Source organism: Pelobates fuscus, chromosome 5 (genome assembly GCF_036172605.1).
Source record: "Pelobates fuscus isolate aPelFus1 chromosome 5, aPelFus1.pri, whole genome shotgun sequence".
In the NCBI taxonomy this organism is placed as follows: Eukaryota; Metazoa; Chordata; class Amphibia; order Anura; family Pelobatidae; genus Pelobates; species Pelobates fuscus.
In genome coordinates, this window is record NC_086321.1 from 332,664,629 (window position 1) to 332,730,682 (window position 66,054).

The window sequence follows — 66,054 nt, forward strand, 5'->3', positions numbered from 1 at the left end:
TAGTTGCACCCCCAGCACACACGATTTAGGTAGCTCACTCTCTTCCAGGCTGCCTAATGTCAATTCTGTGCATATTTTGCATGCCTACAAGGGGAAGATAGCTTTTCCCTTCCACCCTGTGGGCACTCCATGAATTTTTGTTTTTAATAAATTCTCCTAACCCACCCGCCTCACCTCCTTCCTCCCCCTGACATCACATGCAAGTGTGGAATCCCAGTCAGACTACCTTACCTGCAAGTATCCTTGGGCAAGACACCTAGCGATATATATCTGCCTCTACCAAAGATTTCAAGTTTATATTAGCAGGCCCTTCCTCACGTCTTTGTCTAATTGTAAAGTGCTTAGAATATGTTGGCGCTATATAAATAATAAAAATGCAGTCTAGGACATGACACCAAAACCACCTCAAAGCCAGTTTAAAGGGACACTATAGTCACCAGAATAACTACAGCTTAATGTAGTTGTTTTAGTGAGTATAATAGTTCCCTTTAGGCTTTTTTTCATGCAGTGTTTACATTGCCTCTAGGGACACCTCCAAGTGGAGGCACTGGAGGTGCTTCCTGGGTCAGTGCTTTTATAGGAGGGCTAAGGGGGGGCAAGCCACCTAAATGGTGGGTTTTGCACTATAGGGTCAGGAATACATGTTTGTGTTCCTGACCCTATAGTGATCCTTTAATGTATCCATATAAGGACAAATAATAGTGCATTATATTAACCCACTAGAATCTCCTATCACTCTATTAAAGAAACACTATTGACAACCAGCCATGTGCCCCTCGCTTTAACTCAGCAGTTGGAAACATCTCCGTTCCGCAGGAATGGCTGTTTTTATTGCAGGGTTAACCTGCTTCTAGTGACTGTCAATATGACAGCCACTATAGGTGTTTCTGTAAAATAGCAGAGTTACACTTGATTTTAGTAAAATGGGGTCTAATTTTGCTGCGCATGCGCACTAGTCTCACTATTCTTTACTAGGGGAAAACATTTGGATTGGCTGAAATCATCAACACTGATGATCTTTGTCAAAGAGGCGCAGCTTGTGTGAGGAGACCAGCACTGTGAAGGAGAAAAGGTGAGTTAATTACTTCTTTTAATCCTTCAGGCGTGGGCAATATATCTAAACGGTATTTATAAGTGTTCCTTTATCATGCTCTTGTAACGACGTAATATAGGTATGCCCCTCCTCGTTCCCTCCGCTCTGCCCGTGACCACCTCCTGTCCGCTGCTCGCACCCGTACGGCCAACTCGCGCTTGCTGGACTTCTGCCGGGCGGCTCCCTTCCTATGGAATAGCCTGCCTACCGCCATCAGACTCTCCCCTAGTCTTCAATCGTTTAAGAAGTGCCTTAAAACCCATCTCTTTAGGAAAGCTTATGGCCTCCCAGAGTAACCTCTACCTCACATACCTGTCTCTTGCTCTCTCCTAAAGGGCAGCCCTCTACTCTCTCCTCCAGCTCTGCCTCACTCCCACCCTATTTGATTGCTATTTCCTGTCCTAATGTGGTTTACACCCCACCTCCTGTAGTCTGTAAGCTCGTTTGAGCAGGGCCCTCTTCAACCTATTGTTCCTGTAAGTTTTCTTGTAATTGTCCTATTTATAGTTAAATCCCCCCTCTTATAATATTGTAAAGCACTACGGAATCTGTTGGCGCTATATAAATGGCAATAATAATAATAATAATATAGTCCTTTTAAATTGTCCCTAAACAATATATTGAGATTTCACCTACTGTTATGGCTCCTGCACCTGATCACCTGTCACTGAATAAAAGATGCAGCAGAAATTGATGAAATTGAGGATCAGTTCACTTATCATCAGGATTAATCAAAATAAAAATGCATACGCAGGGGGGGCGGGGCTAAGCCAGCAAGCAGAGCAGACGCTTGAAAGCTGAGCTCCCGTGTGAACTACTGATATTCACCAATAACTCGCCAAAACCGGGTCACAAACTGAACCAGGCATCGATAACTGCACTAAGGAAGACCTGGTGATACATTTGATACTTTTCCCGAGCAATTTGGTGATCAGGAACCCAAGATGGCTAGCTGGGGCCTGCAAGACGAAGACGGGGAGAGGCGGCCGCTCTCCCAGTCAACTAACCGGAGAAACAGACCCACGGGCATCCTGTCCCCCCCCCCCGGGGGGTTATCCTGGTCCAACTTTAAGAGAACACACTCGGGCATTGAATATAAAGAAAGAAGCATGCAAGTAGAGGGATGAGGCACGAACACGCAAAATGGCCGCCGCCATGTGCACTCAAAATGAGGAAAGTCCTGACCTTATGTCCAAGCTGGAAGCACTAATGGCCGCGTTCTGGGAGAAAATAGAGGCTAGGGAGCAAGTAGCAGAGGCACACAGAAGGGCCACAAGCCCACTCAAGGCAACACCGGTGAACTCCCACCGCAAAAGCACACTCCCTCCCAGAGCCGACAACCGGCGCCATCTCGGACGGGGCTCCCGGCGGACATGCAAACCCAAACGACGGACCTTGCTACACAGGGAGCACCACCGGAGCAGCCACCATGAATACCTTAAAGCACAACCCTGGCAAGCAAAGGGGACCCTTCGGGCCCGACACCCAGCCCAACGAAGGGAATCAGTACAAACAAAGAGACACAGGCGGCAAACTCCAAGCCTTCTCCGACTCCACTCCACAGCCTCCATCTCCCCCCCAGCCATGCCGATGGACTCACCTGCAACACAAGCGACTGCACGGCTACACACTCCACAGGGCACCACAAGACCTGACCTCCACAGCAGAGACAGCAAACTCACGGGACACCACAATAAGAAGGGGGAGCTCAATACCCGAAAGGTACCAATGCTGGGTATCGGATGAAACACCCATCACAATGCTTCGCATGGGTATTGGTAACATGGACTGCCCTGAGCTGTTTTCACAGCTAAATACCCAGCCTCAGTCATCTCAGCCCTGAACCACATAGACTATGCATTTATGTCAGTTATAACCTGCTAATCTATGGTCATTTAAGCTGACACCTGCTCCTAGTGATTCACTACACAGTAGGACTAGAAAGCCTACACTTCACCTAATGATACCCAGACCACATAAGCGTAGCACAACCTATATACAAACAACCTTTTTACAGTCACCTTGGCAGCAGAGTTTGTCTTGATTAAGCTATATACCTGACTAGTTATTTCTTTTATCATTTAAAGCATATAGTCTATCTTATTAAGCGTGTTTTTATAAAGCAATGCGCATACTCAGTAATCAAACTCATTAATAATGCATATCACTGAAGCAGATACACAAAATCTATTAGCATATAAATATTTGTTACTGATACCGGAGAAACTGACGGAAGCAAAGCACAGAGAGATGGACACAGGTTTCTTCAGGAAGGAAGAGATTCTTTATTGGATCACCGATCGGGACTCAGAGGGACTAATGTCACCAAAATACAGCAAGTTCTGAGCCCCGGACAATAGTGCAGGCTCCTTATATAGGCACATAACTCCTCCCATATTAAGCTCCACCCGCACATTCTCTTGACCAATCAATACAAATAAGAATTAACTTCCTGCTTGACCGCATGGCCTGTCCAGCACAATGGAGGAGGGGAATACTACATCCTGTATTCTTGCACATGCTCCTTACACTACTGATCGTATCTTGCCTCGTGCAACCAACTGATCGATACGTCAGCATATGCACGTACACATGCCACGTGGTAATCTCGGCCTACTAAATTTATTTTTACCGAGATTCCACCACATTCCCCCCTTTGATGCCTCTTGATATTTCACAATTACTTGAGGCATCACTTAACCTTAGTTTGCATACACCGCAAGTTACCTTGAACCAGACCAGACTTATCTTATGATGTGAATCTTCAACACTCATCTTCCTGCATTGGTTCTCCCTGATCTAGAGCCTTATATTTATAAATTGCCATTATCTGTGCAGCAGCCTTCCTCTCTGCTATATTTTCTATCAGGCTTTGCACAGACCTAACTACTAAGGGTATAAGACACGGCAGGAGTAGACACAACATTAAAATCAGTAGGACTCCACCTACCACTGCCTTAAGCCCTCCAAACCACTCATACCAGCTACCAAACCAACTACTTGGATTATACCCTTTCCATACCTGAGTAGGCACATGCGCTAGTTTAACCATATGGCTAGTAAGCTCAGCTATTGCTTGCCCTTCGTCATCTATTTGAAGACAGCAATTGCTCAGGTTAAACTTCCCACATACACCTCCCTCTACTGCCAAAAGGTAATCCAAGGCTAATCTATTTTGGTATACTGCTGTCCTCATCCTGGTATTATGCTTCGCTAGAAGATTGAGCGCTTGTGATGTCTCGTTAGTAATAATCTCAACCACCGCCTGTAATCGTATAATACGGTTGAGCATATAAATAGGGGTTCTATAACCAAAAGTACCATCCTCTGCCCACGTGGCTGGCCCATAATAATCTATAATACGCTGGGGAGGCCATTCATTATCTTCCCAGGCGCCTATCTCTATGGGTCCCCTTTTCTTCATACACTTTAACACCTAAAGTCATACACTTTAACACCTAAAGTCTCACCTGTTTCAATAGGTAACAAGAAGAAGGATGGTTTGAGCATACCCAACACACATGCCCCTTCCCAGTCCTGTGGCAACTCCGAATAGGCTTTCTTACCACAGATCCAGTACAAATTTGCTGGGGCTCTCCAAGTAGATGTGATGGATAGGTCAAACCACACATCCTTTAAATTGGCGTATCTAGCAAACGGGTTAGATGGTTCTGAGACATTTGAAGCCGACCACCAAGTTGTATTCCTTGTATCATCATCATAAGCTTTTTGCCCTAGACAAGTTAATTCTCCTACAGAAGTATTATACATCATTCCTTTCCTTGCTATGCAAACATAACCTATGATGGAGGTCTTTAACCCCTTAAGGACACATGACATGTATGACATGTCATGATTCCCTTTTATTCCAGAAGTTTGGTCCTTAAGGGGTTAATCTCCACTCAGATTTACCTCTAACACTCATATGATAATCGGCTTGTGTAGATATTAATTGGTCAACTGCCTCAGAACCGGACATTACCTCCTTTGCTTCCCAAGGCCATTGGTCTCCCATGTTAGTACCTCCACACACATAGCAGTTGGTAACATTAAGACTACCGGCAATACTTTCGGCTAAATCAATTTACAGGTTTTTAGCATTATGGGGGATCTTATTATCTATGCTCATCTCTTCATAAAAGGAATGGTATACTTGATGAGTTTGGGAGGATACCGTATCAGTCTCTATCCCTATAAACAATACTGTCCCAGGATCTAAACCCGTCCCATATATTTGAAACCCAAATAAATTACCATACTTGTCTAAGAACTTGTCGGGGTTATTTATAAGTATATGGACTGGATTGCATTCCATAGACTTACAATATGGGCTAGTAGGCAACTTAGTCACTATCATGTCCTTGTCTACTGTCTGTCCCCAAGTTGCCCACCCCACACAAGACCAATATGGGCAAAAGTTATAATCTCTATTTGGGCATCTAGGACTCACATATTTATTTTTACTACTGGGACAAATATATTTATCGTTAGACCCATACGTCCTCTCCCATCTAAGATCCCCACATACATTCCACGGCTTTCTACCACTTGATATCGCCTTACACGCATCAAATAGCAGAACACCCGAAGAATGTACGGATTCTAATACTGTCTTGTTAATTAGGGTCCCCTGAGGATCTCCATTCCTGAGAGTCAACCAAATTGTACGAGGTTGGTACTCCGGACTGAAGCACTTAGGTTCTCCTACTCCTAAATGGCACACACTATATTCTATATTTAGGTATCTACATCTTGATACATCTCCTTTACACTCGTATTGTGAATGCCAAATTAGGGTTTGGGAAATAGGGTTACCTGTTCTTGTAGTCTTAATGCATACCTCACAGCTAGGAGTGTCGGTACCTCTACCTTCCTGAATATAAAAATACACATAAATAAACATTATCAAGAACACATCTTTCGTCGTCATCCTCAGTCTTCGTCCGTGCGAAGGCACCTCAGCTTCCAGGATGTAAGGGCTGCAGGGAATGGAGTTCTGCTCGTCTTCACAGGAGTCCCTTCGAGACTTTTCCTGGCTTATACACTATACGTCGGTGAGCGGACAGGCTTTATTATGGCCCTCTCACTCACGTACCGAATCTCTGAAACAATAAAATTTTGTAATCCACAAAGTTCCTCGTCACTCCGACTGAGTCGTGCGTTTTAACCGGATCTTGCAGGGATTCTCTGGATCTGCTGTAACTTGCCAAGAATTGACTGCTGCTGGTTTAACCCTGGAGTGATGTATCCACGGAGTCACTTCGGCTACTTTTATCGCTGTAGGGGTAGACAAAAGAACAACATAAGGACCTCTCCACTTGGGCCCTAACGGTACATTATTCCACTCTTTAATCCACACTTGGTCTCCTGGGTGGTAACTATGAACTGGGGGATAAATATTCACAGGTAATCTATCTTGTACCCATTTCTGTACCTCCTCCATAGTCTTACCCAACTCTACAACCTGCTGCCGGGTAATTCCTTCTCCCAACTGACTCAAATCCCCCCTTAAGTTACCAAGTACGGGAGGTGGTCGCCCATACATGATTTCAAAAGGAGAGAGGCCCATCCTTCTGGTAGGGGTACTGCGGATTCGCAATAGAGCTATGGGTAAGAGAACGTTCCACTTAAGTTGGGTTTCCTGACACATTTTAGCCAACTGATTCTTAATAGTTCTATTCATTCTCTCTACCTTACCAGAACTCTGGGGTCTATATGCCGTATGAAGCCTCCACTTTATACCAAGCATATGAGTCAGTTGTTGTAGGCACTGATGAACAAAAGCTGGACCATTGTCCGATTCCATAGAGCAGGGTAGTCCATATCGGGGTATTATTTCTCGTAGCAGGAATCTCACAACTTCTCCTGCTTTCTCTGTACGAGTAGAACATGCTTCTACCCAGCCTGAATAGGTACACACAATTACCAGCAGGTAACGATGTCCACCCGATTTAGGCATCACTGTATAGTCTATTTGTAAATCGGACATGGGGAGTCCCCCCATAAACTGGACTCCTGGTGGCTTTACTGGTCCTTGCCTTGCATTATTTTTAGCACACGTTACACATCTTCGTACAATGGCCTGAGTCAAGTTGGACAATCTTGGTATGTAGAAATGTTTTCTGAGAGATTCTTCTGTGCTGTCTCTCCCAGAATGTGTCCCGTTGTGATAGTTTTGGACAATTTCTACCGCTAGTGATGCTGGAATGACTATTCTTCCATCTTCTAACTGATACCATTTGTTCTCCAAATACTTTCCAGGTTCAGTCTTTAACCACTCCTCTTCTTGAGCTGTATAAACTGGAGTCCATTGAGACAGTGGAGTTGGTATAAGAGCAGCTATATGCCCCACATATTCCTGTCTTCCCGATTCAGCGGCACGCTTAGCTGTACTGTCTGCCATCCGATTTCCTTTAGTTACATCACCATCTCCTCTCAGATGCGCTCGACAATGTATGATACCGACTTCTTTCGGCTCCCACACTGCTTCCAATAGTTGTAGGATTTCAGCTGCATACTTGATTTCTTTGCCTTCTGAATTCAATAGTCCTCTTTCTTTATACAAAGCTCCGTGGGCATGAGTGGTTAAAAATGCATACTTGGAGTCCGTGTAGATGTTCACTCTTAAACCTTCAGCCAATTGTAACGCTCGTGTCAGTGCTATCAATTCTGCCTTTTGTGCTGATGTTCCTTTTGCCAGTGGCCGAGCTTCTATCACCTTGTCAATTGTTGTTACTGCATATCCTGCATAGCGGATCCCTTCTTTCACATAACTACTGCCGTCGGTATAATATTGAACATCGGGGTTCTGGATGGGAAAATCACGAAGATCTGGTCTACTTGAAAATATTTCATCCATTACTTCCAAACAATCATGTTGACTTTCAGTAGGTTGTGGCAAAAGGGTAGCTGGATTTAAGGTGTTTACAGTCTCTAAATGCACTCTTGGGTTTTCACACAACATTGCTTGATACTTGGTCATACGGCTATTACTAAACCAATGATTTCCTTTGTAATCCAACAACGTCTGTACTGCATGTGGGACTCGTACATAAAGTTCTTGACCTAGAGTGAGTTTATCGGCTTCAGCTACCAGCAGGGCGGCTGCAGCTACGGCTCTTAGACAAGGTGGAAGTCCGCTGGCCACTGCATCCAGTTGCTTAGACATGTAGGCAACAGGTCTTTGCCATGATCCCAAGTACTGTGTCAATACTCCCACAGCCATTCTTCTTTGCTCATGTACATACAGGTAGAATGGTCGTGTGTGATCAGGTAGACCTAATGCTGGGGCACTCATCAAAGCCTTCTTCACATCTTCAAATGCCGTTTGCTGTTCTTGAGTCCATAAGAAGGGGTCGTGCTCTGTACCTTTGATAGCTGCATACAGAGGTTTTGCCAGTATCGCGTAGCTGGGAATCCATATCCTACAGAAGCCTGCTGCCCCCAAGAATTCTCGCACTTGTCTTCTATTCTTGGGTATCGGTATTTGGCACACAGCTTCTTTTCTCTCTGGCCCCATAATTCTTTGACCTTCAGAGATATGGAATCCCAGATATTTGACAGTTGGCAGACACAACTGAGCCTTCTTTCTAGACACCTTGTATCCTGCCTTCCAGAGAATGTGTAGTAGATCGTGCGTTGCTTGCTGACATATTTCCTTTGTAACTGCTGCTATCAACAAGTCATCTACATATTGTAACAATACACACTCTCCTGGGATGGACTCGAAATCCAGTAGATCTTGACTTAGAGCTGAACCAAATAGGGTAGGTGAATTTTTAAACCCTTGGGGCAGTCTTGTCCAGGTCATTTGGCGTTTTGAGCCCGTTACAGCGTTTTCCCATTGGAAAGCAAAGATACATTGACTTTCTGCGGCAATTCGGAGGCAAAAGAAGGCATCTTTGAGGTCTAAGACTGTAAAGTAAGTAGCCCCGCCCGGAATTAAAGCAAGCAGGTTATATGGATTGGGTACAACTGGATGTATACTAACAACCGCATCATTGACTGCTCTCAAGTCCTGCACAGGTCGATACTCATCTGTACCGGGCTTTTGAACAGGCAGCAATGGGGTGTTCCAGGGGGAAGTACAGAATTTTAGGATACCATACCGTATGAACTTATCCAGATAAGATTGGATGTTCTTCTTAGCCTTCTGCGGGATGTGATATTGTCTTAGGCTCACTGGATAAACCCCAAGTTTTAGTTCGATTTTAATAGGTGGAATATTGCGGGCCAGTCCTGGTGGGTTGTTCTCTGCCCAAACTCCTGGTATGTTGAATAAGGATTCATCACTCCTAAGGTTTTGGCTAGTCAACGCTGTATAAAGTCGCCACTCTTCTTCCTTTGGTACGGATAATGTCATAATACCTGAAGGTCCATTAAACTTTAAGGATGTTGTTCCATTTGGTAGGAACGTAATCTGCGCTTGTAACTTAGATAGCATATCACGTCCCAGCAATTGGACTGGACATTCAGGCATATAAAGGAATTGATGTTTTACTACGTGGCCTCCCAATGTACAGAGTCGACTTTTAAGAACCGGTTTTTCAGCACTTCTTCCAGTTGCTCCTATTACAGTAATAGTCCTTCCAGATGGAGGAGCAACTAGATTAGTCACCACTGAATGTTCAGCACCAGTGTCGATCATGAACGCACTCCTTTTTCCCCCTATTGATACATCGACTATAGGCTCCGCTCGACCAAGGGGGATGGAGCCCGGTCGGTATCAATAGTCCTCCATGACCGTGTCAGCCAATCCTACAAAGTCCCTACCTTCTCTATCGCGGGACCTTTGCGCTGCTGGAAATACCTATCTTCCCTAACACTTCCTCTGTTCCCATTGCTCCCTCTATTACCATTACTCCCTCCGGGGCCTCCTCTACCTCTCGCTCTTCCTCTAAAGTTTCCGTAACCTGCCCTGGGTTGGTCTCTCTCGTACTGTTCTCTTTGTGGACACTCGTTCCTCCAATGCCCTTCTTCCTTGCAATACGCGCACTGATTCCTACTCAAAGGCTCCCTATTCCATCTACTATCGCCTCTATCTAGGCCCCGTCTATCTACGCCTGCGATCGCTACCGCTAACATATCTGCCTTTTTACGCATCTTGCGCTCTTCTTCTTTCTTACTTTCTGTTTCCCTATTCATATACACTTTATTCGCTACCTCCATTAGTTGGGTGATAGACATACCTGCAAACCCTTCTAGCTTCTGTAGCTTGCGCTTAATATCTCCGTAAGCTTGGCTGACAAAGGCGGAGTTCACCATTCAGGAATTATCTGCGTCTTCCGGATTAAAGGGGGTATACAAGCGGTATGCCTCCAATAATCGGTCATAAAAGACACTGGGCGCTTCATCACTTTTCTGAATCACCTCAACTGTCTTCTACATATTAATGGCTTTCTTTCCTCCGGCTTTCATGCCAGCAATTATAGCGTCTCTATAGGCTCTGAGTTGAACCATATCAGCACCATTTACATTCCAGTCGGGATCGGTGTTAGGATAATGTGTTGCGGCCCATGCTGCTGGATTGGCTTGATTCAAAGCACGGGCTCTATCCTCTAGCGCTTTAATGGCCGCTTGATTAATCCTTGTCCTTTCCTCATTGTTAAACAAAGTCATTAATAACTGCTGGCAATCAGCCCATGTCGGGTTATGTGTCTGAACTATCGAGGTGAACAGATCAGTCATAGCTTGTGGTTTCTCAGTATACGAGGAATTGTGGGTCTTCCAATTCAAGAGATCGGTAGTCGTGAACGGGACATATACGAAGACTGGGTCAGCATGTGCCATTTGACCTGCGGCATCGATATAGGCTGACCCGGGATTCAGACGAAGAGGCATCTGATAATGTTTTAATTGTTGGGTACCGGTCAGTTGTCGGGTTAGTATGGGGCTACGTAGAGGGGCGTCAGTTAGAGGTTCCGGTCGGGGGGTAATAAAGCATGAGGATGTGGGAGCTTGGTTTTGGGAAAAGTTAGTAAATAGAACACTTCGAGCCGAGCTAGAAGAAGCTTGACCGGAAGTCTGAAGTGGCGCCAAATCAGGATATTCAGATCTAATGGGGGTTGGTTCTGGTTCCGGAAGGGGAGATTTAGTACGAGAGGGGGTGGATTCTGTACTGGAGGAGGAAGCGGAAGTGGATGGGGGCAATGGGGGAAGGGGTGCAGGACTTCCTGCATTCGCGTCACTTCCTCTTAAAGGAAAGTAAGGGGGCGGCAAAGGGATCTCGGACTCAGGGGGCGTGTCCAAAATGGGCCTCACGCCAGTCCTAGTGGACAAACAAGTCCTAGCCACCATGAGGCGACATTGCTCCTCGTGGCATGTCTGAATCCATTTTGGCGAGTCATTTACGGCCTGTCTCCAACAATCAATATAAGGAAACTGCCCGTAAAGTTCAGGCCTACCTGATACAGCCACGTGTAAGCGCTGTACCAGAGTTGGATCCAAACTGCCACGTGGCGGCCATGCCGCAACCAAAGTAGGCCACTCCCTAGTACACAAAGTGACCAAACGTACAGGAGACATTTTAACCCCAAAATCACATGTTTTGAATCCCTTTTTAAAATTCTTCACCATACAACCTAAGGGATCCGGAATCGTTGACTGCGACGCGCCCATACTTATCAATGGAACGTCGTTGACAACGAATACTATGCACACGTACTATTCAACAGTCACACCCGTTTCCTCTGGCAACAGCACCACGTGGTACGGTTACCAAGTGAAACGTACACAATAACACAATAAACACTCAGGGAATTCCCATACACACACAGCTGTTACACCAGTCACTAGATAATCAATATTATGCCCTTTGGCGAAACTATACAGTCACCCACGCTATAATTCTCTATATATGAATTACCCGTCTATAACACACCCCAGTAACATCGTCTTTTACAAATAGCGGTTACAGTACGGTTAGCATAGGTCAAAGCACAATTTAAGGTCACAATACAATTATTAGTGGTTATGGTGTTAAACATGCAATAGACGACAGTGATTAGTACTTATATACAGTGTCAGTAAATATACAGGGTTATGGTACCGTGCACTATGATACAGCAACACACTATTAACACTCTCGCTAGACGGCTGAGCTCGCGCTATCTAACAAGATATACACTTTACTAAACAATCTTTAACACATTTACAATTCCCAACTAAACTATTGGCCAGTACCTTGAATGGACTACCTAAAACTATGTACACCCGTTTTGGTTAGCCACACTGCCCAAGCACCACATATAGCGAGCTAGAGGACCGAATTTACACAGACGCCTCTTAGTCGATTACTGTCAAAAATCTAGTGGGTTCCAAATTTACACGCCTTCCCACTTAGCCAAGATAGGTTGAGAGCTAGCGAACCGAATTTACACAGGCGCCGCTTAGTCTCCCGGTCCCTCTGACCTAGCGAACGTAATATACACCTTAGAACGCTAGTCTAGACAAGACACCGGTGTCCGGCTAGGGCTATTTACACCAGAACCCCGCCTGACTAACCAAATCAAACGGTCTGACTAAAGAGCGTTCGATTGAGCGGTGCGCCTTCGCTCCTTCCCTCCGACAGAGGGGGCAGATTCCATACACAAATAACCCCTTATGGGCCTACCGCACAATCGGTATACCCCTAGTGGGTCTGCCGTCTAAAACAGCAGTTGTCTTACCTCCTCGTTCCTGAACCTGAGTTCACACTCATCGACGGGGACACCCCAGCACTTCTTACGTAGAGGCCGATGATCTCCTGGACAACAGACCAGTGGCGCCGAGACGAAGGGAGGTCCACGCAGAAGTTCAGGGGTGCAGCCGTAGAGAACGTGGGCAAAGATAGACCGTCTCACGCCTCTGCCTCTCAGCTACCGTTGAACGATGAGCTTCCCGGCCAATGCACCAAATGATACCGGAGAAACTGACGGAAGCAAAGCACAGAGAGATGGACACAGGTTTCTTCAGGAAGGAAGAGATTCTTTATTGGATCACCGATCGGGACTCAGAAGGACTAATGTCACCAAAATACAGCAAGTTCTGAGCCCCGGACAATAGTGCAGGCTCCTTATATAGGCACATAACTCCTCCCATATTAAGCTCCACCCGCACATTCTCTTGACCAATCAATACAAATAAGAATTAACTTCCTGCTTGACCGCATGGCCTGTCCAGCACAATGGAGGAGGGGAATACTACATCCTGTATTCTTGCACATGCTCCTTACACTACTGATCGTATCTTGCCTCGTGCAACCAACTGATCGATACGTCAGCATATGCACGTACACATGCCACGTGGTAATCTCGGCCTACTAAATTTATTTTTACGGAGATTCCACCACATTACGATCTTGTTTAAATTATGTTTTAAGCCTGTTTTTTTATCTTTTAAAAAGTTCAATTGTCCCTCATGTCATGACACTGCATACGAATGTTCAACCACATTAAGCTTGCTAACGTTGTCGTGGCTATGCAAGCCTGTATGTTAGTCCTTTGTTGCACATCAAAATAAAGAATAAAAAAAAAAAAATGCATACGCAAAAATTGGCAATGCTTGATTGTTCTGAATAAGTTCCATTTTTAAATTCGCAGAAATGCATTGTAAAATTTTAACCAGGACATAGGGGTAAACAAGCGAAATGTCAGTATGTCCTTCCTGGTAGAACAATTTATAAATAAATAAACCACATGGTCTCCAACTTTAGCAGACAGACAGTGCCACCTGCAGGATGCAGAACACACTCAATTATCGTAAAAAATCCAGATACTGTAAAAGTGAAAAAAAACGTCAATGAAAAAAAGTCAGATTTTGGCCTAAGAAGGAAAAATGTAATAGGAAAAAAAAATCACAAATGTTGTAGCTTGGCTTAGGAAAAAAAAGTCACATAAAAAATGTCACAAAAACTTTGAATAGAAAAGATCAAATTTTAACTATATACTGATAAGATAAAGTTTTGCCTAGTAAAAAAGTTACAGGTAAGCAATTGAGAGCTTTTCCAAAAATGTGACCGGGAAAAAAGTCACATTGTAATTACAACATAATGTAAATATGGGAGCATTACAGAAAGGTAAAAATTTGAAGATTCATCCACTTGTTTTTTTAAGTAAAGCAATGAAACAAAGCAAGTCAGTCATTTAGAGACAAAACAGTAATGAAATAAAACCTTTAAAGGGACAGTGCAGATTTCAATAGAAATTGGCACTTCCAAATTAACTTTGTCTGTCAGACTACCGGTCATGTTACTTTCTCGTTGTTTAACCCAGTGGAGCTAAACTCAAGGGACGACTTTTGGTCGCCTAAATGACGCTGGACGTCTTAATGCTATGCACGAAGACTTCCAGAGTCACCGGAATCCCAATAGAAAAGCATTGAATAATGCTTTCCTATGGGGAAATCCTAATGCGAGTGCGGCATGCCGCGCATGTGCATTAGGTATCCCACGGCAGAAGGGAAGGAGTGAAGGCGGACTCGAGCCAGCTCCGAGAGACATCAGTGCTGGACCCAGGTAAGTGACATAAGACGTTTTTAACCGAGTTTTAATGAGTTTGTTTTCCTGGCACTGTAGTTTCCCTTTAACAAAAAATCATGAGAAAGTAACTGTGCGGCAAGCACCCCCCACTACAGCTCCTGCGGTGTTCAAATCCACAAACAAGCAAAAAGAATGGAGCTCTGTGGAACCACAATTATTTGTGCACACCAAGGTGCTACTTAATACAGCAAACGTTTTGGGCCTGAAACGTTGCTGTCTTACATTTGCCCTTCATTAAACTTGGGTGTGCACAAATAATTCTGCTTCCGCAGATCTGTTTGAGATCTGCAGCTTTTGCAAAATGTTTTTAGATACACCGCAATCTTAAAATGCATAATTAAATGCATGTATTCTTCATTGGGGGTATATCTACAGTATTTTTATATATTACTATTTTTTATTTGGGCAGTGGGGTATACCTTTACGTCAGTTGTTTAGAGACAAAATATGGCATTGCTAAGGGCAAAAATTCTATATATTTTTTTTCTCACCAAATTCAAGTATTGCTGTTCCACAATTGAAGATTATGCTAGCTTTAGTGTACTATAATCTTAATAATGACAGGAGGCAAATATTTTGCATAATATTTCTTTACTTACTCCAAAGCAGCAAAGAACAAAGAGAAACAAAGAACCAATCAGAAACATGTACAGGGTATTATAGGCACCTATTACTAAGGAGCTTCCTCTTTCTTTGCTACTCTATTACAAGTCAAGTCAGAGTATTGCTTTATTAAACTACTTTGGCTTCGTATTATATCTTGTTCATTTGTGCTTTCCTGTCCCAAATTTATTGTTGTGGCTCTTTCTGTGCAGTTTCAGGGACTCTCCCTGTCCTGTGGTCCTGGGGATTCTATTTTTCGAGGTTATCCCTGTGTTTTGCCTTAAGGGCCTAGGGTGCCCGGTCCTTTCCTATTTATCTCTCCTCTTGTTCCCTAGTTCCGTCTGTCCGAACGGGTTCATTCACGTATAGAACGCTTCTCTTACTAAGCGTTCCTATTGCCCACTGGGTTCTGCCCGTTCTTTAGCGGCCCTATTAGCCATGTACGCTATTCTAAAGCTATTCGCAGATGCAAGCTTTTGGTGGCCATTTTGAATTTCGTCTTGCAAGATCCGAGATGGCCATTGCATTTCTCTGAACCTCGGTACAGAAGACGGAGTTCCAGTTCTCTGGTGCCTAGTCTGTGACCTTGGAGTTGCTACCTTCAACTCAGTCAGTTGTATACTTACTCAGCAAGGGGCCGGGTACAGGTTGGTGACGGTCGGTTAGGTTGTACCTAGTACTCAAGCCTGGGGTGAGCCCCCATTTTAGTGCTGCAGGTTGGTCGCCACTGGACCATTTGCTGAAGCTTATGCACTTCTGGATACAGAAGTCTCTGGACAAGGAGATCCGCAAGAGGATGAGAGCTGAGTGCCCATGCCCTTCACTACCAGACAAGGTGGCCTATAGACCAGAGTTTGTCCAACTCAAGTTATCATTTATGGCCAGAGGTGGCAAGGACCAACTTAAAGGGGTAGAACTGGGGAGTGAAGGATAAGCTCCTGGATGCAATTGGGCCACTAGCATATTAATGTACTTGACAAATTACTCCTATTCTTTATCTGAAATGCGGATATGGTGCGCGAATGGCACATGACATCCATGAATGAACCAAACGTTGTTCTTGTTTAATGGGCAATGCTAATGTGGCCTTCTCTTCAGAGAGACGCCAGGCAGCACTCTTCCATGTAGATGGAAAGCTGCCGGATCTTGGGGCCAAAAAGTTAGGCCCAGAGGCACAAGGCAAGCAGTTTGGAGAGGCATTTGTAAAAGAACTTAACAAGCATGTCAACATCTTTACATCCTTGAATAAAGCACAATGCCCAATGAGGAAAGTATTTAGAAGCAACCCCTGCAGTGTTATTTTTAGGAAGGGCTCGTCAGCAGCGGGGTCACAACCATTTTTTTTCAGGAACATGTTTCTTGTGAGGAAGAAGACAGGAGAATTTTGTCTGATCATCAATTTGAGAGAGTTAAACGCCTATGTCGTTTACCGCCACTTCAAAATGGAAGGGATTCAGCTTTTTTGAGACCTACTTCAATAGTGTGATTGGTTCACTCGCCTCAACCCCAAAAATGCGTAATTCTCAGTACGAAAACAGTCACCCTTTCCTTCGGTTCCTATGGCAGGGAGCTCCATGGTAATGTACTTGCTTCCCGGTTGGAGTAAGCTCAGCACCTGCTTTACGAAGGTCCTAAAACCGGTGGTTGCCCACCTCAGGGCGCAAGGCATAAGATGTATCATATACCTCTACGACATCCTACTTTTTTGCATTTGCGGCTAATTTGTCTACAAATTAACCCATTCAGCGGTCTTAAGAGGCTTAACCCAGTGGTCAATAGAAGCACTGAAGAGACGCATTCTGTGCGCAAATTAAACCGTTCGGGTGTGTTTTTGGACGGCCGTTTGAAGCAGAGCAGTGGGCAATAGGAGCACTGAACGCTAGAATGGGTTTGGTGTGCTGTACACCTGCACGAGGTTGCAGACGCGCAAACATAAAGAGAGACTGAAGCGCCGCCGCCGTGTGCTGAACGCGTTTGGCACAGCGAATGAGCACACAGGAGTGGCGATTGTAACAGGAGGTTAAGTGGAACTGGGGGACAAGGGGTGAGAGAATAGGAAAGGACCGGAAACCCTAGGTCTCTACCAGAAGTGGCCCTTAAGGCCAACCACAGGGATAACCCTGCAAATCACAACCCACGGTAGCCCAGTTAAAGGACCACTCTAGGCACCCAGACCTCTTCAGCTTAATGAGGTGGTCTGGGTGCCAGGTCCCTCTAGGATTAACCCTTTTTTTTTTATAAACATAGCAGTTTCAGAGAAACTGCTATGTTTATACTGAGGGTTAATCCAGCCTCCAAATCCTCTAGTGGCTGTCTCATTGACAGCCGCTAGAGGCGCTTGCGTGCTTCTCACTGTGAAAATCACAGTGAGAGCACGCAAGTGTCCATAGGAAAGCATTGTAAATGCTTTCCTATGCGACCGGCTGAATGCGAGCGCGGCTCCTGCCGCGCATGCGCATTCAGCCGATGACGTCGCAAGGAAGAAGGAGAGGAGGAGGAAAGCTCCCCGCCCGGCGCTGGAGAAAGAGGTAAGTTTAACCCCTTCCTCCCCCCAGAGCCCGGCGGGAGTGGGTCCCTGAGGGTGGGGGCACCCTCAGGGCACTCTAGTGCCAGGAAAACGAGTGTGTTTTCCTGGCATTAGAGTGGTCCTTTAACCCCTTAAGGACCAAACTTCTGGAATAAAAGGGAATCGTGACATGTCACACATGTCATGTGTCCTTAAGGGGTTAAGGGAGAGTTCCTAAAATACAACAGAAATAGATATTACAGTGCTCCCAGTAATGTGCAGTGTGTACTGAGATATTACAGACTCAGAGCTCCCAGTAATATGCAGTGTATACTGGGATATTACAGAGCTCCCAGTAATATGCAGTGTGTACTGAGATATTACAGCGCTCCCAGTAATGTGCAGTGTATACTGGGATATTACAGAGCCCCCAGTAATGTGCAGTGTATACTGGGATATTACAGAGCTCCCAGTAATGTGCAGTGTGTACTAGGATATTACAGCGCTCCCAGTAATGTGTAGTGTATACTGGGATATTACAGAGCCCCCAGTAATGTGCAGTGTATATTGGAATATTACAGCGCTCCCAGTAATGTGCAGTGTACACTGGGATATTACAGAGCTCCCAATAATATGCAGTGTATACTGGGATATTACAGCGCTCCCAGTAATGTGCAGTGTACACTGGGATATTACAGCGCTCCCAGTAATGTGCAGTGTACACTGGGATATTACAGCGCTCCCAGTAATGTGCAGTGTACACTGGGATATTACAGAGCTCCCAGTAATGTGCAGTGTGTACTGGGACAAAAATAGAGGAAAACAGAACAAAACAGAGGTGCCCAGGTATTAGCCCCTTAAGACCGCAGGGCGTTCTATGCCGTCCTTATTTAGATGGCTCTAAATGCCGCAGGGCGGCATAGAACCGCGGTATGGAGACTCACCTGGGAGCCCAGGATGTCCCTCTCTGTCCTCTTCGGCCCCCCTGGGCCATGTGATCGCGAAATAAAACATGTTAAATCAGTGTAAAAATAAATAATATATACTTAGATCATATATATATATATACACACACATATACACACATACACTGTCTAAGTGTATTTTAATATTAATATATACATAATTATATATATATTAATATCAAAATACACGTACAATGATATTGATTAAATATATATAGAATTTTCATTATATATATTTATATATAATAAAAAATAAATAAATATGTAAATACATTAAATAATAAAATGAAATTTTTTAAAAAATATATAAATAAAAAATATATATACATGTGGAATTTCGTTCTAACTGTATTTTAAAATTAATATATATATATTTATATCAAAATACATGTAGAACGAAACAATATTTATATCTATATACATAAGTATATACGTATATATTACCATATATATACCTATATATAAATAATAAAAAAAATTATATACATTTATATATATATATATATATATATATAATAATAATAATTCTACGTATATATTTATGTAATAATTTTACGTAATTAGGTCGTTTTATTAATTACAATTTGCGGGACCTGCCTGACAACCCAGGCCAAAAGTTCAGGGAATTTAATTTGCTAGCACTATATTTAACCCTGTAACTTTCCAAGACACCATAAAACCTGTACATGGGGGGTACTTTTTTACTCAGAAGACTTCGCTGAACACAAATAATAGTGTTTCGAAACAGTAAAATGTATTACAACAACGATATCGTCAGTGACAGTGAAATGTTTTGCATTTTTCACACACAAATGGCACTTACACTGACGATATAATTGTTGTGATACGTTTTACTGTTTTGAAACACTAATATTTGTTGTAGTTGTTATGCTGCCAGGAGGCCCCTGGAGGCTCACTTACCTTCAGGAGTTAAACTGTTTCTCTAACGGTTTAACCCCAAAGATGCCTCCAGCAGCGATGTCAACTCCCCCCCCCCCTCCACCCACCCCCCCAGGTGGCATATGGCTTCAGAATTTTCAATTTCAGAAATGGTGGAGTCACCTCTCTCAAGCCTATTTAGTGATTGGGGAGCAGTGGCGGATCCGGGGGGAGGGCAAAGGGGCAATTGCCCCCCCCCCCCGAGATTCTCCCCTGCCGGCTAATGCAGGGCTGGCATTGTCCAAGCTCCAGCCCTGCAATGTGCCTGCGGACCGGGGAGGGAGATATGAAATCTCCCTCCCCGGTCCGCAGGCACTGTGCTGGCAGTCGGCAGGGGAGGGGGAGGGAGTGAGAGAGGACCCGGGATCTCAGCCTGCAGCTCCTCCGGATCCTTCTCTCGCGAGCACGGAGCGTTGCCTCGGTTACCATGGAGCGCGGGCTAGAGTTCACTTTCACCACTGGACCACCAGGGATTCCCCACTAGACCACCAGGGATCCAGAAATGTCCCCCCTCCTCCCAGTAAAGGTAAGAAGCCTCCCTACCCTCCTTCCCCCCATACACACACTACACACACTGCCCCCATACACACACTGCCCCACAAACACTGCCCCCATACACACACTACAGACACTGTCCCACAAACACTACCCCTCATACACACACTACCCCACAAACACTGCCCCCATACACACACTACACACACTGCCCCACAAACACTGCCCCCATACACACACTGCCCCCCATACACACACTACACACACTGCCCCCAATACACACACTGCCCCCATACACACACTACACAGACTGCCCCACAAACATTGCCCCCATACACACACTGCCCCCCATACACACACACACTACACACACTGCCCCCATACACACACTACACACACTGCCCCACAAACACTGCCGCCATGCACACACTACAAACACTGCCCCACAAACACTGCCCCCCATGCACACAATGCACATCTACAGGGAGTGCAGAATTATTAGGCAAATTAGTATTTTGACCACATCATCCTCTTTATGCATGTTGTCTTACTCCAAGCTGTATAGGCTCGAAAGCCTACTACCAATTAAGCACATTAGGTGATGTGCATCTCTGTAATGAGAAGGGGTGTGGTCTAATGACATCAACACCCTATATCAGGTGTGCATAATTATTAGGCAACTTCCTTTCCTTTGGCAAAATGGGTCAAAAGAAGGACTTGACAGGCTCAGAAAAGTCAAAAATTGTGAGATATCTTGCAGAGGGATGCAGCACTCTTAAAATTGCAAAGCTTCTGAAGCGTGATCATCGAACAATCAAGCGTTTCATTCAAAATAGTCAACAGGGTCGCAAGAAGCGTGTGGAGAAACCAAGGCGCAAAATAACTGCCCATGAACTGAGAAAAGTCAAGCGTGCAGCTGCCAAGATGCCACTTGCCACTTGCCACCAGTTTGGCCATATTTCAGAGCTGCAACATCACTGGAGTGCCCAAAAGCACAAGGTGTGCAATACTCAGAGACATGGCCAAGGTAAGAAAGGCTGAAAGACGACCACCACTGAACAAGACACACAAGCTGAAACGTCAAGACTGGGCCAAGAAATATCTCAAGACTGATTTTTCTAAGGTTTTATGGACTGATGAAATGAGAGTGAGTCTTGATGGGCCAGATGGATGGGCCCGTGGCTGGATTGGTAAAGGGCAGAGAGCTCCAGTCCGACTCAGACGCCAGCAAGGTGGAGGTGGAGTATTGGTTTGGGCTGGTATCATCAAAGATGAGCTTGTGGGGCCTTTTCGGGTTGAGGATGGAGTCAAGCTCAACTCCCAGTCCTACTGACAGTTTCTGGAAGACACCTTCTTCAAGCAGTGGTACAGGAAGAAGTCTGCATCCTTCAAGAAAAACATGATTTTCATGCAGGACAATGCTCCATCACACGCGTCCAAGTACTCCACAGCGTGGCTGGCAAGAAAGGGTATAAAAGAAGAAAATCTAATGACATGGCCTCCTTGTTCACCTGATCTGAACCCCATTGAGAACCTGTGGTCCATCATCAAATGTGAGATTTACAAGGAGGGAAAACAGTACACCTCTCTGAACAGTGTCTGGGAGGCTGTGGTTGCTGCTGCACGCAATGTTGATGGTGAACAGATCAAAACACTGACAGAATCCATGGATGGCAAAGAAGTGTCCTTGAGTGTCCTTGCAAAGAAAGGTGTCTATATTGGTCACTGATTTGTTTTTGTTATGTTTTTGAATGTCAGAAATGAATATTTGTGTTGAGATGTTATATTGGTTTCACTGGTAAAAATAAATAATTGAAATGGGTATATATTTGTTTTTTGTTAAGTTGACTAATAATTATGCACAGTAATAGTCACCTGCACACACAGATATCCCCCTAAAATAGCTATAACTAAAAACAAACTAAAAACTACTTCCAAAAATATTCAGCTTTGATATTAATGAGTTTTTTGGGTTCATTGAGAACATGGTTGTTGTTCAATAATAAAATTAATCCTCAAAAATACAACTTGCCTAATAATTCTGCACTCCCTGTATACACACACTGCCACCCATACACACACTACTTACACTGCCCCCCATACACACACTGCCCCAAACACACATACACTGTAACTCTCACACACACTTCACCGCTCACACACACACACTGCACCTTTCACACACACTTCACCCCTAACACATACCACTGCTCCTATGCCCTATATCCCAGCAGACCCCAGGTAAGTTGTCAAACTGTTCTTAAACGGTTTGACTACTTACTCTGGGATGGGATCCTGGCACTATGAGCGCCATAACTACTACACTGAGCTGTAGTGGTTATTGTGCCTGGATTATTTCTTTAAATAATCTACAAATGCCCATCCCGAGATCAGGCTCTGGATCCGCCATTGTTGGGGAGTCACTGAATCAACCAAATCAGCCAATCAACGGCGCCCCTGCCCGGCGGCACTCTGCCGGATGCCTTCTTGGGAGGAGTGGACATCGCCACTGGAGGCAACTTTGGGGTTAAACTGTGCGAGAACGGTTTAACCCCTGAAGGTAAGAGTGCCTCTAGGGTCCTCCTGCCACCATAACAACCTCATTGAGATGAAGTTGTTTTGGTGCCTGGAGTGTCCCTTTAAGCCTGCCTCTACTAGAGGCGCTTCCTGCTACTTCATCGAGTTTTACTCTGCGAAACTACGCTGCAGTCCAGTGTCTTCAAATCCCCAATTGGAAAGCATTGAATTAATGCTTTCCTATGAGGAAGGTCTAATGCCTGAACCTTATGTGAATCTCCTCCCCGCGCTGATGTTGGAGGAGGCGGAGACAGAGCAGTGCTGGAATAAGGTAAGCGCGAAAAAAAACCAAACATTTTTTTAACCCTTTATTTGCTGGAGGGCAAGGGGGGAGGAGGGGTGAAGCTTTGTACTCCTAACACTAAAGTGGTCCTTGAAGACACAAGCGGCAAAGAATAGAAAACTGAAAAAAAACAAAAATACGTAAGAGAGCTGCGTTAATCCGACAGTAATCCTCCAAGTCTATTTAGACTTGTGCAGAAGTTTGTTTAGAAACGTTTGCCTAAATCAAACACCTTTTTAATTTACGCCTGGGTGAATCGAGATTTACTTGAGGAGTCCTATGCACTGAATGAGAACTAAACTTTGGCACACGCCTATTGCATACCCTCTCAAACTGCATTAATGCTAACAATCTACGTTTATCGCCCTTTATAAATATGCAAAATAATTTTTAATTAATCATGACTGTGCAATGCCAATTTTTATTGCAGATTCCTTTTATGTGATTAAATAGATGTATAATTGTTATTTTTAATGTAAAACCACTCTTTCTGTAACTATAAGACCATTTCTGTGACAGGTTAGTACTGGCAGGTAGGTGGTTGCTAACTGACTGACAGGTGACTGGTATAATGTCCCTTAGAACTGGCAGACAGTTCTTCAGGTCATCCCGGAAAAGGGAATCGTGCTTCGCAACGTATACATGGAGTTGTAGTTTTTCTCTCTGTCGACCTAAGCGCTTCATGGCGCTATAGAACTACAAGTCCCGTGAACCACCGCGAGTCCTGAGCCTGCCTGCTCCAGGAAGATGGCGGCTCCTTTGGTGCTGGTAGTACTGGTGTCCGTGACTATAAGGGCTATTTTGTTTCGGTCCAGCTTGGCAGGGTTTATCTCTGAACGGGTGGAGGTCGTATCTCCGTTGAACTCATGGAAGAGAGGTAAATGGGGCTGGTTTGGGCTATTAGTGAGCTGCATAGGGCTCATGGAATGTGTCTGATATAGGTGATAGAGCATGGTATTGAAAGGGAGTGGTGGTGGTGGTGGTGTGATGATGGTGTCTATGGCAAGGTGCTGGGTGCAATTAACGTGGGGGGATCTGGTGCTCAGAATATATGTGTGTGCATAAAATAAATATATATAATTTGGAAAAAGTGAAAGTGGAAAAATAAGTAACATAATTTATTGAAAAATATAAAAAGAAAATGTAACACTAAATTAAGAAAATAAATGTAACAAAATAAACCTATATTTTGGGAAAGAGAGAATATATATATCTCCATCCAAATAGATGTAAGGGAGCACTCTAGGTCTTCAATATAGTGGGGGGAAACAGGTATTTATTGTGTTTCAAGAATACATCAACTGTGCAAAAAATTGACGTTTCGACCTTCCTGGGGTTTTTATCCAGATCACAGAAAACCGTGAAACTATAAATAGAAAAGTAAAGCATGGATTTGGGGGGAAATAATGCCATTGAAGGATTCGGGTGACTTAAAGGGACACTCCAGACACCCAGACCACTTCTGCCCATTGGAGTGGTCTGGGTGGCAACTCCCACTACTCTTAACCCTGCAACTGTAATTATTGCAGTTTTTGCGCATTAGGTTTCCACAGCCGGCGGGCGGGATCAGTCTCGCCCACCGGCTGACGTGATTACTGGGAGGAGCGACGCCGACCCGAAACCACCACCGGCGGGGTCTCAGGTAAGTGACCTGAAGGGGTTTTCACCCCTTCAGCTACCTGGGAAGGAGAGGGTACCTGCATTTTCCTGGCACTGGAGTTTTCCTTTAATAAACCTTGGGACTTGAACACATTATTTTCCCCTAAATTACACTTCGCTTTTGTTTTATATTTTATATCAGTTTTTTTTATAGGGTTATAGCCAGTTTTTGTGTTAGGGCTTACCTACAGAAAGGACCGCACAAGGTCACATGTATCCCAGACTACCTGAGATTAGTGGTAGCTGCTACTGTTAATTCAGTTTGGGAGAGGGGCTAAGAGGTGGCAGCTACATATAGCCTTCTGAGTATGTAACTTCCATCTGGGTGAATGGTTTATGAACGTCTCAGAAATCCTAGTGTTACTTTACCCTATTTTCACACTTTTTAGTATTGTGTGTCTTCTATTCCATTTTGTGCAGCATTGGGACCTTTCCTGGATAAACTTGTTTAGACAAATCCCTTTTGGCTGCGTTGAACGAATTACATGCCTGTTAAACGATGAATGAATTGATATTGTGTGCTGTGATTTTTATATATAAGGACTTATCGTATAAGTGACTGATATTGTACATCCACCTAATGTGCCGAATACACAAGATCTACAATCTGTCTTTTTCTTAGATTGAAAATAGGCTCAGGTTTAGAATGGGATAAAGCAAATTCAAAAAAATATTTTTTTTACTTTTTACATTAGAGAGAGAGAGAGAATACTTAAAGGAACACTCTGAGTCCTAACCAACTGCAGTGCTTATGTTGCCAGGAATGCCCTTGCACCACCCCAGCATGACCTGTAAAACCATTTTGGCACAGGTTGACACTTACCATGGTTCCACCGTTAGCCTATTCTGTGTCTTGTCTAATGCGAGCTTGAGAAGCCAAATGTCAGCTTGTGCACTACACATACTTATTGTACTCCTTCATTGAATGAATGCCTTCATCAGCATTCAGTGCACCTGATTAAGAAGACCGCAGGCGACCAGTAGAACCAAGGTAACAGGAAAACCATGATAAAACCGTTTTGTCAGATTACACTGGGAAAGCATTACTGTTTCTCATGGACAATGCGGCAAGGCGCTCTGGGGGCTAAAGCCTGGATATGTGGCTCTTTAGTCCTCAATCTGTATAATTGGCACAAGTGTACAAGTTGATAATGCTGTGGTGTTGTTTTTAAATTCCATTTTTAAAGCAACACTATAACATTTGGAATCTAAATAAGTATTCCTAATGCCATAGTGCCCTAGTCACCGTTTAGCTTGCCAGGCCAAAGCTGCCAGGGTGTGTGTAAAATAAATATATGGGGAAAAAAAAAAGTCTTTCTCCCTCCTCAGGGTAGCTCCGCCACGTTGCATGCGATCACCATGGAAAGCATTGGGAGGCTAGTGTGCATGCGCAGCCAAACCCACTGAATGAATCAAATGGCGTCTATGAGACCATCTATTCAAATAGCAGTGTTTTATTCTACTATTTCATTGAGGCACATTTTGTGGCAAGTTAATCCTGCAATAAAAGCATTGCCATTCCTGCAAAATGGCAATGTTTTCAGTCGCATTGTAAAACTGGGTGGGGGAGATGCCTATAGTGTACCTGCTTGTCCAAACCAGCTACCTGTAATAAAAAAGATCTTTAGTGTAGTGGGCGAAGGAGAGGAGGTGCTGGGGAATAGAACTTCTCTATTTGGTATTGAACATCTGGCTCTGCAACATATGATGATTTTTCACTATGCTTTCATTCAGAACCTGAAGAGCACCAGCAGCACTGTTCACGCTTAGAACAGAAAGGACATAATAGAGAGAGAGGTGGTGATAGGAGCCATTGAGTTTTCTTTTAGGCTCAAGCCCCAAGTGATTCTGAAACTTGGCATCACCCATAGTCTCTTCTATTCTTTTGCAATATGTGCCATGGCTGTTCCAGGAATGAATTAGATTGTGATGGCATTTGATAAATCCTGCATATTATTTTAAAAAGAAAATGGAACATTCAATGAAATAGTCTAGATTCTGGAGAAGTGGGAGTTCCCTTTTAAACAGGATTTATGTTGCAACAAAGATTACACCGTGCTGGTTTATGGTGAATTATTCTTCTCAATAAAACATAATCGTCTTACAGTTCTGCACATTCTTAACTTTTGCTGCTTTCAGAAAAAAATTCTGAATAGGTCCCCATATTTTTTGCGTTGGAATGTATATAAAATTATTGGCGTTTGATGGCCTGTATGTCACCTTTTGGGTTTGTTTCTGCACTAAGGGATTTTGGATATTTACTATTGAACCTGTCCTTGAGGATTGCAACAATCAAATTAGCTTACCCTGTTTTTGTTTCTTGCAGTGGTAGAAGGTATGTCACTTTTGGACCTCGGAGTGTCCCCTTACTCTGGAGATGTCTTTCACGAAGTAAGTAACTAGCATCTATTAGGAGAATAGTACTCATGGTTCTTTATAAATTATGACAATAATAAATACATATATTATTTGGTTCCCACAACCATAATGTACCATAGTGGGTATAGTACTTTGATATATTAAGATTTTTGTTGTTGTTGTTATTTTTCGATATTGTAATATTTTGAGGAGGAAAAAAATCAATTGAAATATTAAATCATTTGGAAAGCTTATCCAATAACAATACATTGAGGTCATAGTGTTTGATAAATTTCCATAGAATGCAGGACCAAATTTAGGATCCAGAGAATACCTTATTTGTCTTAAAATCTCCCACATTTTATTAATTTAAGATGGTGCCTATGGAGACCAACTCCTTAGCTTCCTTGTTTGAGGACAGCCTAACTCCTACAAGGCTTAGCTGTTCTCAGTTACGTGCAGACACACATTGGATCATTGCTCTAGTGGATCCTGCCCCACCAGCCGAAGCAGATATAAAGGCCTTAATTGGGAGGAGGTAGCTATATTCAGTAGTTGTATAGTTGCATAGTTGTGGAGGAGGAGCAGAGGAGTACTAAAATGATAGAGCGCTCGTGTGAGGAACTAACTCTGCCAGGTTTGGAACCCTGGTTTCCATGCTGCTGATCCTCTTCCTTACCAGTTCACCAGCCTTCCTTTTGCAGATGTACCTGAGATCTGATAACCTTGATTCTACAAGCAATGATATTAGTGCCAACTCTCTTGGTGTCTGGTTCTTGGCCTATTGAAGCCACTTCCTGTCTCTGTACCTTTGCCAGATTGTGGTTTCTGTATGCTATAATCAATCTTGTTCCTATTTCTCCTACCTGTTGCTGAATTTGGACCGTTTGACTTTGCTGCTTTTCCTTCCCACTGACCTCGGATTGCCTTACTACGATTACCATCTTACTGTTCCAGTCTCTCATCTATGCTTAAGACCATACGGCCACTCAAGGCTCAGGGGCTTAATAACCTGGGCAATGAGTGGCTACTTCTGGCAGAAAACATTGCTGCTCTGGCTGCTGGACTCCAAACCTTTGTAACATCAATATCATTACACCTCGGCTTAAAAAAAAACCAAAAACACTTTGCAGACTTGATAATCTGCATGACCAACATGGAGGACACAGCCAAAGCCAGGAAACTTCTAAAGGGGGTCCCCTGATTCCTTTACCAACGAGGAACTATGTTATGTCCGACGGCTCCACTCTACTTTACTGTCAAATAAGCGGGCTAAACAGACATACAAAGGGAGAGAAGTCTGTCCTAAAGATAAAACACAATATGGTGGTATTGGTATCGAAAAGACACTCCTAATTATGGCACAAAGGTATAGTGTGCTATAGAGGTAAAAGTTAAAAATTGATACTTTAATATATTGGGAAGACACGTTCCTATCGTAAACTGTCACCAATTCATAGGTACAGTATATCCTGGCTGGCTCTCAGCTATCAGTCGGAATTACTGACATAAGAAAAATTGAGGCTTATACATAGGGGATGAGAGGGGGAAAAAACAGAGAGGAGGGAAAGAAACAACATAAAAATATATATAAACAGAGTTTGTAAGGTTGTTCAATAATGTGAACAAATATGTCGTTATTTAGTACAAGAAAGTATATGTATCAAATGAACATATGTATCTTAATTTTAATTCAATTGTAACTGAATAGCTGTGGCTACTCTGTTCTCCAATATTCAAGAAGGATTGACCTGGTAGAAAGCTGTTCAAGACAATACTCGATTATTCATATCTGTCGGTCGAGAGGTCTCTAGTATTTATAGAGCTAGACGTGTATGCCAGTTTGAGCGGGCTCAAAAGTGCCGTGGCAAATCACGGGGTAGTAATTGGGAGGCGGTCAGTACAGAGTGTTAGCTGACTAAATCATAAGTGTGGTGCTGAACCTTCCGATTGGTGCGACCAGTGATCTATAGAGGTAATAATGAACGTGGTTAACTGATGATAGCCTACTCCTTTTCCATATATAGGGGGCTACTCAGTTAATATGTGTCAAAGCACGAGTTCAGAGAGGATAATGAAGCAAATAAAGAGACAAATTTATCTATGTACATATACTAGGTAATCTGTATACAAATTAACCACTATCTTGCTCCTGGATATTCTGCCGTAATGAGACAGATAGCGGAATAAATACTAAGGTTGGTTCGTATACAAGATGACCTCTATGGTATTATGCCGTACTTAGATAAGTAAAGCAGAATGCCTACTGGGAATAGTCAGTGCATAGCCTGTCCATTGGATCGCTTCTAGACATGCTGCTTGGCAATGTAAAGTTAGTAAGACAAGTCATGAAATACGTACTTAGAGTGATCAGACTTTTATCCACTCACTTCCTCCGAGATATTTAGTTTGGAGCAAAGTGGATGTAAGACTGATGGGTGTGCAGTGTCACTACTGACTTGCTACTGAAAATCTTGCCGAGCAGTATATAACGCTATCTCGTCGGAACGGATAGCTCAGTGATTATCGTCAGCTTTTCTACTTTAAATAGCTAGAGACTTTAAAGAAAGGAAAGTGCCTTCGAGGGCACTAGTAATAGTAAAGGAAGAATATTGAAGACTTTGCCAATGCATAAAATAAGCCGTGGCAAAAGTAGCTAGGAGGTTAGAAATAAAGACCATCGGTCGGTCAGTTATTCCACACTGCTTATCGCTGAACTGAATGCCCCAATACCTTGGTCGGTAACTCAGATAAGTATAATTGCTGAAGTTTTCGAAAGGGGGGCAAACCTGTATTCAGTGTTTCTAGTAAGTGTGCAGAATAATGTCGGAGAACCCGACGCGCGTTTCGCCCTGTTTAGGGGCTCGTCAGGGGGAAATTACTCCCTCCAGTGGTGGAGTTTATAAATCCCGCCCTTGCAGCTGATTGGTCCGATTTCGGCTGCCTGGGAATGGTGATCTACGGTGGCTCAGTGGGATAAAAAATGTAATGAACACACTAGTTTAAATTGTAAAGTATATATGCCAGAATTATTGTATATCTATGGTCCTAATGCAAGACAAGTCATGAAATACGTACTTAGAATAAGAGCCAATAAGAGCATTCTCAGGAACTTAGACAAAACTGTCTCATTTCTTGACATTCCCATTACAGGGGACACCAATAACCCTGAACCCAGTGTCCCTATCTCAAATCCTTTTTTAGACCAGGTACAGCCACACCAACTGCGAGGTCGCCTGAGAGACAGGGACCGATGGTCATACAAGTCCCAAAATCGGACCCAAAGACAGTAACAACTATGAAAATAATTAATCTCTTCGATTTTCAACTCTCAGCACACCATAGAAGTTTGCTGAACAAGGGATTATCTTTTGTACCGACACCCATCTGTAATAAGTTTAACTGGGCCAAGGATCTCAACCTCTTTGGGAGAAAATTAGCTCTCAACATCATGCATGCCAAAAAAGATCAAGCAGCAGCAAATGAACTAGGTTTAACCACCCGGGATTATGAACTGTCCAAAACATTAGACAGTCTTCTGCAATAAAACAATCCTATGAGACCCCTGACAGACTTTAAGCCACCAAGCTATTTTACCCCCAATTTCTCAGACACCCCCCATGTGGACTTATTTTTACAGATGTCATTTAATGAATTTGAGACTAATGAGAATCTGTATCGCGGAAAAAGTAATTTAAGTTTCTCTGAACGTAGAGCTTTAAAAGAATTGCAAAAACAACCTGACCTAATAATTAAACCAGCCGATAAAGGTGGAAATATTGTGCTCCTAAACCGTTCAGAATATGTCCATATGTGTATGTCTCATCTGAATGACACCACATACTACAGAACACTCCCCTCTGACCCCACCAACGTCTACATTAATGAACTCGAGATTTTACTACAGGATGCTCTCAGTCAACAGATCATCAACCAGGAAGAACTTAAATTTCTATGCCCAAATAGAACCCCCACCATCGCGACATTTTACTGTCTACCGAAAGTACATAAGGGTATTCGACCTCCCCCCGGCAGACCCATCGTCTCTGGAAACAAATGCTTGACCGAATCCCTGAGTAAATTTATTGAAAGGATCCTGCATCCCCTAGTACTGAAACTACCGTCCTATCTTCAGGACACAAAGTCTACTCTACTTATGTTGCAGAACATGACTGTCCCCCCTTACACACAACTGGCCAGTTTAGATGTGGTCTCTCTATACACTAACATACCCCACCAGATGGGACTGAGGGCCTGCAGGTTCTTTCTAAACCATACCTCATATAACGACTCTCAAAAGGATTTCATCTTGGCTTCATTAGAGTTTGTTTTGACGCACAATTATTTTTTGTTCAATGGCTCTTACTACCTTCAGATCTCCGGCACAGCTATGGGGACAGCGTGTGCACCCACATATGCCAATCTATTCTTGGGATGGTGGGAGCAACATGTCGTCACCACCACAAGGTTCAGCCGGTTTCATGAATTTATCTTAACCTGGCATGGGTATATAGATGACATGTTGCTCTTTTGGACAGGCTCTGTGACCATGTTCGAAGATTTCGTCAAAATGCTAAACGTCAACGATATCAATCTTAGATTGACGCATGTGATTGACGAGCACCAATTAGTGTTCCTGGACCTCAAGATCCTTTTGGAAGAAGACGGAACCATTCAGACCGAACTCTTTAGAAAGGAAACTTCTACAAACAGTCTCCTACATTGGACCAGTCACCACCCCTACCGGCTCAAATTCTCTATCCCTTATGGTCAGTATCTAAGGGCAAGACGGAATTGCTCCAAAGATGAGACCTTTTTATGAAGAATGCCGACTTCTCAAATCCCGTTTCAAAGAACTACAATACCCAAATCGGGTTCTTAAACAGGCATTTCAGCGAGCAAGTGGCACGGATAGACACTCCAGCCTTCATTTCACTAGACCTGTACAAGATTCCAAGACTCCCCGCTGTATTGCCACCTTCGACCAAGGCTGGGAACATATGACTAACATCTTCAAAAGGAATTGGCCTATCCTCCAACATGACCCTATCCTTCAAAAAATATTACCCAGCCACCCATCTCTAACAGCACGGAGACCTTCCAACCTACAGGATCAACTGGTCCACAGCCACCTCTCCTCCCCTTCAGCACCATCAAACTGGCTCTCTGACCTAAAAGGAACCTTTAAATGCGGCCACTGTAAAGCCTGCCAGTATATCTCACCTACTAAGTCGGCGGTTTCTACCCAAACGCGGATCAGCATTGTTACCAACGCTTTGATAAATTGTGGCACCACTCGTCTCATTTATCTTATTACTTGTAGCTGTGGGATCCAGTATATCGGCAAGACCTTCCAACAGTTTAGACGAAGGATCCTGCAGCACATCAATTCCATCAAGAATACCCTTACTCCAACCACAGTAGCACGACACGTTCTTAATTTTCACAATGGCATTGTTGACAATTTACGATTTCAGGCCATTGAGAAACTAGTGCCTAACCCAAGGAAAGGTGATTTTAACAAAATTCTACTACAAAAAGAATCCCACTGGATTTTCACCTTCAAGACTTTAGCCCCTCACGGTCTAAACGAAGATTTTAACTATACACCATTTATCCACCAGTAATTGGAGGTTATTGAGTAGTACTATAACCACTCTCCCTCCACTGGTCTCTCGTTACAAAATTATCCCTGCACTCAAAATGGTGCTTGTATATACTTCATGTCCCTATACATCAAATTGTGATGAGCAATTGGTGAGATTTACTGTTATTGATCTCAGTAATGACTGGAAGTAAACAATCATTGATCCTTGAATTACATCTGTATCAAAAGATCATCTCCTATAATCTAATCGAATTGTTTTATCTCATATATGGGTACAACATCTATGAATTCAACTCTATGCCTTTAAGTAGAGGTGTCTTATCAACTGAGTAGGTATTTATATACATTTCTTACACACTCAATCACCTCAAAGCATAACATAGGACCTCCTTTATTACACCATTCCGAAATAGTCTTTAACATTTCAGGGATAGGCATTAGGACCATAGATATACAATAATTCTGGCATATATACTTTACAATTTAAACTACTGTGTGTTCATTACATTTTTGATCCCACTGAGCCACCGTAGATCACCATTCCCAGTCAGCCGAAATCGGACCAATCAGCTGCAAGGGCGGGATTTATAAACTCCACCACTGGAGGGAGTAATTTCCCCCTGACGAGCCCCTAAACAGGGCGAAACGCGCGTCGGGTTCTCCGACATTATTCTGCACACTTACTAGAAACACTGAATACAGGTTTGCCCCCCTTTCGAAAACTTCAGCAATTATACTTATCTGAGTTACCGACCAAGGTATTGGGACATTCAGTTCAACGATAAGCAGTGTGGAATAACTGACCGACCGATGGTCTTTATTTCTAACCTCCTAGCTACTTTTGCCACGGCTTATTTTATGCATTGGCAAAGTCTTCAATATTCTTCCTTTACTATTACTAGTGCCCTCGAAGGCACTTTCCTTTCTTTAAAGTCTCTAGCTATTTAAAGTAGAAAAGCTGACGATAATCACTGAGCTATCCGTTCCGACGAGATAGCGTTATATACTGCTCGGCAAGATTTTCAGTAGCAAGTCAGTAGTGACACTGCACACCCATCAGTCTTACATCCACTTTGCTCCAAACTAAATATCTCGGAGGAAGTGAGTGGATAAAAGTCTGATCACTCTAAGTACGTATTTCATGACTTGTCTTACTAACTTTACATTGCCAAGCAGCATGTCTAGAAGCGATCCAATGGACAGGCTATGCACTGACTATTCCCAGTAGGCATTCTGCTTTACTTATCTAAGTACGGCATAATACCATAGAGGTCATCTTGTATACGAACCAACCTTAGTATTTATTCCGCTATCTGTCTCATTACGGCAGAATATCCAGGAGCAAGATAGTGGTTAATTTGTATACAGATTACCTAGTATATGTACATAGATAAATTTGTCTCTTTATTTGCTTCATTATCCTCTCTGAACTCGTGCTTTGACACATATTAACTGAGTAGCCCCCTATATATGGAAAAGGAGTAGGCTATCATCAGTTAACCACGTTCATTATTACCTCTATAGATCACTGGTCGCACCAATCGGAAGGTTCAGCACCACACTTACGATTTAGTCAGCTAACACTCTGTACTGACCGCCTCCCAATTACTACCCCGTGATTTGCCACGGCACTTTTGAGCCCGCTCAAACTGGCATACACGTCTAGCTCTATAAATACTAGAGACCTCTCGACCTACAGATATGAATAATCGGGTATTGTCTTGAACAGCTTTCTACCAGGTCAATCCTTCTTGAATATTGGAGAACAGAGTAGCCACAGCTATTCAGTTACAATTGAATTAAAATTAAGATACATATGTTCATTTGATACATATACTTTCTTGTACTAAATAACGACATATTTGTTCACATTATTGAACAACCTTACAAACTCTGTTTATATATATTTTTATGTTGTTTCTTTCCCTCCTCTCTGTTTTTTCCCCCTCTCATCCCCTATGTATAAGCCTCAATTTTTCTTATGTCAGTAATTCCGACTGATAGCTGAGAGCCAGCCAGGATATACTGTACCTATGAATTGGTGACAGTTTACGATAGGAACGTGTCTTCCCAATATATTAAAGTATCAATTTTTAACTTTTACCTCTATAGCACACTATACCTTTGTGCCATAATTAGGAGTGTCTTTTCGATACCAATACCACCATATTGTGTTTTATCTTTAGGACAGACTTCTCTCCCTTTGTACACTATACTTTGAGGGTTACCCCCTCCCTGTCCAGTTACACTTGACAATCTCATGGGCCAATCCACCCTCTATTTAGGCTAAACAGACATTGCTCGACCATTGCTTCTGTCTTCCCAGGGTTACAAAAGCATCCCAAGAGGCATCAAGAGATGCCTTAATAAAGTTTCTGCAGAGCTCTGTTAGAGGAACCCTTATGGGGGCAACCAGGGGATCTCCCTCCGTTACCTTTTTAGGAAGTTGGCTTAGCTTTTATTGGGATTTATACTAACATAGTATCTTGTGGCGACAGTCACTCCGGCGGGTTACTCAATTGCTAAGAGCACATAAGATCTCCTATAAGCGGGATCCACACTGACTCCCAGTGGACAAATGTGGCAAGAATTATCCTATTACTCACCCAACTGAGGTACCTACATTACTCCAGTAGTTGGGTCTACCAGCAGGGTCCATACCAGTGGGAATCGGCTTACGTGGTGCGTGGACAAAATCACACAGTTTGTCAAAAAAACGGCCTTGTGCTCCAGTGAATCGCCATCCTGAGCAGCAATGACTTATTTTTAGCTGTGTTTTGTCTTTAGTTTTTCTGCCTAATTTGTTTTTAGTTTGTCTATTGATCTGACACCGTAAGAAGATATTAAATAAATGTTATACTACTTGTTTCCCTCCACAACTTCTAGACATACCTTTTTAGGCACTTAACCATGCCATGCTAGTTTCTAGCTAGCAGACTCCGTACTAGATTTAGCTTTATGCTTAATACAAAATAACTCACATTGCAAATCTCTCTCTGGAATGCTGTTATTGCTCATGTGATAATTTGATTGCAGTTTGTCTTTCACACCGTGATGTGAGAATATAAAAAACAAACAACAAAACTAATAGCTTACTGAAAGAGAAACTCTATTGTACCATGGCATTTTAACTTGTTTTCTGTATGTTCTAAGTAATTCATTTCTATTTTTTTACAGACCCCACTCATGATATATCTCTTCCACTTCCTTGTTGATTACGCAGAGATTGTGTTCATGGTAAGTATTTTTACAGCAGCTATATACATACAAACTGTAATTAGAATGCCTAAAACACCTGAAGCAATGGTGCAGATTTTAAACATTTGTTTAAAAGATCACAAAATTTTTGGCCAATCCGCACGTGGAGATGTTGCCAGAAAGCACCTCTACTGGCCATCTGAGGAGTGGCTGCTGGAGGTGTCACTAGGCTTTATTGTAAACACTACCTTTTCTCTGAAAAGGCAGTGTTTGAATGAAAATCCCTGCAGGTAATGATTATACTACATTAAGCTGTAGTTGTTCTGGTGACCATAGTTTTCCTTTAAAGAAATGTTGTGCTATTAAAACAGTTGGCCCACATTTCAGGCAATTGTTGACACCAGTGATATTATTTTATAGTATGTCATTAAATCAAAACATTTAAATGCATTCACAAAACCGATTTTCATGGTTATGATAATGAATGACTTCTAATAGTGTTTTTATTTTCATTGTGCGTGTCTGTTTCCAGATAACAGATGCTCTTACAGCTGTTGCACTTTACCTGGCTGTTCAAGAATATAATAAAATAACGGTAAGTTGATTTTATTTATGTATTTATTTATCAATTTTTGCTATTGGGTCAGGCTCTCACAAGTAACTCAAGAGTTCTCTTACCTTTTGTAGAATTTAAGAGACACATAGACCCTTGAATAGTCTTTTTCAGAAGTTTTGTTTATGAACATTGTACAGCGCTACAGAATATGATGGTGCTATATAAATAATAACATGGGAGGCAATAAAGATGTGATACTTCTAAAATAGTCAGGAGCTAGAGGTGACATTTATTGGGAGCTTCGCTGCTACTAGTCTGTAAGCTATGTATGCTCTGCACTCTCTTACATTCCAATTTCTGAAGACCATAAAAAGCTCATAGTTTAATTTATTTCCATGACTCCTGTCTCCTGCTAAGAGCATCTATTATGTTTTCAGTAGGTGTTACACATTCAACTTATGTGTTCTCTCTCCATTCTCAGATTGCAATAAACCACTCTGCCTCTTTCTCTCTGTGCTACCATTGCTCTCACACAGAGCCTGCTTCTCTTTCACCTAGCAAACATTGCTATCCCTTGGGATGAAGGCAAGCAGGAGATCAGGTTTCCCTGATAACCAACCTGCAGAGCACAGCCTTCTTATCTCTGTGCCAATTGGCACTGACTGAATTGAATGACAGGAGGGGGAAAGGATGTTTTTTTTTTTTTTTTTTTTTTAAATCTCTGAATTTGGAGATATCAGGACACTTGCGTGCAATTCTGCTTACAAGATGTAGAGATTAAATGTGATTCTCGATCATGCAAGATAAAGCTGTGTTTACCATGACCAATACCCTTTAAAACAGTGGCAATAACTGCAATTTATCATTACACTGTGGAGCTAACCTGGCATAGCTAATGGACAAATTAACGATCACTATTCTATTCTACAATTAGGATGTTTAGTATAGCAATAGCTACTGGTTTACACCTCTAACATTATGAACAACAAGAGGACAGGGTCGTAGACGAATACTGATGTCAGCCTATATATGTGGGTGATATATTAAGCAATGGTAGGTCAGTATGTTGTAATTATTGGCATGTTAAAACGATGCTAATTTTTGTGATATTGAGCGACAGAAGACCATGGAACCATGTACACATGCAAGCCTATTTTACACTGCTGTCAGTAATTTCTTTACATATGAATAATGTAAGTCATGGGAATGCAGTACTTTTTAATAAAACAGTCTGAGCTTACAGCTTGAAGAATGGAGGTCTGTTCTGAAATATTTCTTTTTACCATGAGTTTCTCTCTCTCTATGCTTTGTGCTGGAATATATAAATATGAATGTCTTTGTGTATGCACAAAGAGGTGCAGGACTCAAACCTGAATTCCTAAGCCCCTGTCCAGGCCTTGGTCACCATGTCACCAGCCCAATTTTATACTAGGGTTTCATTTCCATTTGCTGTGCTGATCCCTGCATGTAAGGAGATACTCTACCCCTTATATAAAATTTATGTCACCGATCCCATCTCCTTCACTGTGGGGAGGGAGATAATGAGCTTCTTGAGCAAGTAAATGGAGGCCACAGCTGCATGTTCACATTGTATTGTATGGTTTGTTATAATATGGTGGGATATTTTTTGCTTGCTCTCTCTTCTACAGTTTAAAACGCAGAAGCTGTACTTGGAGCTCAATAAATATGCAACAGGAAGCCATGAACTTCTCAGGGTTCCGACAGAAATGTACTATATCCCTCTAAAAGTAGCACTCTTGTAAGTATATTTTATCTCGAACAGCTGGATTTTAAGACGTCACTACTTCTTTTATCAGTTTCATGTGCTGACTCCTTAAAAGGATACTATAGTCACCAAAACAACTTTAGCTTAATAAAGCGGTTTTAGTGTATAGATGATGCCCCTGCACTCTCACTGTTCAATTCTGTCACTTACTAGTTAAATTACTTTGTTTATGCAGCCCTGGTCACACCTCCTTGCACGTGACTTTCACAGCCTTCCCAAACACTTCCTGTAATGTCATCGAATGTTTGCCCTTCCTTTATTGCAAATTCTGTTTAGTTTAGAATGTCTTATCTCCTGCCCTGTTAATTGCTTGCTAGACCCTGCAGGAGCCCCTTGTATGTAATTAAAGTTCAACTTGCAGAGCAGGAGATAAAATCTTTTAAAGGAAGTTATATCTGATTGACAGCGAAACCATTTTTTTTTCATGCAGGCTGTGTCAGTCACAGCCAGGGGAGGTGTGTCTAGGGCTGCATAGAACATACAAAAGTGATTTAACTCTTAAGTGACAGAGAATTGAGCAGTAAGACTGTAGGGGCATGATCTATACACTAAAACGGCTTAATTAAGCTAAAGTTAATTTGGTGACTAAAGTGTCCCTCTAATCCTTATGCAGCGATGGCTAACCTTTGGCATTGCAGGTATTTCAGACTATATCATATGATGACCACGGAGTCCAAGACATTATGGTGGTAAAATGTGTTCTGATTCCACTGTTTGTCACTTTCCAGCTACTTGTTGAATCCTTATACAGTTCTATCCTGTGTGGCCAAATCCACGTGTGCCATTAACAATGCAATCATTGCTATGTTTGTCCTGGCTACTGTCAAAGGTAAGTGGTTGTCTTTTTCCTTTTTGTTATGCAAGTTATATATAATATTTATTTACATACTAACGCTGTTTACATCAGATTTTCACATGCATAACATAATGTATGTTAAAAAAAAAAAAAGCTGGTGTAAAGAGTGTTAGTAGACCTAAAGGGACACTATATAGGCATTCAGACCACTTCAGCTCATTGAAGTGTTCTGGACGCAGTGTCCCAGGTCCCTTAATTTTGCAATGGTAATTTTATTGCAGTTTTTAATAAACCACAATAATTACCTGCCAGGGTTAATTGATCCTCTAGTGTCTGTCTTTCATTATATACACACTACACAAACACTCACTGCATTCATTATATAAACACTGCAATTATTATACACACACTGCATTCATTATATACACACTACACAAACACTCGCTGCATTCATTATATAAACACTGCAATTATTATATACACACTGCATTCATTATATACACACTACACAAACACTCACTGCATTCATTATATACACACTACACAAACACTCGCTGCATTCATTATATACACACTACACAAACACACACACACACACACTCACGAAAACCTTAAAAATTCTGACTGGCATGTATATTTTGTGCATTTACATTTAATAAAAAAAAATAACACACATGTTCATTTAACAGTAGATTTGTGTCGAAATAGTTTATTTTTTCAAAATGGTAAATATACAGAATATCGGTATTGGTAAGTTATTGGCTATCGGCCTGAAAGTTCACAGATTATTGGTATCTGCTCTAAAAAAAATCAACATTGGTCCATCCCTGGTGTTAAAGGAGGAAAGAAGTGGTAAAATGAATACCAGTGCTACCTTCATTTTCTCTACATTGAACTGCATCTGTCAGTAGGTCGAGCTTGTCTTAATGTGAAATAGTTCAATGTACCTTGATATGCTCACTCTGCCCTTTTGTCCTCAGGTAGCCCACTGTTAAGTGCTGTGTTTCTTGCTTTGGCAACCTACCAGTCTCTGTACCCAATCACCTTATTCACGCCGGCTCTCCTCTACTTGCTTCAGGTATCTAATTACTAAAATCACTTGCTGGGGAATATTATAGGAAGGATCCATATTTCATACTGAAACATACAAGAGTCTCATGGTAATTGGAAGTTGCATGTTGAACACTATTATAGCAATGGCTACCAAATCCATACTCGAGAACCAAAACCGGTGCAGCGTTTCATTCTAGCACTTTGCTAATATAGTTAAAAGTCTCTATTAACCAAAAGTACAAATAACGCAATCTGATGTCCTTTATAAAAAAAAGTGTTTATTCTACTTCAAAAGCAAACAATAATATACCTAACAGTATTTCTTAACGATGTTACAAAGAGTGAGAATTTTTTTTAAGTAGTAGTCTTTGTATCAGGAACACATCCCGGGGGAAGAGCAGGAGAAGAAGAGAACGTGGTCCTTTGTCCCCTTTTCTTTATATGCAAAATTACGTCATACTCTGGTCATATAAGGGACACAACCCTCAATCTTCCTATACAGCCCATTCCAGAGTCCTCATGGTACAGAATAGCAACCCATTAACCCATTAGACATCCATACCCGAATATGTATTAAAAAAAATATATATATATATATATAATATTGTACAGAGGTGTAATCGGAAGCAAGGTGTGTGCTGGTTTGCAGAAGGGAAGGTCAGACTCCGTAAGGTAGAAGTGGTACCAGTAATGGCCTCCGAGTTGTAGTTTGGAAGCAGTCGTAAATGCACCGTTGTGTTTTATAAACAGAATTATGGATAGAATGTTAAACGGTAACTTCTTTAAATTAACATGTTTTAATCTGTCTCTTGCTTTCAGAGGGAATTTATCCCAGTGAAGATGAAAAGTGCTGAATTCTGGCTTTTCTCCTGTCAATATGCCTCCCTGTACATAGGCTCTCTGTTCATCTTGATTTGTCATTCGTTCTTCCTGCTAAACTCCTGGGATTTTATTCACTCTATATATGGCTTCATGTAAGTCTAATGTTCTGTCTTTCAAAGATCCATAGGAAACCCGTCTCTTGGGTGGGCCACTGTTATGATCAATATTAGACGCCAGCTATTGGGATCATTCTCCCTTTTACACTGTGATTTGAAAATAACTTCTTCCCATTGTTTGATCGCAGCCTGCTGAATTCATTCATATTTCCTGTTTTTTGTTTTTTTTATGGTTCCAAGGACCATTTTCTGTTGCTAATTTCCTGTTTGTGATCATCCAGTGCATGTCCCAGACAATCTTCATTGTCTGTACTTTACCCAGCGAAAGGACCTTAATTTTTTTTTTCTCTTTATTGTAAATGCTTACATGACATCACATTTATCGTATTATAGAGCAATAGTTCCCAAACTTTTTTGACTAAGGAACAGTTTTAGCTTAATGAACCAGCTTTTGTGTATAGATCATGCCTCTGAAGTATCACTGCTCAGTTCTCTGCCAATCAGGAGTTATATCACTTTTGTATGTTTATGCAGCCCTAGCCACACACGTGCTGGCTGTGACTCGCACAGCCTGCATGAAAACAAAATGGTTTGTAAATTAAACTTTACACACACACAGGAGGCTCCTGTAGGATCTAGCAAGCTATTAACGAAGCAGGAGATAAGAAATTCTAAATTAAACAGAATTTATAATAAAGGAAGTGTAAACATTAGATGGCTCTTTACAGGAAGTGTTTAGGAAGGCTGTTTAAGTCACATGCTTGGAGATGTGACCAGGGCGCATGATTTAACTCCTAAATGGCAGAGAATTGAACAGTGAGACTGCCGGGGCATGTTCTATACACCAAAAAGCTGTTTTCCTGGCACTACCTGGGTAAATAGGTCCTCCTCCCCCCCCACCTCGTTAGACATCCACATAGGGCAGACTTGTTTTACATTGCAGCACTAAGTGCAAAAGGGTCAAAGCACCCAGACTACTTCAATTAGCTGAAGTGGTCTTGGTGCCTACAGTGTCCCTTTAAAGACCTCTAATCCAAAATCTAACAGACTAGGTGTCAGATTTTGGATTCGGAGTCTTTAAGGTATGGCTGGATATACTTTTATTGCTATTTTCTGAGATATATAGCGTTTTCACTTTTTCTTTTGTATCGATGTATGTATTTGTTTGACATATCTTTTGGCATGTTTGTTATGAAGATTTATTTTTGTATATAGTTTGTGCTCCTTGTTTCTATATAGACAGATGTATCAACATCTTGTGAGAGAACACCTTTCTTTTGGTTTATCTGTTTAACCCCTTAACGCCGTTATGGCGTACCATGCCGTCACGCATTAAATGGGCTTTAAAGCCGTTGCGACGGCATGGTACGCCGTAACGGCTTAAGCCCCCAAGAAGAGAGGTGTACTTGCCTCCGCCGCGATCCTCTTCTGGGGGGCTGCCTGAGAGCCCAGGCAGTCCCCTTCCGGCAAATGAGGCCCCCGGGGGCCATGTGATCGCTCTCAAAGAGCGATCACATGGCCTCCTATAGCTGGCTGTGGATCTGCCAGCAGGGGGACTGTCTGAAATATCAGACAGTCCCCCTGCTGGTAGGAGGTGTAAAAAAAATTAATTAGACATGTGTAAAAATAAAATAAATATATTTATATATATATATATATATATATATATATATATATATATATATATATATATATATATATATATATATATATATATATATATATATATATATATATATATATATATATATATATATATATATATATATATATATATATTATGTATGTGTGTATATATATATATATATATATATATATATATATATACATATTATATATATGTAACGTCATACAAAGTGTATTTTAATATTAATATAAGTACATATATTAATATTAAAATACACTTAGAATGATGTTACATATATATATATATATTATATATGTATATATATATTATATATATATAATGTACATATATATATTATATATAAATACGTATAATTAAAATAATAAATAAATAAAATAATAAAATAAATAAATAAAATATTGAAACAAAATGTAATATAAATTATATATGCATATGTAATTTCATTCTAACTGTATTTTGTTATTAATATATATATATCGGTAACAAAATACACTTAGAATGACATTCTATATATATCTATCTATATATAAAATACAAAAAAACGCAAATATATATAGATAAATACATATAATTACATAAAAGATTACATTAGTATACGCGTAGAATTTAAATACCTATAAATGCATATATATTAAAATTCTACGTGTATATTTAAATAATCTTTTAACGTAATTATGTGATTTGATTAATTAAAATTTGATTGGCATGCCTGACAACACAGGGAGAAAGTGCAGAGAATTTAATTCGCAAGCACTATATTTGACCCTGTAACTCTCCAAGACACCATAAAACCTGTACATAGGGGGTACTGTTTTACTCGGGAGACTTCGCTGAACTCAAATATTAGTGTTTCAAACTGGCAAATTGTATTACAACGATGATATTTTAAGTAAAAGTGAAGTTTTTCGCATTTTTTACAAGCGAACGGCACTTTTATGGTCTATATTATTGTTGTAATAGGTTTTACTGTTTTAAAACACTAATATTTGTGTTTAGTGAAGTCTCCCGAGAATAACAGTACCCCCCATGTACAGGTTTTATGGTGTTTTGGAAAGCTAGAGAGTCACATATAAGGCTTGCATTTCATTTTTTTCACATTGAAATTTGCCAGATTGGTTATGTTGCCTTTGAGACCGTATGGTAGCCCAGGAATAAGAATTACCCCCATGATGGCATACCATTTGCAAAAGTAGACAACCCGAGGTATTGCAAGTGGGGTATGTCCAGTCTTTCTTAGTAGCCACTTAGTCACAAACACTGGCCAAATATTCGTTTTTTGCTTTTTTCACACAAAAACAAATATGAACGCTAACTTTGGCCAGTGTTTGTGACTAAGTGGCTACTAAAAAAAGACTAAACATACCCCACTTTCAATACCTTGGCTTGTCTACTTTTTCAAATGCTATGCCATTATGGGGGTAATGCTCATTCCTGGCTACCACACCGTCTCAAAGGTAACATTACTAATCTGGAAAATTTCAATTTGAAAATGGAATGTTCTTTATTTGACCCTGTAACTTTCCAAAACAACATAAAACCTGTTAATGGGGGGTACTGTTGTACTCGTGAGACATCGCTGATTACAAATCTGTGCATTTTTTTGCAGTAAAACCTAACAGTGTTATGACATTCACAGTTAAAATGTCAGACGGAAATGCACATTTTAAAAAAAAATCTAATTTTCTCACATTTTTTTTTATTTTATTCATAATAAATTATGTTCCATATATGAATAGTTAATGATAGATTAAAGCCCTGTTTCTCCTGAACAAAATGATATATAATAAGTGTGGGTGCATATAATTTGAAAGAGGGGAACTACGGGTAAACAGACATATAGCGCAAATTCCAGTTTTTGTTTAAGTTTTGTTTTGATCAGAACGTGCACTATTGACTCCGTCCTGAAGGGGTTAAGTGCATTTACTGGAGTATTGACTGTTTATACACGATGTGCCCCCCATACTAATCCCTTTTATTGATTCTTTTTCAGACTTTCAGTCCCAGATTTGACTCCAAACATTGGTCTGTTTTGGTATTTCTTCGCTGAGATGTTTGAACACTTCAGTCTGTTCTTCGTCTGCGTCTTTCAGATCAACGTTTTTTTCTATACCGTGCCTCTCACCATCAAGCTTAAGTATGTAATGTGTAGCGACATTCACATTGTGAATTGAAATGGCTGTTACCCCAGTGTTGTGTGTACTATATTAATCCACACACACCTGCACAAATAACTCAGCAGGCATGTACAACCTGTCACATTATGGCTCTGTCACTGGTTAATCACAAGAGCAGATGAATGCATCCTAACCACTATTTCTGAAGCACCAGTTTCTGTTAACAGGAACTCCTAACATGCTTAGATAAATTTGCTGGCATGTTTGAAATTGTCTCTTAAAGGGACACTATAGTGACCTGAACAACTTTAGCTTAATGAAGCAGTTTTGGTGTATAGAACATGCCCCTGCAGCCTCACTGCTCAATCCTCTGCCATTTCGGAGTTAAATTCCTTTGTTTATGAACCCTAGTCACACCTCCCTGCATGTGACTTGCACAGCCTTCCATAAACACTTCCTGGAAACAGAGCCCCTTCTAGGCTTTCTTTATTGCAAGTTCTGTTTAATTAAGGTTTTCTTATCCCCTGCTATGTTAATAGCTTGCTAGACCCTGCAAGAGCCTCCTGTATGTGATTGAGATACAATTATTTAAGGTAAATTACATCTGTTTGAAAGTGAAACCAGTTTTTTTTTCATGCAGGCTCTGTCAATCATAACCAGGGGAGGTGTGGCTAGGGCTGCATAAACAGAAACAAAGTGATTTAACTCCTAAATGACAGTGAATTGAGCAGTGAAATTGCAGGGGAATGATCTATACACTAAAACTGCTTTATTTAGCTAAAGTAATTTAGGTGACTATAGTGTTCCTTTAATTGACTGACACTCTAGGTAAGATTTGCCTGTCAAAAGCTTTACTTTACTGGGTAACATGCAAAGAAAGAAAGTGTTGAACTCCTTTCTCACTCTTTCTGCATGCCTGATTAAAGGATCCATTGCTAGCCAGTTGGCTTTTGAAACATTCTGGTTGACTTAATTATTTATAGCAGTGTTCTCCAACCCAGTCCTCATGGACCACCACAGTCCAGATTTTGTCAGTATCTCCATTGGAATAAAACAGGGAAATATAAATCCAGGACTGTTGGTGGTCCATGAGGACTGGGTTGGGGACCACTGGTTTATAGCATATGTGCATGATGTTTGTGAAGTTTATTATTAAGGATTAAAGGGTTACTCCAAGCACAACAACCACATTAGTGATTTGCAGTGGTCACTGTGCCTGGGGTCTGTATGTGCAGATTTTCACTATGAAATGCTGCACATATGGAATTTAAAACAAAAACCGCAATATATGTGAACACAACCCCAGTGAAAAACTATACAATTTGAAGCAAACCAGGACTTCCCTGTGTTTTAGGTGAAGTATCCAGGTAAATCCCCAAAGACTTCCTCTTGTCTTCAGCAAGTATATACAAATGGAACAGGGGATAATCCACTAAATGCAAATCAAATAAAAAAACATGGCGTTTAACTGTGTGGGGACTAATAATAGTGTGCAATCACAATTGGTCACTCACAATTTTTTGGTGTAAAAACAGCCTTGAATTATATATTTTTCTTCAATATCCACTGTGTTGTCCCTCCTCACATATCCATCAGCGAATTTGGATATATAGCATGAAAACGTCCTACGTGTTTCGTCCTTAGATTGGCCTTCCTCAGGGACTTGGTGAAATAAAATACTATAATAATAATTATGCTTGCTGCTAGTGATGTCTCAGGTTGCACAAGATTGACGGAAGTCACATCCAGGCAGTAGTAGTCGTCATTCTTTTGGTGGAATGAATGTACCAAAATGCACACTACACAGTTTTATATCCTGCCTGAACACATTTTAATATAGGGGGGAAGGTATTTCCCTCCCTCACCAGCATGCTAGCTATTTACACACAAATGTAAATAAATACTCAATTAAATTATACATTCTTTTTTTTTTTTTTTTTTTTTTTTTAAATGAATACAAAATAAATAAATTGCTGTCTTTTTATCTTTTTGCAGGGAACATCCCTTTTTCCTGTTGTTTATACAGCTAGCGATCATCTCCATCTTCAAGTCTTATCCCACAGTGGGTGATGTGGCTTTATACATGGCCTTCCTACCTGTATGGTCTCACCTCTCTCGATGTAAGTCTTTACTTTGTGGGATAATTAAAGTCCAGTCTGAATACACCATGCCTATTTGGCTGTAGGTTCATTTGTGTATTGTGGGATACAAGAAGAACAAATGTGTGAATTACAGGCGCTTATTTACTCAGTGATTATTTTCAAAGTAGCAGCTTGAACACTTTGTGGGTGCTCCAAAATTCACCCACCAATTTAGAAAGAAAAACAGAACCCACAGAGAGGATAGAAAATAAAAGAATCATCTCCACTCCGTGAGATATTAGTGCAGCGCTAATTAAGGATAAAGTCGACTCACCCTTTTGATATTGATTGGGTGGTTCAACTCAGTTGGACATATATAGAGAAAACACAATAGAGAATATATAGTGCAGAGTTGTTTAAACCACAATTTAGAGTTGTCTGTAAATTAGCAAACTCACATGGTAACGAGCCTTTTCAGGAATAGGCTCTAAACTTTTCAGCTGGTATGTTTTAGGGTAACATACACCCCCCTTTTTGGATCTCCTCAGAGGTCGTATTTCCAATATATATTGTGGAGAAAGGGAACATAAAAGAATCTCTAAGTGAGATCTGTAGGTGTAAAACACAATATTGGTAATTACAGAATTTGCTCACCTGGCTCAGAGCCTTCCAAACTGGCTCTGAGTTTAAAAGTATGCGTCAAATATAGGGTGACAGCTCCCTCTAGAACCTGGGCAACACTGGAGACTGCACAAAAAAGTGCTTTTTAATGGAATTAAAATTAAATGCAAATAGAATACAAGTAAAATACGTGTATGGATCCTCCGAAACGCGTTTCACCTATCCTGTAGGCTTTTTCAATCGGCATGGTTTTACTTCCTGGTTCCGGTAAATTGCTAATTCTGTAATTACCAATATTGTGTTTTACACCTACAGATCTCACTTAGAGATTCTTTTATGTTCCCTTTCTCCACAATATATATTGGAAATACGACCTCTGAGGAGATCCAAAAAGGGGGGTGTATGTTACCCTAAAACATACCAGCTGAAAAGTTTAGAGCCTATTCCTGAAAAGGCTCGTTACCATGTAAGTTTGCTAATTTACAGACAACTCTAAATTGTGGTTTAAACAACTCTGCACTATATATTCTCTATTGTGTTTTCTCTATATATGTCCAACTGAGTTGAACCACCCAATCAATATCAAAAGGGTGAGTCGACTTTATCCTTAATTAGCGCTGCACTAATATCTCACGGAGTGGAGACGATTCTTTTATTTTCTATCCTCTCTGTGGGTTCTGTTTTTCTTTCTCATTTGTGTATTGATATGCATATTAATTACAATTTATCATTTATTTATACTTGTTTTTTCTCTTTTTTTTTTTTTTCAGTCCTTCGAAACCTCTTCTTCGTATCCTGCATGCTGATGGTGTGCTCGCTGCTTTTCCCGGTCCTATGGCACTTGTGGATATATGCAGGTAGTGCTAATTCCAACTTCTACTATGCCATCACTCTATCGTTCAACGTAGGGCAGGTGAGTCTCTTGAAGGTAATCCATAAGGTTTCTTTATATAATCTGTGATGGCAATGTCTTCTTCTTTGAGCCAACATTGTATTCCTTAAAACTCTGTGCAAAACTAATGTGATTCCCGAGCAATTTATGAGAATGAATAAGTGTGTAAATTCAACACATACAGTACCTGTGAAAGCTTGAAGCAGTGTTTCTCTTTGTTGTTTTTTTTAGATTTATTTATTTTAATTTGGTTAGGTGTGATGAGTAAAAATGTCAAAAATACTTTTCATTCCTAAAGAACTTTAAGGAATTACTTTACACTATTTCTGATTGCAAATATGGTGTTTAAGCACTCTGTGATTTTGTTTGCAGATTCTTCTGGTGTCAGACTATTTTTATGCATTTTTAAGAAGAGAGTATCACCTTCAACATGGTCTCTATATAATGAAAAAGGATGGAACTGAAGCCACTTTGATTTTGAAATAAACCGCTGGAAGACACTAGGAAGCCGGTATGAATCAAGGGACATTATGATATGATGGGGGCAGGATCCCCCCATGCTATGCATGGAGACCATTAAGTGTCACATGAAGCTTGTCCGTACAGGGTTCCTAAAAGGAGATTGACATCTGAAGATGACTGTGTTTTGTCACTTTTTTTATAATCGAAGATTTTCAAACCGCAATGTAAACCTGGGATTGTTTTTGCCTTTCTTCTACCAACTCACACAGTATTAACCTCTGCTGAGGGTGGTATATTACTTGGGAAAGTCTGTGATAGATGGGGATTTATGGATTGAATTTCAAGGTGGTAGTCATTGCTGTGATGATTTTGGTTCAGGACTTCCTATTACAGTCCAGCAATAGGCAGTTCTGTTCTGTGCCCTGTAAATCGAGACTGCAAAAAATGTACTGTTCATACAGCTGAGAGGGTAATGACTGTCCCAGTAAATTTCTGCCTTCGTGGCTGGATGGGGAATGGTTTATTTGAGTTGTTTTAGCCTATTTTATTACTATTCTCATGCATGGCTTTTTTTTTTCTTTTTTCCAAGAATCATTAGGTGAAAGGGTATTTTAAACCCACTGGAGGTGAGCCTGTCCCAATTCTTAATGTTATAGGGATGGTATGGGATGTGGTCATTATAACCAACTTGCATGTAAGAACAGGATGGATGTGGCAAGTTCACTTGCTATTGCCTACTTCTCAGAATGTTTGTGTGTTTACCTGAAGTGCTCCGCTTTCTGTCCGCCTCTGTTCTGGGGCGGACACTTATTCTCTGATACCAGTTGGAGAATCGCAGTTTGGTCTCTTCTGGCCTTAATATTGTAGCACTCCATTTCAGAATGATTACCTTGACTGTAAAATCAATGTGTACCGCTCGATGGAACACTCCCTGTGGTAGAAACTTCATATGTTCCCATTTTAGCATAGTGAAACTTGTCAACAAAATCTAGCTTTTATATGTTTATAATTTTTTATTTTTTTTTAATGAAAGTGTCAGGTTTTACATGGATTGCTATTGTAAGGAACAGAGAAATTCATCTTACAACCCTCTTTTCCCTGAAGGTCCAATAAGGTATTGTCTAAATATTATCTCTTTGAGTGCAAGATCTCCTTTTTTTTTTTTTTTTTTTTTTTTACACACACCGTGTGGACATTCGCTGTTGGCGAAGTTCAAACAGACCTCCCTAGTCAAATTCTAAATCGCAGTCTGCCAAATAATATCAGGCTATTACAGTCTCATAGTAATGCATAAACAATTTTAATAGTAAAGTAGTCCTTCGGTATAAACAACCATACCATTTAAATAAAAAAGACACATCTGTAAAAATATGAAGCCACAATTTTATAGACCTATCCTGCTAAAAAGATAAATTAGACACACTGCATGGTTATTCATGGAAAAATTAATTTTACATTTTTTTTTTTTAGGCAACGAAACCAAAGTGGAAAAATTTCCAAGTCTGATTTTGTATTTACTTTAACCATTTTGGTCTAATATTTGCTTTACTTTCTAGTGTGCCTATGAACCCTACCAAGATGTGTCGGGTTGAAGAATTAATGTCAGTCGGTTGTGTGTGTGTGTGTGTGTGTGCGCGCCATCTAATCATATAAGCCACACACAGCACAGATAACGGCACATGATTTACAGCACTCCAATGTTGTCCCAGAGCAGATTGGCAAGCTTTCGTTTGAGGCCCCACAAAAAACAGAAGAAAAACAAAACTTTTTCTCCCCATTTTTCGATTGGAATAAATCTCCGGAGATGCTGTCTTGCTTTTCATATTGCATTCTGACTAGTAACTGGCTATACATTTAACTTTGCGTTCTAGAGCCAAGTAGAAGTCAGGTTTCTCTACAAGTAGCAGGAAGATGATGCACTAAAAACTCTATTCCCTTTTAATAGAAGTAAATGTTTATTTTTGAGCAGCGCTTTACAATTTGCCTCCTGCTCTGTGTGCTTTAGCAGCACATATGTTTGTGAACTACGTTTTCACTGAGATGTGCAATATGCACTGCGCGTATAAATAATGGTCTAAGATCTGGTATGAAGATAAAAATGGTCTAATGTAGAGCATGTTATGTTTTGGCTAACCTACCGTAATCAAATTGCTTACAAAAACTGGGTTACATGGTGGTGCATTTTTATTTATTTTGTGTGTGTTCTACTGTAAAGTTATTGCAAAGATAAAGAAAATTCAACTTTATCTTATGCCCCTTCTTTCTGAAAGGCGTACAAAGCCATGTCAGAATGCCGATTAGCTTCCAGTTCGTAAGCACTCTTTTTTTTTTTTTTTCTTACTGTTTCGGGTTTTAGCCACTAAATCAGGTATTGGGAGAACTGACAAGAAAACTGCATTTTGTAGGTCACAGGAGAGATTAACATTTATTTTTTTCCAATACCTTTCTTAAGTTTAGTGAAGTGACCCAGGAATATGTAACTTGACTTATCTCTGCAATTAAGCTGCAGGTCAAGGAAAGCCAATTCACTGTGACATTACTATCAGGAAGAGATGGCAATAAAAACAATAATACACTAATTTAAATTCAAAATAGGACACCTATTTGAACAAAGCAGAATATCTCCGGCAAGCCCTGAACTGAGTCTAAGGGTTGTTTAAAATGCTTGCCACTTAAAATATATCTCTAGCATTTAAAGGTACTCTACCATAAAATATATATTTTAGCTTTTCATGCAGTTGGCTATTTGCAAATGTCCTTGGTTTTGTTTTTTTGTTTTTTTCTATTAATTGGAATCTAAATGTCATTGTTCTTGTTTGCAATTTTGTCTTTTCAGCTCCTCTGGATAAATCCCCTACACTTATAGTCCTGATATCACAGCCGAAGCTACTGATGATTAATTTCTCCCTTACATTTAAATTGGGCAGACCTTAGATCCTGTAGATTTAAATTGCCTTTGGGCCGGACCAAGTAAATGAAAGTGTTAAGTAATATTAAAAAAAAAAAAGTTTGATTGAGCTCTCAGGTTAGATAGCCTTGCTTGATTTGTTTGCTTGATCGCTAAACAAGATGAGTCCATACAAACGTCAATTCCATATTTATACGGCTTCAAGATAATCTGTCTGCTAAATAAAGAACTGGCGCTGCCACAAGGTACAGAATACAAATATAGTTTTCGAGATAAATTTTGAAATTAATATCATTTTAATTTCAGTTCCAAACCACTTTGATTTGTTTGTTCTATTTATTTTGGGGGATTTGTGACCTTAATAAATGAGGCCTCGTTGAATAATATGGTATTGTAGTGTTATTAAATTGCAAGTGATTCATTTTCTAGATATTTGGTGTTTTGTTTTTAACGCACCTTCTGTATAGCACCATATACCTTCTGTATAGTCCCTTTTCTCTTACACATTACACATTAACCCCTTCATGTCATGACTTGTGCATACACAAGTTGCATAACTTCAAAGTAAGCACATTTAGTTTCAGACTCTGCCACGATTACAGTGCAACAGCACTAGAAGCCGTGCTGCTGTGAGACTCTGAATGCTGAATACAGAGATTATGTCTCTGTATCCAATGCTGTGCCGGCTAGCCTGCCAATTATTTAAACTTTTCCCCTTATTTTATATCTCCGTCTCTGCAATGTACTTGCCTCGCAGTTTACTCACTTTATGGCCCTCTTCTTTTCATGTCTGCTCCATCAATACAAAGGAGTGTGTTTCTGGGTATGTGTCATGTCTATATAGTGTTTGTTAATGAGTGCATGTCATGTGTGAGGACTAAAGAGATTGCTAGTGCAAAGAGTACCTCACATATATATATCCTGATCAGTCCTTAACCTGGTCCTTTTATCTATAAAAGTGGCATTGTATTTAGGAGTATCAGCACGTGTCCAGGCACGTAACACATTGTGATTGTCTATCTCTGTATAGTGAAACCATCTTTCAGTGTTTAGTGCCTGAATTCCCACTCGCAGAGCTACTTGCTGATATTCCTACTCGACCAGCGTTGTATACTGGGAGCTAACTTGTGTCTGTGAGTGTCCAAAGTGACTGTGGCACAGTAATGCAAAAATAAAATCTATTATTATTGACCAATGTAAGAGGATTAATAGCATTACATGGAACTAATCACTAAAAATGTGAAGAGAAGGAGTTTGAAAACACCTTTTAGTGTTACAGATTTTTGTTTCATCTTTTGATTATTAGACCAATATTAACCATCAACCAAACATTACCCACACCAAAAGTTTGATAACACAAGGGGTCATTAACCCCTTAAGGACACATGACCTGTCATGATTCCCTTTTATTCCAGAAGTTTGGTCCTTAAGGGGTTAAAGATAACTATTAAAAATTCCTCCATGCTTACCCTATTTGGAGCGCTAGGTCCAACCTATTTTATAACCTGGCCTCCTCTCTAGGCATGACCTGAAAGAAAAGGCTGATATTGCTATGCTCAAAAAAAAAACCACATCTTTGTTTTATGACTTTTCTCCCCTAAAAGATTCTGGAATTATCAGATGCAGGCTGAGCAGACATGTCTAAAAACAAAAAAAACCTTTGTTTCCTGCAACTTAAAATGTATGTCTCTCGCAGGTCTGCACTGTAGATACAAGAACACAATGCTTGGCTTGGCTGGTTGGTTAGAGAGAGAGAGAGAGAGAGATATTCTATCCAAACACTATCAAGCTCTCTTGATGTACCCTTCAGTGACAAAATGAGGGGAAATTACCTCAGAAACCAAATGACCTTTAGTAGGCCCTAAGGATACAAAACTACACAGAGATGATACCCAATGACACACATGAAATACTAATCTGATAAGAACAGACTAGCCTCATTTGTGAACATGTATGACTATGCTTCTCCTAGAACCATAGTGCTTAATGGCATCGGAAAAACCTATCAAACCTCACTCTTTGATGTTTATATTCTCGTGCGCCCATGGAATGTCTACAAAAATGTCTTCAAATATACTGTGGAGATAGTCCTAGAACAGGTGTAGTCAACCTTCGGCACTCCAGACGTTTGTGGACTACATCTTCCATAAAGGTCTTACAGCCAGTGTTACCAAAGCATCAGGGGAGATGTAGTCCAAAACATCAAGAGTGCTGAAGATTGCCTGTCCTAGAAGCATGAAAAACCCAAGTTAATAACTGAAAGGAATGTTAAAAATAAGCAGTTACTAGTGAATGTTATGAATATAGATGGAAAGAGGGGGAGGGTTATATCTGTAGACCTGCCCTGCTATCTATGGACCCTTACAGTTAGAATGGTGGGGTGAGACATGGTTATACAGCAACTGGAAATCAAAGTAAGTCTTGAATTATGTCAACTCAAATTTGACTTGAGATCATGTTGCAGTAGAAGAGGCTATGGAAGAAGTAGAAAAGGACATATGATGGTTAGTTCTGGCCTTATTACTACAATGATCTCATTTGTGTCTGAAAGCAATATATTCTGACACCAAGTACAGAGATGCTAAAAATAAATCAAATCATGGCTCTTTGAAAGTGCTCAGTGTTCCCAAGAGCTTTTAGTAAAATAGTATTGGGCGCACAATTTAGGCATGGGATTACCTTTGTCTAGATAATTCACTTACTGTGTTATTAAAACTACTGTGACACCTGCTATAGTTCATACAATTTTATATCTGCATCTGGATAATTACCGGGGGAAGTGTGTGTGTATGTATGTGTGTGTGTGTATGTATAGGTTCTTGTTTTGACGACTGAGTGGAAGAAATTTTTCCTTTTCTAAAATACTCTGGATACAGTAGTCTAGTCTATTGTCAGACTGGTTAGATAAAAGACACCTATAATGTGGTGTTTTTTTTTTTCTTCTTCAATTCTTTGTTTGGATGACAGACACTTATCATGGCGGGTACAATGAGGCTTACGCAGAAGCTAAAACTTAGTTTGACGTACATCAGTGTTTATAAAGTACATATTTTGGAGCCTGACTTTGTATATCAGTTTAGTGTCTCAGTGCCATCCTTCAATTCTGTATTTGAAAGTACAAAATGGTAGCATTACATACAAAGCGTACATAGTTAAGGCCTATGACAGGGTTCACAGTAGGTGCTTTATATTCGAATCCATGAAGTTGACCAATGCCTGTGTATGTTGCGTTACACTCCGTGATGCAGTTGACATAGTGATTCAGGGAAGCTGGGCACCAGCCGTGGTGTGCCCATCAGTGGGTTTGCTCCATCTTGGACTGCGTTGTAATGAGAGAGTTGTACGTAAAGAAGAGGGGGGGGGAGTGGATAGCAGGAGGGGATAGAAATAGCGAACTGGGGAGTGGGGGGTTGAGGTGGGAGGATGTGAGGCTTCATCACCAGACAGGGGCCCTTGTGGTCTCATTGGGTCTCCCTATTGTCTGTTTACGATTGCCTTTGTTTCCCAGGAATTCCTCCCAAGGCTGCCACACCTTGTTAAAGGCGGTTGTGGTATTACACACCCGTGAGGAAGGTATCTTTTATGTTAGCAATAGTTTTGTCTAGTGGAGGTGTCAGTCGAGAGCCATTTTTGGGCCAAAGTCTTTCTGGCCGCTAGTGTGATTTTATTCACTAATTTCTGTTCCCATGCCTCGAGTCCATCTAGGCCAAGAGATAGGTCCAGGGGTCCTTACCGACAGGTCTATCCAGTACATCAGTCATTAGCTTCTCTACCGGGAGTGCAGAATTATTAGGCAAATTAGTATTTTGACCACATCATCCTCTTTATGCATGTTGTCTTACTCCAAGCTGTATAGGCTCGAAAGCCTACTACCAATTAAGCATATTAGGTGATGTGCATCTCTGTAATGAGAAGGGGTGTGGTCTAATGACATCAACACCCTATATCAGGTGTGCATAATTATTAGGCAACTTCCTTTCCTTTGGCAAAATGGGTCAAAAGAAGGACTTGACAGGCTCAGAAAAGTCAAAAATAGTGAGATATCTTGCAGAGGGTGCAGCACTCTTAAAATTGCAAAGCTTCTGAAGCGTGATCATCGAACAATCAAGCGTTTCATTCAAAATAGTCAACAGGGTCGCAAGAAGCGTGTGGAAAAACCAGGGCGCAAAATAACTGCCCACGAACTGAGAAAAGTCAAGCGTGCAGCTGCCAAGATGCCACTTGCCACCAGTTTGGCCATATTTCAGAGCTGCAACATCACTGGAGTGCCCAAAAGCACAAGGTGTGCAATACTCAGAGACATGGCCAAGGTAAGAGAGGCTGAAAGACGACCACCACTGAACAAGACACACAAGCTGAAACGTCAAGACTGGGCCAAGAAATATCTCAAGACTGATTTTTCTAAGGTTTTATGGACTGATGAAATGAGAGTGAGTCTTGATGGGCCAGATGGATGGGCCCGTGGCTGGATTGGTAAAGGGCAGAGAGCTCCAGCCCGACTCAGACGCCAGCAAGGTGGAGGTGGAGTACTGGTTTGGGCTGGTATCATCAAAGATGAGCTTGTGGGGCCTTTTCGGGTTGAGGATGGAGTCAAGCTCAACTCCCAGTCCTACTGCCAGTTTCTGGAAGACACCTTCTTCAAGCAGTGGTACAGGAAGAAGTCTGCATCCTTCAAGAAAAACATGATTTTCATGCAGGACAATGCTCCATCACACGCGTCCAAGTACTCCACAGCGTGGCTGGCAAGAAAGGGTATAAAAGAAGAAAATCTAATGACATGGCCTCCTTGTTCACCTGATCTGAACCCCATTGAGAACCTGTGGTCCATCATCAAATGTGAGATTTACAAGGAGGGAAAACAGTACACCTCTCTGAACAGTGTCTGGGAGGCTGTGGTTGCTTCTGCACGCAATATTGATGGTGAACAGATCAAAACACTGACAGAATCCATGGATGGCAGGCTTTTGAGTGTCATTGCAAAGAAAGGTGGCTATATTGGTTACTGATTTTTTTTTTTAATTTTTTTTTTTGAATGTCAGAAATGTATATTTGTGAATGTTGAGTTGTTATACTGGTTTCACTGGTAAAAATAAATAATTGAAATGGGTATATATCTGTTTTTTGTTAAGTTGCCTAATAATTATGCACAGTAATAGTCACCTGCACACACAGATATCCCCCTAAAATAGCTCAAACTAAAAACAAACTAAAAACTACTTCCAAAAATATTCAGCTTTGATATTAATGAGTTTTTTGGCTTCATTGAGAACATGGTTGTTGTCCAATAATAAAATTAATCCTCAAAAATACAACTTGCCTAATAATTCTGCACTCCCTGTATTGCTATCCAAAAGCTCTCCACCCTTGGACATGTCCACTACATGTGGATATATATTCCCTTTGCGCCGCAGGCCCTGCAGCAGTCATCTGCGGGAGTTTTGCCCATTCAATGAAGTTTGACAGGGGTGGTGTACCTCCTTCAGAGAGTGTTGTATGACTGCTCTTGGTGGGCCACGCAAATGGAAACATTGGTTGCTGCCTCCCAGATATCCTGCCATTCTCCTCCCTCTAAGGTTTGGTGTAGGTCTGTTTCCCATTGTATAACATATGCAAGGGTTTTTTTCGTCCCTCTCTGGGGAGCTGGGTACAGAGGGAGGTGATCAAACCTTTGCATGCTGTCTCTGTCATGTAAAGTCTTTCGTAGAATGTGAGCGTGGCCCTCAGGGCCGCCACCAGAAATTTTGGGGCCCCTAACTCAGCTCAGGGTCTGGGCCCCCTGGGGCCCGCCTCCAAATACCGCCCACTGGGTCCACACACAGACACAAACGCACACACTGATACAAAAGGACACAGATACATACTAACAGACACACATACTGAAACAGACATACACGCATACAGGCATACATACTGACACACACATACAGGCATACATAGTGACAGACAGACACATACTAAAATACATACAGACACACATGCAAGAGGACATAAAGACACATACATACATACAGACACCGACATACATACACATTCATACATACAGACACTGACATCCATACACACATACATTCATAATGGCATACAGACATACACAGATATACATTCATAATGGCATACAGACATCCATACACACATACATACAGACTGACATACATGCATATATACAGACATATTGACAGACATACATGCATTCAGACATCCATACACACATACACACAGACCTACGTTCATAATGATATGCAGACATACATACAGACAGATAGACATACATGCATGCAGACAGACATACATGCATCCAGACACACAGACATACATGCATACTGACAGACATAGACATACAGACATGCATGCATCCAGACATACAGACAGACAGACAGACATACATACACACAGACATACATGCATACATACACATACATACATACGCAGACAGACATACATGCATACAGACACACACATACAAGCTAGGTGTCTACTCTGCCATAGTGCAGACCTTGTGAGGTGCCCTATGGGTGCCAGCTGACCGTCTCTTGATTCCTTGTGACGGGCAGAACACAGAGGACCAGTTGCACGCTCAACTTTAGCGACCCCTATTGTTCCGCCACTGGATCCAGCACAGAGGCCTATAATTGGTATATTCCCTGGCACACACTTTCCGTTTTACACGCTGTTTTTTCTTATACGTAGATATGTAGATCACTGCACGTTTTATATCTAAGCTGACATATTGACAGGTACATTGTACCTTACTCACACTGATCATTACATACCCCTTAATTAATATATATTTTAATCTTGACTAAGCTTTATGGAATGGGACACCACTGTGTGGAAACCATGTCCAACTATAGGTTGGAGGTAATGCTATAAGCTTGTATTACATACTGCCCTTGATGAGGTGAGTTGGAAGAGATTTATGGAACGGAGAGAGACCTTGTGCCAGACACATGTCATGATGTCATGAATTATAATAATAAAATAAATTTAATTGTGGAACAGCAGGAGGTTTAGGATTAAAATCTCTTAGCTGGCTAGTTAATGAAAACTAACGACCTACTGGTTATTATATTGAAGATTTTCATAGCCACATACTGACCCTACATACCCATACAGCCATTTGAAGGCAGTAAAAAGTTTATATTACCATGCTATGAAAAAATATTTGCACCTCCTTAATTTCCTTTATTTTTGCACATCTGTCACTCTAAATGTTTTCAGATTGTCATACAAAATGTAACATAAGACAAACCACACCCAGGTAAGCATAAAATACAATACTGAAATTTTATGTTTATTACTTAAGAAAAAAAACTCTAATTGTCACTCTGTGAGTGTAGCCATTGTTGGGAGTACAGACACTTGTCACTTACCGACCGGGTTCCGTTCCAACAAATTGGTCGGTAAGTGAGGGATCTAAGGAATTCCCTGTTCTGGTGCGTTTCGTCTGTGTTCGGGTAAATTTCACCAAATATAGATCAGAGGAATTCCCTATTCTCGTGCGTTCGTCTATGTTCGGGGAAGTTTCCCTGAACATAAACATGAGCACCAGAGCAGGGAATCCCCACTATGGCTCGCACTCTTATGCCTGGTCGTAAGTGCGAGCCGTCGTAAAACAGGTAGGTCACTAAATGAGCGCCACCTTGATACCCATTTGTTGAAAGTATAGCTAGTGTTAATAGTGCAGCTATTGCTGGGAGTGAAACTATTATTGGATTGCAGCTAACACTTGAAGTATAGCCAATGCCTTAAATTTTCTCCATGCTCACCGCTGCATACCATGTACATCTCAGAAAACTCCCTTCTGTTATCTATCACCCTCTAAGCTCCTATTTTATACAAATTTTTGTGTGACAATTAGTGGGATTTTCTGCCCTTGCTATTGTCCTCACAGTTTCCTCTCCACTGGATCTATCTTTACCTTTTTCTCATCTCTGCCTACAATCATCAGCTTGCAGTCAGTCTTAAATTATTAGCCCATCATTCACAATCTTATTTTGTGCAAGTAAACCTTTGGGAAAAATAACACCATAGTGCATCAAATATTTATTTTTTAAATTGTGTGTATCTTATGGGATACAGTGCAATCTACAGTTTTTACAAACCTGGGCCTGAACAAATCAGTGCAATATATCTTTTGTGAAAAGAAAAAAAAGGAATGCGCTTTATTTTTTACTTTCCATTTACCCTAAAAAATTTTACTTCAAGATTTACTCAATTTTAAAAATACTCTTTGCTGGTTCTTTTTAGAATGTACTTAGAGAGTGTATAAACAGCAATTACTTTGTGTTAAAACACACACACACACACACACCATTTTCCAGCCACCCTCCTGTCTCTTACCTTTTCTTTGCAGGAGGGTGGCTCGGGATGATGGGAGTCAGCGTGGCTCCCTCTTCACTGCTGGGCGCGCGCTCCTCCCGCGCGGAGTGAGCTGGGAGGAAGTGACCACTTCCTCCCAGCAGCACTTGCGGCTGCTTTTTCTTTTTCTTTTTTTTAAAGGGGCCCGGTCGCGCTATACAACGGCCACAGCGCTGACCGGGCCCCTGAAGGAGGGGGCTCATCGGGTGGCCCTAAGTGTGTGGGCCACCCGATGGGCCCCACACGTGGGGCCCGGGCGGCCGGGCCCCCCAGGGCCGCCGGGCCCGTGACAACTGTTATGGTTGTCACCCCCTGATGGCGGCCCTGGTGGCCCTGGCTGCTACTCGTACATGTGGTTTCCTAGCAAAGTCTCTTAATTGAATATATCTGAAATGGTCTTTTGTGGTTAGCGGTGCAAGTTGTTTGAGTCCGTCAAATGCCCTAGACTCGTCCTTATCATACATTTGGCAATACTGCTGTAGCCCTGTGTATTCCAGTCCTGTAAAGTCCCGTGCCCTCATTCCTGGTTCGAATGCTTTGTTTCTTAATTAAAGGACCACTCTAGTGCCAGGAAAGCATACTCGTTTTCCTGGCACTAGAGTGCCCTGAGGGTGCCCCCACCCTCAGGGACCCCCTCCCGCCCGGCTCTGGAAAGGGGAAAGGGGTTAAATCTTACCTTTTTCCAGCGCTGGGCGGAGAGATCTCCTCCTGCTCTCCTCCTCCGATCCTCCTCTTCTACTCCCCGTCGGCTGAATGCGCACGCGCGGCAAGAGCTGCGCGCGCATTCAGCAGGTCACATAGGAAAGCATTCATAATGCTTTCCTATGGACGCTGGCGTGCTCTCACTGTGAAAATCACAGTGAGAAGCACGCAAGCGCCTCTAGCGGCTGTCAATGAGACAGCCACTAGAGGACATAGGGGGAAGGCTTAACCCATTCATAAACATAGCAGTTTCTCTGAAACTGCTATGTTTATGAAAAAATGGGTTAACCCTAGAAGGACCTGGCACCCAGACCACCTCATAAAGCTGAAGTGGTCTGGGTGCCTAGAGTGGTCCTTTAAGGTGTAAGGTGTAAGGGGTGAGGGAGTGCTAGTTAAAGGGACACTATAGTCACCTAAATTACTTTAGCTAAATAAAGCAGTTTTAGTGTATAGATCATTCCCCTGCAATTTGACTGTCATTTAGGAGTTAAATCACTTTGTTTCTGTTTATGCAGCCCTAGTCACACCTCCCCGGCTATGATTGACAGAGCCTGCATGAAAAAAAAAAACTGGTTTCACTTTCAAACAGATGTAATTTACCTTAAATAATTGTATCTCAATCTCTAAATTGAACTTTAATCACATACAGGAGGCTCTTGCATTGTCTAGCAAGCTATTAACATAGCAGGGGATAAGAAAATCTTAATTACTGTATATACTCGCGTTCAAGTCGAGTTTTTTGGCACATTTTTTGTGCTGGAAAAATCCCAACTTGACTTATACTCGAGTCAATGTCTGTATTATGGCAACTTACATTGCCATAATACAGACAAGGGGCTGTGTAGGAGGGGGCTGGCAGAGAGCTCTTACTTACCTCTCCTGCAGCTCCTGTCAGCTCCCTTCTCCTCTGCGCCAGTCCGTTCAGCAGCTCCTGTCAGCTCCCAGTGTAAGTCTTGCGAGAGCCGTGGGGTCATAGCGCGGCTCTCGCGAGACTTACACTGTGAGCTGACAGAGGGAGCTGACCGGACCGGCGCGGAAGAGAAGGGAGCTGACAGGAGCTGCAGGAGAGGTAAGTGCTTCCTGCCAGCCCCCCTCCACTGAACTGCCAATGCCACTGGACCACCAGGGAGTGAGAGCCCCCCTCCCTGCCATGTATCAAGCAGGGAGGGGGGGACGAAAAATAAATATATAAATAATAATAAAATAAAATATTTAAAAAATAATAACAAAAAAATTATTAAAATAATAATTAAAGGGGCGGAGCCTGGCAGCATGCTGAGCGGTTGCACACCAGAAGAGCTCCGTGCAAAAACGCTCACAACAAGTTAAAATCGGAAGAAAATTCTTCCAAACCGACAGCTAAGCGACCTGGAGAAAGGAGCCCAAGATACCGGAGACAAGTGATAAGCATCCCGACCAACATCAGCAGCTCCAACCCGGGGATAGACCTGAGGCCTACAAGAGGCCTACTCAGATACAGCGAGGGAGGCGGCCGATCCCTACGCTGACTGCAGCCCACTCACCTGGAGGTCTCCCCGTTACACTCTCTCTCCCCCCCCCCCCCCCCCCTCCTGTGAGGGATATCCCGGTATTCAAAGCCTGAGACAAACGGTAAAGGACAACAGTGACTGCCGGAACAGCAATGGTCATTATGGCAGACACCACGTGTGACCCCTTGGATGGCGCCCCACGGCCCTCTCTTGAAGAAAGGCTGGATCGCCTATTTGCCACCTTTTGGGCCAAAACTTATCACCAGGGGGGCACCGAGGAGGAGACCCCACCGGCAATAACCCAAGGAGAGGCCGTGCTGAGACACGTGGCTCCCGAACGGGGCTCCAGCAAAGCTCGGTGGGTGGGAAGGAGGCCTTGGATGACCCAACACAATCCTCTAAAACACAGATCAGCGGTGAGTCGTCCTACCCCCCAGCAGGGGCTACCCCTTTGCAGCCACATTATCCTCCAGAAGGCCAGCACTCACCAGTGGGAGAACTCACACAAGAGGCAATGGAGACCCAAAGCGGAACCCCATTACACACTCACAGCGCCTCTGAGCAAGCCTACCCAAGAGACTGACCTGAATCACATGAAGACGACCAAAGCGGCTCCCAGTCGGACGTCCTCACCGGCCACAACACTCCTGTGCAAGCGGGGCATTGGCTGAATCTGCCACACCACCGACGCATCAGTCAGCTACCCTGAGGTGCAAGCAGGTCCGATGACCAGTACATAAGCCGTACACAACCGCACACGGGGACTCTCTCCTGCAGTTAACGCCTGTCTGATTGCTGTTCACTTGTTTATCGTTCGATTATAGCAATAACCTTGCCACATGCAAATGTCACCAATGAGCAAATAAGCCTGTACCTTATAATTCTGACGAGCTCATGACAATAACATGACCTCATTACTGAACCAAAAAATTGTGCAAGTACCAATGAATACCCCATTGTAACTAATGTCTGAATAGCACGAGGATTACCTTTGGGGTACCCCGTGCAAGTCTGTTACTCCATATGCTCTGCAAAAATTAAAAAAATAATTTTAAAAAATGATGATAAAAATACCCACCCCCCACCAAGGCGCGCGCGCACACACACACCATTATATATATATATATATATACATACACACACACACACACACACACACCATTATATATATATATATATATATATATATATACACACACTGTAAATAAAAAAATTTAGGATCTAATTTTATTTAGAAATTTACCAGTAGCTGCTGCATTTCCCACCCTAGTCTTATACTCGAGTCCATAAGTTTTCCCAGTTTTTTGGGGTAAAATTAGGGGCCTCGGCTTATACTCGAGTATATACGGTAAATAGAACTTGCAATAAAGAATGCCTAAATAGGGCTCTCTTTACAGAAAGTGTTTATGGAAGGCTGTGCTAGTCACATGCACGGAGGTGTGACTAGGGTTCATAAACAAAGGGATTTAACTCCTAAATGGCAGAGGATTGAGCAGTGAGGCTGCAGGGGCATGTTCTATACACCAAAACTGCTTCATTAAGCTAAAGTTGTTCAGGTGACCATAGTGTCCCTTTAACGAGTTCTTTCTAGCAATAGAGTCCCATATCTTCACAGAGTTTATTATTGCTGGGCAGTCTGTGCGGATTTGGGGGCAGTCTGGTTTTGGTACCCATATCCAGTACTGTGGGAGGTCTGATCTCATTATTAAGGATTCTAGGTCGGCCCACCGAAGTGTCAGGTGAGTGCCATTCGATTTATTTGCGCCAATTGCGCAGAGAGATAATATAGGTATAGGTTGGGTAGTCCCAGGCCTCCCAGCCCTTTTGATCGATAGAGAGTGTGTTGGGATACCCTGTGTTGTTTGTGTGCCCATATGAAGTTGTCTATTGCGGTTTATAGCGGTTGCAGGTCTCCCTTAGTCACTTTTTTGGGCAGTGCCTGAAAGAGGAACAGCAGTCTCGGCAATAAGTTCATCTTGGTTGCGTGGAGTCTCCCTATCCATGAAATCGGCTTGTCGTGCCATTTGTCTAGGTCTTTGGTTAATGTGTTTATCATTGGGGTATAGTTCTCTGCGTATAGTTTGGTTGTGTCTACCGTCAGTTTTACCCCTAGGTACTTTATGTATTGATGGGTCACTTGTTTATGTTTACTGGTGCCCCCAGCAGCGCCGCGTCCCCGGCCGTCAACCCCAGGAACATGGCCACAGATTTCTAAATTGATTTTGTAGCCAGATACCACTGTAAACTCCTCTAAGAGTTCGATCAGTCTCGGGAGTGATGTTTTCGGGTCGGTAAGTGTGAGCAGAATATCATCTGCATATGCCAATACTTTAAATTCTTTGGTAGATATTTTTATACCTGAGATATTTGGGTGTTGTCTGATCAGGTGAAGAAGGGGTTTTAGGGCTAGTATAAAGAGGAGGGGCAATAGTAGGCATCCATGTCTGGTGCCATTGCTAAGCTTGAATCGAGTTGGGCATGCACCTGGTATTATTATTTGAGCCTGTGGGGTGGTATAAAATTGTGGTTATAGGTGAGCCTAGGTCGGTCAGGGCTCCCTCACTGGGTTTTGTTAGACCTCTCGTGAATGAGCCGCTTAGAGCGGAGTACCTCTCTCCTTGCATTGTCTAGGAGAAGGTCCCGCAGCAAATGTCTAATATTCTGTAGCACCCATATTTTTTTTTCTGTGTGGGGCATTGTTTATGTTGCATTTCTTTTTTTTTTTTTTTTTTTACATGGTTACATAGCTGAAAAGAGACTTGCGTCCATCAAGTTCAGCCTTCCTCACATATGTTTTTTGCTGTTAATCCAAAAGAAGGCAAAAAAACCCAGTTTGAAGCACTTCCAATTTTGCAACAAACTAGGAAAAAAATTCCTTCTTGACCCCAGAATGGCAGTCAGATTTATCCTTGGATCAAGCAGTTATTACCCTACATTGAAAGATTATATCCTTGAATATTCTGTTTTTGCAAGTATGCATCTAGTAGCTGTTTGAACATCTGTATGGACTCTGATAAAACCACTTCTTCAGGCAGAGAATTCCACATCCTGATTGTTCTTACAGTAAAAAACCTTTCCTTTGCCTTAGACGAAATCTTCTTTCTTCTAGTCTAAACGCATGACCTTGTGTCCTATGTAAAGTCCGGTTTGTGAATAGATTTCCACACAATGGTTTGTAGGGCCTTTTGGAGTTACATTACCGCTCTGTTTTCAGTTTATGATGTGTGGCTATTTTGACCAGAGCATGGTTGGGGTTGTTTCTGGGTTGGAGTTTGTCTGGAAGTATGTTGTCAGCTCCGTTTTAAGCTGATCTAGAACCTCCTGGTCTCGTATATGGTATTATTCCCCCTACCAGTGAGACTAAAGGTTTCTAGTGCGGTACAGAATTTGACGTCAGGGGTGTTAGGAGCATACACGTTTATCATGTGATATGTGGTCGTGTTGATTGTGCCTGTAAATGCTATGTATCTGCTATCAGCATCTCTATGTATAGCCTGCATGTTAAAAGGGCACCTTTTGTGTATGACTATTTCTACACCGTGCTTGCGATGCATATGCCCTTGTGTATACATGGTCGGTGATTTGTACCTTTGACGTGCCTGGGATATGGTTTTCTTGTATGTAGGCTGTCTGTGTTATGTCTCTGTAGTTCTCTAAGTAATAGTCTGCGTTTATTTGGCACGTTTAGGCCGTTTGACATTAAGGGAAGTAAGTTCAACCCCTTAAGGACACATGACATGTGTGAAATGTCATGATTCCCTTTTATTCCAGAAGTTTGGTCCTTAAGGGGTTAAGCTCCATGTGTTGAGTCTAAGAATGTGCTCTTGTACCTTATGGTCGGTCTGGCGG

The 66,054-nt window shown here is 41.7% G+C and overlaps 1 protein-coding gene across 1 annotated transcript; it reads left to right on the forward strand.

The window, feature by feature from the left end:
• Nucleotides 1-23,706: 23,706 nt before the first annotated feature.
• On the forward strand, nucleotides 23,707-52,068 carry PIGU (phosphatidylinositol glycan anchor biosynthesis class U). Its single transcript, XM_063455722.1, has 12 exons — nucleotides 23,707-23,854; nucleotides 26,963-27,027; nucleotides 35,780-35,839; nucleotides 36,333-36,395; nucleotides 38,006-38,115; nucleotides 38,871-38,971; nucleotides 39,919-40,016; nucleotides 40,811-40,965; nucleotides 44,568-44,711; nucleotides 46,687-46,811; nucleotides 48,164-48,306; nucleotides 48,658-52,068. The coding sequence occupies exons 1-12, from the start codon at nucleotides 23,725-23,727 to the stop codon at nucleotides 48,769-48,771; spliced, it is 1,308 nt and encodes a 435-aa protein (XP_063311792.1). The 5' UTR covers nucleotides 23,707-23,724; the 3' UTR covers nucleotides 48,772-52,068.
• The last annotated feature ends 13,986 nt before the right edge of the window (nucleotides 52,069-66,054 follow it).

What these genes read in the sequence shown, in the direction of transcription:
- PIGU (XM_063455722.1), top strand. Translation starts at nt 23,725, where the DNA reads ATGGCGGCTCCTTTGGTGCTGGTAGTACTGGTGTCCGTGACTATAAGG. An exon ending in TGTCCTGGCTACTGTCAAAG is followed by an intron (nt 38,972 to 39,918) that starts GTAAGTGGTTGT and finishes TTTTGTCCTCAG; the next exon opens with GTAGCCCACTGTTAAGTGCT. An exon ending in CACTCTATATATGGCTTCAT is followed by an intron (nt 40,966 to 44,567) that starts GTAAGTCTAATG and finishes ATTCTTTTTCAG; the next exon opens with ACTTTCAGTCCCAGATTTGA.